Genomic DNA, 72,089 nt, shown 5'->3' with positions numbered 1-72,089 from the left:
GTGAACTTTTTTGATGTGAAAACCCAGTCTCCAAGCCTTGGGGAGCCAATTTCATGGATTCCCTCAGCACTAATTAGTCATTGTTTGCCCATCGAATCAGCAAGCACTACCCAAGTCTCTACAGGACACTGTGCTGGGAGCAGGGGGCTTGAGTTAAGTGAGACAATCTCTCCTTTCTCTGGATGGACGTTCAAAGTCTCCTGAAGGAAACATATAGAAACAAAAGAGCGGAACTGCAACAGGATATGTACTTAAGAGCAGCAGTTCTCCTGGGTAAAACCAGAGAAGGCTTCACACCAGAAGTGACATTTGAGGAGGCCTTAAAGGGTACCTGGGAGTCATCAAGATAAAGCAAAAGCTGGTGGCATTTTTGGAAAAGAGAAGCAATAGGAACCTCTACAAATGACCCAGAAGTGCATAGACACTGACCTGGGAGGCAAGGTGGTGGATTGTGGGAGGAAAGAGCATAAGGAATGGCCCTATATGCCAAGACGAGGACTCTGAGCTTGTCTGTAAGTCAGAAACAGTCACACATATTTGGATATGGTCTTTTTTTTTCTTTTGAACTTTATGAGAAAAAAAGAGATAAGACCAAATCCAGCTGTATGAGGCAAAGTTTGAAAATAAGGGGGTTAGAGATTATCTCATTATCTTGAGGTGAGAGCAGCTGAGCCTTGAAATTGGGACAGGATTTCAGAAGGAGCCACTTGCACGGTGCTAAATATGTCCTTAGCCCTGCTCCCAAAGCTCCTCGCTTACTTCAACACAGTCCTCACACTGTTGAGGAACCTTGGTCTTTGAGAGGAATTCAGTAAGACATCAGGGTCAAATGTGAGCCACAAGTTTACAGAGGGAAAGAAAAACTGTAAAGGTAGATGAGCCCTGTGGGGATCTGGTAAGAAGAGACAGTAATTAGAAGGTTCTGAGGAAACCAACACTAGAAGACAGGCAAGACACAGGGCCAGAGAAATGTCTCTGAGTACCCGTGGATTGTGAGCATGAGCGCTGCATTGATTCTGGAAGGAGAAGGGGATCATCTATATGGGGAAGACGGTCGACGTTTGATCCACAGTGTTCAAGACAAGGATGCTCTCACAGACAGCCACACTCATCTCAACACTTAGTCTACTTCTTCCATAGTGGAGACAATATCCCAGAATAAATGCTACATTTCAAGCCTCCTTTGAGGCTAAACTGGCTGTAGATATCTATGTATAATTTTGTTTGACAGGATACGAGTAGAGGCAAAGAACATCACATGCTTTTTACCTAAAGAAAAAGGACAAACTCAACAGGCTGTCTTTCTTTTCTCCTCCACATCTGCTAAAGCAATGAGCTTGTCATCAAGCCATTGGTGCTGTGGATTTGAAGGTCATCCCAAGAGGGCGGAGCAGAATGATGGATGTGAAAAGGCTCTTGACAACTCACCGACCATTGTCACAGTTTGTCCTCTCACTCGTTAAGCTTAGAACTGAACCTGTCCCTTAGACGAACAAAATGCCATTGTGGGAAGTCAGTACAGGAACTTGAGGACAGAACCTGGAGGCAGGAACCAAAGCAGAGGCAATGGAGATGTGACGCTTATTGACTTGCTCCTCCTGGCTTGCTCAGCGTGCTTTTGTATGCACCCCAGTACCACTGTTCAATGGTGACATCACCCAAATGGGTGGGACCTTCCACATCAACCATCAGTCAAGAAAACGTCTCTTCAGGAGCTCGCCAACAGGCCTGTCATGGGACATTTTCCCAGGAGAGGATTCCTTTCTTCAGATGACACTAGCCAATGTCAAGTTGACAAAATACGAACAAGCTTACAAGAATTCTTTAGCATCTGTTTCTCTAAAGCTTCATAGCTCTCAAATGCTAAGGGTACCCTCTCCAAAGAACCAGGGTTCATACCTGCCAACGGGAGTTGAAGAATTTCCTTGTCTTCCCAGATTTGAAGCTCATGAAAAATAAAGGTAAGAGACAGAAGTCAAAGTATAAAGTGGTATTACTGATCAAGCAGATGCCAGGGAACTTGTGTTCTGTGTCTATGGCAAGTGAGCTTTTAAACATCAAATTTTAAAATATAAGAATAATTTTCCAGCCTTCCTGGGCATCTGGCCCACTGCAGACTCCTCCACAAACCCCACTAAGACTGCTCCACCACCAAAGCTTCCTCCACAGTTAAGACACATTAGCACTGAGAATGACCATTAACCCTAACATCTCAGGTCCAAGCTAACTGTAACTGGGGTCCATCAGAAAAAAATATTGGCCGGGCGATGGTGGCGCACGCCTTTAATCCCAGCACTTGGGAGGCAGAGGCAGGCAGATCTCTGTGAGTTCGAGACCAGCCTGGTCTACAGAGCAAGTTCCAGGACAGGCTCCAAAGCCACAGAGAAACCCTGTCTTGAAAAACCAAAAAAAAAAAAAAAGAAGAAGAAAAAAATATTGGCTGGTAATACTGAGTCTAGCAAGGCCAGAGGCTGACCAAATTTTAAAGTCAGTACCAGCCAGTACTGATGGCAAGACTGTAAATACCCTGGAAGCTTCTCCATGAGCTTACCACTGGCTCTCTAGAATACGGGAGAGGGAGGACAAACTGAGTTTTCTGGGGTCTTTCTACTCTCGTATTGAAGAAAATATCAACCTTCCCATAGGGCTGCAGTTTTCACATTCCTTGTTACTCCATGAGGAAGAACCAGAGTCTAAACCAAGACTGGTTCCCATGTAGCTCATGAGTCCATACAGAAGAGAGGAAATGCAGAGTTCTCCACCCACAGGGTAAGCCAGTCAATTCAGCAGATCAGTGATGCTCAACAAAGGGCTCCATGGATACCCAGAAATGACTGTAAGTTATACCAGCATAGTCTGGGCAGGAATGCTAGTTCCTTATTAGGATGGTTTGTTCCACATAGGATACTTGTGTTCAGCAAATAGATATCTTACTGAAAATGTTAATTGCACTACTATGTGTAGATAGAACCTGGATGAAGCCCTTGTATTTTATCTTTCATGCAACAAGACAGATAAAAACCAGACAGAGTCTAGATCCCATCTGTATAAGTGTCTTCTTGGTGTGCGTTGTGCTCTAGAGTACCCCACAATAATCAGAAAGTCTGGCGGCCAGGACTGCACTTGTTCTTCAGTACAGCAGTGCAGCATTCCTGAATCATGTCCTCATGTACTCATTTGTTATCCATATAAATGAATAAGTATTTATTGAGCAACTACTGTGATCCAGACACTGCTCTCAGCCCTGGAAGAGTAGTAATTAAGAATACCAACCTACTCAACTTACTATTTAATGGGGGAAGGAAGTGAAGAACAGGAATAAAATTTCTCTGTATGTCTGAATGAAGAATCTAAGAATTTCAGGAAACTTGCAAATAAAAACAATCTCTTCACCTTCTTTTTATACACGGAGAAACGGAGGCTCAAAGGGCATATGGTGGTGCAGTGGCAGGACTGAGGCCTTTAGTGTCCATCAACAGTCAACAGCATCAGTCCCAGTACTGTGCTGTTCTGAGTTCCCTGCACCCTCGAGGAGATAGCAGCGATGATACGGCAGGAAGTCACATCACCCTTAGTTCCCGAAGCCTGGGTTTGCTTCCTAGTCCTCCAAAGTATCCTTAGCAGTGGGAAGATTAGTGGGCAAACAGGAATGTGGGGATTACAAACCAGGCTTTAAAAATATCTTATTCCATTACAACAAATATTTATTGACCGTCTACTGAGTGCCAGGCTGAGGCCATGAGCAGTTGGAGACTTCACGATGAATAGGCTAGACTTTCTCCCCTCAGGAAAGTTACTGTGTGTGGAAAGAGACAGATGGCTTACAACCACAGCACAGATAGAATATGATAAATGCCATAATACAATTACAAATGCCTGTGGGAGCAGAGAGAGAGATGAATGCCAGTTCCTCCGTAAAGTGGCTCCTAATTTCCCCAAATGGAATCCGCAATGAAACTTGAAAGATGGATGGAACACTAGCGGAAGGAGAGAGAACAGCCTCTCCTCCAAGGTGATGGATTCCCTGAAGGTCAAAGGGGAAAATATCCAAGATCCAAAGAAGACAAAGAGCAGGAAGATGAGTTTCCTGGCCTTTGGGCAGTCCTACTCGGTCCAAACACACCAGCAGGGGGCATCTCTGTAGCGGGATAGATCTGGGTCCTAGAAATAATACAAAGATACCACAGCAGCCTCGTTTGCTACTGTGAAATGATCCATCAGAAACTAGATCATTTCGCATGCATGCGTGCACTGTCTCATGACAGCCCTTTGCAGGATGCGCTGCTGGAGAAAGCTGAGGTCACCTTGCGAGTGAACACCAAGGACAGGATTTGCAGTCTATGGTGATGGAGAGATGATTACTTCTCCTTGGAGTTGCAGGATTCATTCAAGCCATTGTTTAAAGACTAAAGCAGTGTCTCATTTAAAAGTGTGTTCAGTTACTTGTTAGGGTCAACATGACCAGGCACTTTCCACGGAGACCTGGGCTTGCTTGCTCAGCCATCTTTTAGCTGTATCAGATTGATTTAAGTAATCCCTAAGGTACCAAGAACTACCACCATCTCCAAAAATCAGGGAAGAGTCCAGCCAGCCTCCCCTGGAGTCTGCCCTATTCGCAGCTCTCTTCACACCTTGTGCCTGTGTCTGCGTGGCTGGTCTTGACACTGTGTGCTGTGCAAAGAATCCTATCGCCCATCATCATCATAGCACTTGACTCCATTTCAGAGCCAAAGAGAGCACATGGCACAACACCGAGCCTCAGTTTCGCTTTCTCATGGGAAAAAGAACTTACCTGACCGGTGTGCCCAGAGGCAGGGTTGACTAATGTTAGCCACCCTACATGGATCTAGGGAGAATGAGGGGATGCCACCCTGGGACCCGCTAACTCCTGACATTCAGGCATGGTGGACTCCAATTACACCTCCGCTTGTGGCATGTAAGTGATGCAAGGTCAGACCCCAACAGGTCTGTTCTGTGTGCTATGATGTTTACAGCTGTTGGCAGAGGTTCCTGTCCCACAGCAGTTCAGTACCAAAGAAACACACAGAGGTCTACATTAATTATAAACTGGCTGGCCTATTAGCTCAGGCTTCATATTAACTAGTTCTTACATCTTAAATTAGACCATTATTCTTGTCTGTGTTTGGCATGTGACTTGGTACTTTTATCAGCAAGGCATTCTCATCTTGCTTCCTCTGTGTCTAGGTAATGACTGCAGACTGACTCTTTCCTCTTCCCAGAATGCTCCTGTTCTCATTGGTCTGCCTATACTTCCTGCCTGGTCACCTGGCTTATACTACCTGCCTGGTTACTGACCAATCAGTGTTTTATTAAAATACAAGTAACAAATCTTTACAGCATAGAAAACCATTGTCCCACAGCACTCAGCTTTGCTGAAATGCCCTACAAGGGGGAGTCCAGAGCTGTCTGGTACCTGGCTAGGAACAGAGAGAAGAGACCTTCCAGTTCTCATTCCAGCTGCATGAGTAAGTTGGTGACAATGAGGTGGACTTCTACATGACTTTCTGCCTTTGATCTCAACCAATTGGGTGTTTTTCACCTACTATGTATTTTCAAAATGTCCTATGAAAGGATATGATTTCCCTTACCCAATGGAAGTGTCTAGAATGTAGTAAGTGTTGAATGGTGGGAAAGACTATAGATATGAAGGCAGAAGACCCAGCTCGAGGCCAGATTCTCCTTGAGAAAGCCACTAGTGATTTTAAGCTCCATTTCCTTGTTTGTAAGATGGAAGAGATGCTGTTTATGTGCTCATGTTAATCTCATGGGAGAACCATGAAGGCTAGAACAAACCATAGACATAAGAGAACAATAGGAAGCACCTAAATATGTAAGAATATTATTGTTGCCATTATTATTATTATGCGCAAATTTCCCTTTTACCATTTGGTAGGCATCAACCTATGTGAGATACTTTTCCCAGCACCCCTTAAGGTTTGCCCAACACAGTCCAAGGCACCCAAACCTTGCTGCAAATTGGCACCACCGGGGCTCTACCTGAAATACTAATGCCTGGCTCCAAGCCCAGATGTCTGACTTAATTTTCACAATGTGAGGGCAGGAATTGGGGGACCTGTTAAAAATCCCCAGGGATAAAAAAGGACAAGGGTTGGACGCTGATGGCACAGTCTGTCAAACCAATGGAGGAAAGTTTGGATAAAACCAGAGGCCAGGGATCAGTTCTCATCTTCTCGGAAGGAAGGAAGGAAGGAGGGAGGGAGGGAGGGAGGGAGGGAGGGAGGGAAGGAAGGAAGGAAGGAAGGAAGGAAGGAAGGAAGGAAGGAAGGAAGGAGAGAGACAGGGAGGGGGAAGGAATGAAAGGAAGGAAAGAAGAAAGGAAGGAATAAACCCTCTAATATTTCCTTAGTCTGCAGGGAATACTGGGCCCTGGTGGGCTGTTGATGATGGGGAACTTCAGCCAATCACACAATCACATTCTGTTTAGGGTGTGTCCCCCTGGGGCCACACAAAACAAATAAAAACATCCAGGTGCATTTGCCTCTTCCTCTTTGCCCTCTGCATTCCTGAATCACTGGAACCCTGGTTTGTAAGTTTTCTTTCTTTTGTTTATTAAAACTGAATATTATTTTAAGTTAGTCTGGTTAATTACAACTTCCAGTTGACCACGTCCTTCAATTCTGAATAGCCATGAGATCCATCTGCTGGGAGATCCTTTGGCATAGACCAAAAAGGGACTGAAATAAAATGGGTGTCCTTTCAACAAGCATTCTAGCCTTCCAGATGACCTCAAGGTCACTGATTCTTTGTGAGGCAGAGCATTGGTGAACACAATTCAATACTGCAAGCCCTGGGCTCCCTAACTGAGAGGAATAGGGCACAGCCTAAGGCTAACTCCATGTTTCCCTCTTTCTCTGGCTTCAGCTTCCTGCTCCCCCAGTTCAATTTGATTCTTTAAAAGATTTCAAATTAAAACAGTTTAGGAATATCACCACCTAAAAATAAAATGCAGAATGCTTTCTTTTATGAGGTTTTTTAAGTAGTTCCCTATAAAATCCCTAACTTGACGCTCCACAGACTTAAGACCACTCACTCCCTGTAAACATAGTTTTCTGAAGAATGTTCAGTGACGGACTCTGCGATGTGACAGTTTCTCCTTCCAACTACAAACTGGCACCCACTAGCATGGCCTTGATACTATGTGAGTCACACCATGGGAACAGATGACCAGTACGGTGGCCTCCATTCCTAATGGGGGGGAGGATACAAGTAGAGATGTTTTTTCTCTACTTAAAGATAGGACAAGGGCTGGAGAGATGACTTGATGGTTAAGAGCACATAGTGTTCTTGCAGGGACTCAAAATTCAGTTCCCAGAACCCATTATCTCACAAACACCTGTATCTCCAGCTCCAGAGGATCCGATGCCTTTTCTGGCCTCTGCAGGCATTTGTATTTGTGTATACATGCCCATGTCAACACAAAGGCACACACATATACACATAATTCAAAATAAAATATTTTTTAAAAGATAGAAAACCTGAAGAGTGAGCTAATAATATGCCCGACAGTGTCCCGATACTCAAGTCTAGTGCACCTGATTTCCAAGTTCACATACCCGAGCATTTGTCCAGATTCTCATGCCACCAGTGTTCATACAACGTCAACCCCTGAGGCTTCGTAGCACCAAATCAGACAGCATACCGAACATTGGATTGCCCACATATCCTTCTGTAAACCAACCTCTGTCTGCAGCTATCTGGTTGGTGTTTGACAGTACATTATGTGGTGAGAGTTATATAAACAGGAAAAGCTGACAACATTAGTTTATTAGTTAATTTCCCAATCTGATCAGTTTTATGTATAAAGTCTGTCCAGTCAGTGAGTCCTGACATCTCAGAGGCGCTTGCAGCAGGGCCAGAACCCCATTAGGTATGAGGATGCACCGCACAGACACTTGCCTGGGAGACATCTCCTGGAAGAGATCAATTGCCAGAATGCCCATTATTCCTAGTTCACAGAAACATTGACACAGTGTCCTCATAAATGACACCGGGCTCTCAACAGAAGTGTCGAGTCACCTTGTGTACACTGGGCAGCCGAGGAGCTGCCTCCAGTTCTTTAGACAGGTTCATTGGTTTCTATAATGAAAATAAAATGAAATCTTGGAAGTGTTTCTAGTTTAAATACTAGATGGATGGGTGGATGGATGGGATGGATGGATGAACAGATGATTGATAGATAGATAGATAGATAGATAGATAGATAGATAGATAGATAGATAGATAGATAGATAGTAAAACCACAAAAGGAAATCTAAAGAGTCCTTTAATACCCATCTGACTTTGTTGGCAGGCTGTCTTCTTACCAGTGGGAAGCCCATGGTCTCAGCAATCCTCCTCTGCAGAGAATTCAACTCTGAATGGCTTTCTTTCCCCATGGGGAAGAATCCTCAAGACTTCTCACTCAGAAATCCAAAGCAAGGCCACCATGCAGCTTTCTCACTAGGAAGCAAGAGATGGACGGGGATTTCAACTTGGCAGAGTAGCTGACAGGCAGCGTAAGATAAATACAGCCAGGGCACCATGAATGGAGAGCCATTAACTATAGGACCCTTCCCACCAAACTCCACGGGTAGGGAAGGTGTCAAACCCTTTCTAGTCTACGTTTAGAGCATTGTCAGGCTGATCCTGAAACTGTATAACATATTTCTGCTACTGTATACAAGCCTTTATTTCTAATACAGAAGAGGACTGCCACATGTGGAATGTGTGCCTCTATTGATGCTACTCTGAGTCATCCTCCTAATCCAATCTGGAACCACACTGCATCCCATTGTACAGATGAGGGCGTTCAGCTGCTCAGAAGGCTGGTGACCGCTCTGAGATCACACCTGTCAGAGGCAGTTACCCTTGAGCCGATGCTGCAGCGGCTCTGCCTTTCATGATATCAATATCAGGAAGGACTTAGTTCTGTTTAAACAAACATCAGAACTTATCAAACACATCAAGGGCTTCCCCTACACCCAGGAAGGCACTCTCTTGTTCTGAGATGCTCACTAAGAGCCCAGTAAGAGCCCAGGCTATGCATCGAGTGTCACCTCACACTATCCCCTGAGCCACTATCTGCCATTGCTGATCCAAACTAGTAATGTATTTTTAACAACAAGTCAGTTTCCAGACTTCTTTTGAATGACTTTACAGATTAAAAAAAAAAAAGTCCAATCGCCCTAAACCACAAGGCTTTGGCTATGGATACTCAAGAAGATACTGACACCTACAGATTCACCAACAGTATTTCCAGCAACTGGGATTTCACAGGGTGATGAAAGCTGCAGTGGAGGTAACTTCATCCGTTGGCCCAGCACTTTATTGTGTTTTTCAATATTAGTCTTACAGCCTTGTTTTCGTGCCTTCAGGGAGCTGCAAACTCCCCCATGCAGCGCCCAAGAGTCGTTAGCATAGTCTATTGTCAAGATAGTGCATTATAAGATTTGAAACCTATTATCTTCCTTCAACCAAGCCATCCTTTCCAGATAGTTCTTAGACTCCGGTACTCACTCCCTAGGTTGGGGCTGGGTGTTTTTTCGCCGTGTATTCCTGCCTGGTGATTTTCTGAAGCGTGCATACCTTATGATAGAATGAAAAATTACATCCTTCTTTAGACTGAATGCCGCTGGCTTTCTAACGCCAGGCTCTGCGGGTGCCTTGAGGAAAGGACCCACTTTCTACAAAATCACCTCTTCGTAAGGACAAGAAGACGTGAATAGGAAGTGTGAATTGACAAGATGTTGTGAGCTCTCTATACCAGAAAGATAAACACATTAGCGTCTTTCCACAATCTCAGAATTTAGTAAATATCAAGACATATGCAAAGAATAGTGGTTTCTTCAACAGAAATTTGCCAAATAGTTCTGATTTCCTTGAGGGCCAACTGAAATAAACACAAGTTTGTTTGTGTGTGCATGTGAGTATGTTTTGTGTGTGTGTGTGTGTTTGTGTGTGTATGTGTGTATGACACAGAATGGTTACAAAGAGTTAAAGAGGTCTCGGAAGAATTCTGGACTACTGAATGAGGCCTAATTGAGAGGCAGAAGCAGGACAGTAACAGAGGGGATGAGATGAGTTTGCAGTTAAGATTATGTGCTGCTCTTCCAGAGAATTCAGTTCCCAGGACCCACGAGATGGCTCATAACTGTAACTTCAGTTCTAAAGAATTTGATGCCCCTTTGCGCTTCATGGGCATCAGGTATGCACATGACATATGCAGGCAAAACACCCACCCACGCATAAAAGAAAAAAAAAGGAAGGCGATGGAGAAGCAAGGAGTCTCTGTGGGAAAGCTGTGGAGGGCATCTGATAACTGATCTTCCGGACTCTGCTGGAAAAGCTGTTGCTATAGAGTGGAGCCTGAGCTTCCTGCTGAGCTGAAGAATCATAGTGAGGAATAATGGAGGCAAAAGGTGAAACCGGATCCAGACAAGCAAGTTGATGGATGGACAGCAGTTCAATTGGCCCACACCCATCCTGAGCAAGAACCACACCCAGATGAAGCCCTGGGACTGATGGGAGTTCTCTGCCTGTTGGTCCCTTGATACATTTACTGGATGGTCACATAATAGTTCTATGGGTCCACTGTCATTACAATGCCAGGTGTCCTCTTTAAGGACTTCAGATGAGAGTTTTCACTCTTTCCTGGTCTGGAGTGTTTGCTAACTTCTTGGGCCTGGTTTTTCTGATCTGGTTTTAATGTGCCCATGTGTTCCCACAGTCCCAACTCGCTCCAGTGACTTTATAGATTGGCATCCTTTGTGCTTTTAGGAATGTTCTTGCCAGTCTGCACCCTGTGGGTTGTGCTAGATGATGCTGCTCATGGGTGCACCAAGGTTCAGACTCCACTCCTTTTTTGCGTTTAGACTCACAATGGAGTCAGTCTCTCAAGAAAAAGAACAGCCCAAAACCCACTGTGGACAGAAAACGGAACAATGCAGAATAGGGCATGGACTGGTCTGGACACACACACACATACAAAGACCTCAAGATTTCTTAAAGGTCTCCCTTGTAATAAGATCTTTTGCTAGCTTTTGCCAAAAACATAAAATCATTAGCCTTGGAGATGCTGCTCCCATATAGTACGAAAATCTCTAATAGTACTCCGGGCTCACTAAAGCTGAAGATACGAGTTGATTAAGATTAATTTCCCCACTTAGAAATTCTTTTGGTGGGGTGGGAAAGGGCACTTCAGTCGGGTCACCCCAGCACACACCCAAGCCCCACGCATGAATGGTTTGATTGCAGCCTGGAGCCCTCCTGGGCCATCATTGCTACAGCTCAGGAGAGATGGCGAGAGGCAGGGCACAGGGTTCATGTTGCTACTCCACCATTTTCCACCCTGTAGTTATACTGTCCTCCTGAGCAAGATGAAAATGGTCATTAAGCTTGAGACCAAAGCCCAACCCTCACTCTACTCCTTCTCTGAGATGACCCGCTGATCCTGCGACCACCAGAGCAGCAAGGGACATCTGCAGTTCCAAAGACACACATAAGCCAGCACCCTTCCCTGATTAAAGGGCAATAGACTTCCTGAGACTTGAGTTCTTTCCCTCTCGGGAGGTGGGGGTCTGGTTGCTGATGCATGCTGCTGTGTCCTCTCTGGCCCTTGCTGTCCTGTCTGGGCCCATCTGTGCAGAGCGCCAGCAAGATGTGTGGCTGCCTGTGCCCAGTAGCTCCCTCTCCCTCCCCACCCCCCAGCACAGAACGGAGCTGTCTAGACACTGATCAGCCGGTTCCCAGGCTTCCCTTTGCAAAACCCAAGAGACAGAGGCAGGGGACGACAACAGCTGCAGCGCTGGCTTGTTCTTGACAAATGGGCCTGTCACTCCTATTGATTAGCAATATTATGACATTTCCCTTCAAAAAGCACAGATGTGTCGTGGCTAGTGACAAGGCCCCGTGGCTCTGGGTGGAAGAGAAGGTTGGCCATTGTTTAAATTTCTCCCTATCTATCTATCTATCTGTTCAGATTCCAAGAGATAAAGAAGCTGAAAGTGCAGGAGTATCACAGGACTTCATTTCAGTAATCCTCAGGTATTCCTGTGAATAAGGAAGGGGGAGGGGGAGATAAGAGCATTGGCAAATGCGCTGGGATGGTACACAGCAAAAGACTGTCCTGTGGGCTCGGACAGTGGCCCTTCCTTCCTCTGCCTTGGCAGAGCCATCCTTGAGGCTTCTGACTATGTAAGTCAAGGCTAGGAGGCACCATGATTCCTGCCCTAGCATGCAAAACGTGTGAAGGGGATGGCGGGATTGTCAGTGGATGGTTCATCCCCCTCCCTTCCCAACGCATCTGCCACCTTCTCGCCCTGCTCCTCTGGGGCTGAAGGTTAAGGAAGGAAGCACAGTTCCTTTCTCCGCGTAGGAAGCACCAGGGTGGAAACATGCCTACTTTAATTTGTGAAGCCTCCAGGGGCTTTTCCCTTCCAACTATTCTCCACATTAGTCCCACGTTAAGAGAAAACAGTGCTCAAAATAAGCCTGTTTAGGGGAAAAAGAAGGAAAAGAGCACCAAGCTGTCCAACATATGGTCCATTTTGAGGTAAATTACAGGTAATTCATGAGCATTTCCAGCCGGGAGATCGCCATCTCGGGACTCTTGACTCTCCATCCCCTGCTATCCTCATTTTTGTGGTTAAAGGAATCTCTGGAGTCTTTGAAGCAGAAAAGGCAACACTCTCCCGCACCATTTTGTCCTGCTAAAGATAGTTATTACTCTGCTAACACACGGGACTGATCTGGCAACCTGATTTAGGCTAAGCTGATGGCAAGCAGGCTGTGAGGGGTTTGTGCAGCGCAGATTTAACAATGCAAAGGATCTGGGGGTTGCCAAGCGCAGCGTTAAGCAGAGGCATGAAATCTGAGCGAAGTGGAAACAGCCAGGCTGACACCATTCGAAGAGAGAGAAAGGAAAAGAGGAAATCACTCGGGGGGGGGGGCGACAAAAAGATGGAAAATCCGGCCTGTTTAGCCCTGGGGGTCGGATGTAAATTAATAGGGGCTAAATGGGATGTAACCAATTTGTACGGCATGTGTTTCTCTCTCTGAGATGGGATCGCTCCAGTCCCAAGTCATCAGAGCTTGCCGGAGGCTGCCCCAGGACTAGTCTCTATAACCACAGCCTCGTCCACCCCTCTTAATAGTTGCAAGACCTCAGAGCTCCTATTACACCCAAGCCTTGTAAATTCACTCCTGTGACACTAATGCCCTCCTCTCCTTGAGACAAAACCTGCACATTGGGTCCTGGCATGTTGGGAACAAAGAAGGGAAGGGGAGGGAGCTGAGGAGGAAAGACGACTTAAAAAGCATTCGGTATGTTTGGTGGGGGCTTAAGCTGCTTGCAGCAGCCTTTGTGTCTGGATGGGGCAAAAATTATGCAACTTCCACGTCTCCATCACATCAAAGGGGTTCTGGAAGATCTCTCGGAGCTCAGAGGCGGGCGGCCCAGTTCTCCCCTGTCCACGTCTTAAATCATGCTTTTATCTGCCTCCCCATCGAAACTGATGCTAAGTGTCCCTGACACGCACATCCTCCAAATAATTTGAACTTGATCTGAGGCTTTCGGCCTTCTTGACTTAAAAAAAAATTTTTTTTTCCTATGATTTGCTTGGCAACCATCCACTTCAGCACAGGCGATCGTGGGCAGTGATGCTGATGTTCATGAGGAGCCGCGGTTGCCATGGCAATGCAGAGTTCAAAGCAAGTTCTCTGAGCGCTGTCAGGCTTGGCGAGAGTGATAACATGAAGGCTGGTGTCTTCTCCTCTCGGGAGGGACTCGCACTCACAGAATGATGGGAAGGAGAGATGGTGGACAGGGCGTTCCCAATCCCAGTCACATCATTTTGTCATCTACTACCTTAACGGGAAATGTGCAGCACGGGGAATTTGAAGACTGCATCTTAATCTTAACTAGGTAGTTAAGCAGTTGAGTGGCTCTAACTTTTGATTACACGTTAGCTTCCTCATCTATAAAATGAAGGGGTTGGGCTAATAAAACTCAATATACTTTCAGCCGTTAAAACGCCATGCAGCAGTTCCTCTATGCAGTCTGAGAATCTTCTGGTTGCACCAGTTGACGTTCCAGTACAGACCACATTCCGTTGATGAAGACCTAATGAGAGGGAGAGATGGGCTCCAGTGACTTGGGTCTCAAATGCTTGTGCAAAAAAGAATTCTTGCCTTGGAGATTGACTCTGGGCACCGTCAAGGTGTGATGAGAGTAGAGAAGACAAAAGCCCTATTCTCAGAAACAACAAAACAAAACACACACCTATCTGCCAGGAGATGTAACAACTGCGTAAACAAACGTACCAGGAGTCACTTCACCGTGGTCAGGCCAACCCCACCAAGTCCAACATGCAAGTGGAAAACCTCAGATCGTTGAGGTGGGCTGGGGGAGTGTCTGGAACTTTTTGGAATAAGTGGGGTTTGGATGAGATCTGAGAGGTGAGTAGGAGTCGCCTCGTCCAAGGGAGGAAGGAGAAGGCTCGCAGACAGAGGGAACGGCATGTGCCACTTGGAAGCGAGAGCGAACTGGGATGGGAGAGGCTTGCAGCTGGAGGGATAGGCAAGGCCAGGTCTGGCTAGGGCCTTAGGCCGCACACCGCTTATTGCTTTTTCTAAGAGCACTGAGTGCTGGCTGAAGGGTTATGAATGGGGCTGGTTACTCAGATCTGTCTTTTGAAAAGGTCACTCTGGCCATATCCTGAGACTTCTTCGACTCCATGGCAGTCTGGAGAAAAGGTACTTAGTTAGGGGTTGGATTTCCACGATGAGACTCTCCTTAACATAACTGTAAATAATTCAGGAATCACACTTCTCTTTTACTCCAGGTTTCTTTTTTGGATAGTAAGAAGCAATTCAAAACACAATTTCACAACCTTTTTTCCTTGGCCTTGCCTGGGTGGACACAGGCTTTAATGACTTTCCCAAACCCAATTGGTTAAGCTGCCAAGGGAATCTGTGTGAGCAATGGCGAATTGTTATCGATCTATTATTCTTCCCAAGCACCTCCCACAGGCCAGCAGACATTTCCTGTGCCCAGCGGGTTGGGGGGGGGGCAGGGAAATGTATGTATGGAACTTTTGCTTTGCAAAATATTTCCTCCAAAAATTCAGAAATGTTTACAAAGCCATCATGGAGCGGTACGCAGCAGTATACTAACTTTGGAATAGGTCTCAGCTTTGAACATGCAAAACGTATGCCTGAAAAGAGTTGTTTGCAACTCATGATTGTGCGTGACTAGTCTAGGTGACAAGTTTTCTGAATGAGAATAGCGCAAAGGTCAGCTGCGGTGGCCAGAGTAGGATACCTGGGAAACTGAGGCAAGCAATGGATGGATAGATAGCCTTCAGAAATTCTGGTTACTTTACTGAAACTTATTTCTTGGGTTTTTTTTTTTTGCATGTTTGTTTTGCTAATTGTTATGCCCTATATTGTATGCTTAGTGCTTCATCACCACCATCACCACCACAGGAAGCTCATAGATGGATCCTATTAATATCTTCATTTAACCAAGAGTAATGGAAAGGGTTTTGAACATTTCCTTTGCCTACCCATGTAGCTTTCAGGCCTCTACACATACCTTCTGCTGCCCGAAGGACCCCAAGAGAGGAAACTGAAGGAGACGCTGGAGAAGGGGGTGTCATGCTGCCAGCCACGGCCCCCCCTCCGTCTCCGCATGCACCCCTGTTCTCATTCTTGCCTCCTTTCCCACTCCTAGAGGGAGGCCACAAGGCAAGATTTATGGACAAGGAAAAGCTCTCTCACCCCCTTGTAAACTTTATGGGCCATGTGGACATGTACAAATCAGATATAAACATGATGTCCAGGGCCAGGGCTCTGTAAATAGTGATATCACTGAGGAAAATCTCCAGGAGAATTTGGTTCCCGGGAGAGAACAGAGGAGGTTCCTGCAAAAGGCGTGTGAAGAATAATGAAGGCTGCTTTGAAGTGCAGCTCCGGGCCTGTGTTGTTTTCGGCAGCCTTCCCCCTGCAGCTCTTGGAATTCTGGATGCAATAAAAAGACACCAAAAGAAAACAGCTGGTCCGATTTGTTGAAGTAGAAGCAGTGTGTGGCCCTGGCGAGAGCAGCGTGATGGTAGAAAGCAGGTGTGACAGGGGACAGAGAGGCAGCCTTCAGAATCCGCCGTGGCTCCCACCTTGCCTCTGCATGTGATGCCCAGGTTACAAGCTTCTAGACTTCTCCTTGGACACTCACCATCCTTGTTGGGTCACAAAGGAAGTTGTAACCTTTTATGGATGAGGAAGGTGGAGTGGAGGCTCTGGTGAGTGGAAACAGCCACGGCAGCGTTGTGTTGCCCGGAGAGCATTATGTGGTGACAACGGTGGCACTTGAAGGCAATATGGGACCTGGTTCCATTGATGCCTAAGTTTTTCCTTGTCTGTGTTCACACTCAAGAAGGTGCTGAGACAGAGCTGGTTGCTGAGGACCAAATACCTGGACACACACTAGAAAGTATTGTTACCTGTGGATTCTGACATTATGACGAGGGCACACAGACACGGTCAGGTGTCTTGTGAAGTGACATCAAGACCCCAGAAGCTACACATTTTGGCTTTCACACCCTGTACAACTCCTTTCACACTACACCAGCGTGACCTGTGTGAAATACGGCAAAGAGGCTAGCTTGTCAGAAGTGTGAAGACCTGGCCTCCATCTCGGGCTCTTTCTTCCTTGAGTTACTGTGTTAAGGGAAGCCAGCCTGCAGTTGTGAGGTAGGTTGGGCTGGCTATCTGAAAGCTGTCTTAACAGAGGAAAGAATTTCTAGTAGGCAGCTAGGAACAAGCCAAAGTCTCTCCACAACCACAAGACCGGATGTGAAAGGAGATCCCGCCCTCGTCAAGCCCCCAAGTGATCGCAGCACTCCTAGATAGTTCTGCAGTCTCAGGAAGCCTGGGTTCCGGAATCGCCAGTTTAGCTGCTTCAAGTCTTTCTGATCCCTGGAAATTCTGAGCCATGATGAGATTATTAAAACTTAGTATGACAGCCTGCCAAGTTTGGAAGTGTTTGTTACACACCAAGTGATGACCAATGCATGTTACCTGCTACTGGACTTTTTCTGTAATGCATGAGTGAGAACTGGCAGAGGACAGGAACCATCATATCACAACTACATTCGTTCATTGCTGTCGTGCTAAGAAGGCTGCTTGCCACTCGAGAAATGCTTCTCCTATCCAGATGACTATACTCTAAATGGGACTCAGTTGTTCTTGCTTAGAGTTAGGGATACACTCGTGGATTATAATGACAAACAGCTAGACACTTGAGCAAAGGCTCAAAGAGAAGTAAACAGGCCGTGGGAGAAAGAACAGTGATAGCAGAGGAAGAAAAGCCCACTGAGAAAAGCACGGCTTCAGTAGCGCTAAGCAGAGGATAACATGAGATAAATGTGGTTTCTGAACAGTGTACTAGGCCTGGCTGTGGTGGTGCATGTCTTAAATCCCAGCACTGGGGAGGGTGAGACATGCAGATCTCTGTGAGTTCAAGGCCAGCCTGGTCTACAGAGTGAGTTCCAGGACAGGCTCCAAGGCTACACAGAGAAACTCTGTCTCAAAAAATAGATATTGGCAGGGTGGTGGCAGCTCACAACTTTAATCCCAGCACTCGGGAGACAGAGACAGGTAGATCTCTGTGTGAGTTAGATGCTAGTCTGGTCTATAGAGTGAGTTCCAGGACAAGCTCCAAGGCCATACACAGAGAAACCCTGTCTCAAAAATCAAAATAGTATGGAGGGCCTTGGACCTTCTACAAAGCAATGTGCCTACTCTCTCTGTGGAATGAATATGGGATTGGGTGGGAGGCTAACTGGAGAAAATGAGAGGAGGGGAGGGAGTGGAAATTTGGATTGATATGTATAATGGATAAAGATAGTTTGTTTTCCTTTTTTAAAAAATAAAAATAAAGAAATCATTATTCAAATAAAAAAAGTGTACTAGACTGTAATGAGTTGTTGAGGCAAGAAATGGCAAAGGTTGATTCACATCATTAGTATTAACATATAGCTGTGATTCACAATGTGGGACCACCAACCTGATATGGGATTTAAATCCAACTTTGTTAACAAATAGAATTAAAGTTTGAGTTCCTTAGTTGCATAAACCAGATCAAGTGTTCAGTAACAACATGTGGCTCCTGGCTGCTGTACAGTACAGTGCAGGAACAAAACTCTCTCATCCTCATCCAAAGTTCTGTTAGACAGCTTCACGCTGAGTGCTCACTAGACAACATCACAGGATGGAATGAAGTTTTAAGACAAGATATGGACTATCAGATAGATGATAAATAATACAGTTGGTGGCTGGACATCCATGCTTAGATTAGACTTCTGGAATACCATTGTGATGTGACCTGCCATGAGTCCCTTCCAGTCTTGATCAGGCTCACCTTAAAGGTAAAGGGTTACGTAATAATAGTTATTATTATGTAAAAATGCTTTGTGTTTTAGTTCAGTATGCATTATTAAATTTTGTCAAAGAAACCATTCTGGTTTCTAAGCCCTCATCACTGCTGGCATTTCAGAGCAGGGATATTACCTGGGAAACCTGGGTAGCATTGTCTTCAGAGATTAAAACCTTCCTTCGTGGACGGGAACAACGTAAACAGGATGTTTACAGGGAGGTGAAACAACAGGATGTTCTAAGGGGTTGCAAAACACTACAGGGAAACTCCTTAAGACACGAAATAAACAACTGAAAATAGCCCAGGAAGTCCCTAAAATTGACCAGGTTCACTAAGCCCCGCCCTTCTCCAAGAGTGTATGACAGTAGAGACTTGCACATCACTCAAAGCAGAGCCCTGCAGAGCTTCCGGAAAGGACACTCTCTAGCCTGTTGCGCTGTCTGCAGGCTATGCAGTATGCTCCAGGTTCCTAGCTTTTGTGCGCTGTCACCCATGCTGGGGTGGGCTTTGGCAATGCAGCTGTCTTTGAGTCATTTCTGCTCCTGTGAGTAACCCCTCCCCTATATTCCTTGACATAACCCTACAAAACTCATTGGTTCGCCAAGTCTGAGTTCGAGGGTATCTGTATACTTGGGTCTGTTGTGAACTCCCTCTCTGGGGTAACCAGCCGTGTGTTGTTTCTCCCTGGGGAAAGTATGGCACACAACAGAAACCCATTACAGGCCATGGGGAATGTAAGGAGGAGAATGTGTGGCTAACTGCACGTTTTAATAGCTTAGGTAGAAGTAGGGGAGTTGAGACAAGCCTGGCAAGATGCAGAGTAGGAGGAGCAGTTATGACAGTAGTGTCCTGAGCGCAGCAAAGGGACCTGGTCTAGAGAAGGGCCTTGGTAAGATGGTGCAAAAAGATTCATGTCCGGAGACTCTGCACGCATCTCATGCCATGGAGAAAGGGGCAGACCCAGTTACCATTTCTCCCTATAGAAAAACACTTCTCAAAGTACAAGATGATGGTTCTGGGGCCTAACCTGCCCCAAGCCTGGAGACTGCATCTGTGAAAGATTAGCATGTTTGGTTAAGATATTCTGTCCCCAGGATGCTGCTGCTCCTCCCGGGTGGGGAGGGTTGGGGGTTGACCTGTGGTGACTTCAAAGCTCAGAATTGAAACTGGATCCCGGTGATCGAATTTGGCATCTCCAACTGTCAGCTGTATTACTTACGACAGTTCAGCCTCCCTGTGCCTCAACATCCCCATCTGTAAAACCAGGCTTCCAGCAGGTCCACTCATTGTTGTGAGGTTAGGTGAGTTTTACATCAAGTCTGGCAGCCCTTGGTACGGGATGTATGCCTTAGAAACCCTCACTGCTATTAGCAGGGCTTCCAGTCATGACCAAGTAAGCAAACATGATCACATGTGGCAGCCCAACCGACTCCAGTGCCTGAGCCTTCTTCCTGTGGGAGGGGGCGGGGGCCAGCGAGCCGAGCCTGTGTGGACAGGAAGTGGAGTGTGTCTGACCTGGCTTCGCAGCTGTGCGTGATCACGCTGACGGAACACTGGGAGGTGAGCCTGCAGGAACCGTGTGAGCTTGGCAAGGACAAATCCTTCTTGCTGATGATTTAGGTAATGCTGACACGGGTATTTGGAAGATGAGTTCATCGGCTTTTAACAAATGCATTTTTAAATTTTTATTTATTTATTTATTTTATGGGCCCGGAGCGGGTGAGCCTAGCTCATGCTAAGAACGTGCTTGCCCAGTGACATGCACCTCTAGCCCGTTTACATCATTCACTTACACATCTAACGACACCACAGAACATGTATGTGACACCATTGCGCCTGCCTCGCAGGCATGGAGCTGAGACTCACCGCTGGGTGGAAACAGCCCGCTCAGAGCCACGCTGCCTCTGAGTTATGGGGCCCCCTCTGGAAGTCTTCTCTTAAGTCTGCAGTCTGGCCTCTTGTTCCAGCTGGTGTGTGCGCGGTGACAGAGAGGGCTGTGGGTGAGGGAGGCGGTGTCTGTGACAGGAAGTGTGGGTGAGGGAGGCGGTGTCTGTGACAGGAAGTGTGCTCCTAGCTTGTTTCTCCACCCAGCTTCTCCTGTGATAGATGAGAGTCAGGGACCTTGGCAGAAGGCTGGTAGCCTGGCTACGAGGAGAGGGTCAGGTGGCAGCAAGCTCCTCCTGACCCGCGGCTCCTCTGTCAGGTTTCACTTGATGGTCTCAAGCAGGGACCGACCTGGTTGGCCCTCAATGTTGCCTGACTTAGTTTCAAAGGGATTTGTATTTGTCATGGTGTCATGAAGGGACAGTCTCTGGCTCTGGCGTAGGGGAAGTTCATGACCTTTGTTTAGCCCAGTATTCACTATCCCTGACTGTGTGAAAAGAAGACGGCCAGGAAAGGGGGCCAGAGTGGAATACATAGGGCTAGTGAGACTGGGAGTGGATAGAGAAGACATGTCAGCGTTTCCATTCACGCCAGGGACTGCAGAGACATCAACAGCTCAGCTGTTCAGACGACAGAAAGTGCTCTTTGGCCACTCTCAAGGCATGTACTAGTCATCAAAAGATTTTTTTTTATCAAAAGAATTTTTAAAAGGTCCGGCATAATGGCACCCTCACCTCTAACCCCAGAGCTGCGCTGGGAAGCTTGTAATTTTACCATCAACCTGTGCTGCATAGAGGGTTCTAGGCCAGCCTGTGCTACATAGAGAGCTCCAGGCTAGCCTGTGCTACATAGAGAGCTCCAGGCTAGCCTGTGCTATATAGAGAGCTCCAGGCCAGCTTGTACTTCATAGAGGTTTCTAGGCCAACCTGGGCTACATAGAGAGTTCCTGGCCAACCTGGGCTACATAGAGAGTTCCAGGCCAGTTCTAGAGCCACATGGGAAGACCCTATCTTAAAACACAAAGAAAGAGAGAGAGAGAGAGAGAGAGAGAGAGAGAGAGAGAGAGAGAACGGAAAGAAGGAAGGAACTGAATCCCATATTATTCTAACGTATGCATCTCACATCAAACAGTTCCCACACGTTCCCTTAGTCCTATACGAACCTTAAATGGTATCTTCCTCCGTTCTTTCTATTCAGCACAAGGGGAAAATTTCAAACATAAAAGAATATATGCACATTTCCCAGAGTCACGCTGACAGAAAAAGACAAAGCACTGTTACTCCAGACGTGGCTGAGCCCAGACCTTGTGCTCTCCAGAGTGGCCACCAGGACTTCCCACAGTCCTTACAGCACCTTGGGGGTTAGGTGAGAGCGTTGATGCTTTTTCAGATTTCTATCTAATGTAGATGGGGTCTGAAAAGTCATGAAGTTGCTCTGAAAGTGATGTCCCACTGGCCTCTAGACACAAAAGCCAATTTGAACCAGATACTGAGAACTATCTAGGGCCTTTGCTATGTGAAGAGTCACGTAGTCTGCTATAGAAATGAGAAAGCTGATGAGCTAGTTCACACCGAAGCAGACAGTTCGCACCACAGCAGACGGTGCACACCTCACTCAGCAGACAGTTCACAGCACAGCAGACAGTTCACAGCACAGCAGACAGTTCACACCGCAACAGGTCTCACTTCACTGTGCCTGTTCTTCTCACCCCACATGCCCTCTGGCTTTAATCTGTCAGATGAAATGGTGGCCTATAGTTAGAATGGAGAGAAAAGAGGGAAAGAGAGTTCTCACCATATTTGGTGCTGTTATTCTGTGATTTACATGTATGAACTGTGATTTAAATGTATGAACTTACTGTTTAGTTTTCTAACGTTAGGTTTCTCCCAGTTTGCTGGCTTTTGTCCCAGTCCCCCACCCCCTGCTCCTCACCCTGGGGAGCCTCAGGCAAGTTTGCTAACAGCACACTGTCCCATTATCCCCTCACAAATTCTATCTGAATATCTTCTCTGAGTGGACAATGGCAAGCCTAATTCTTGCAGATAATTCAGGGATATCCAGTCCCCACATAGGAAAGGGGGGCAACTCCATTTCCACCTGGGTTGTCACAGCAGCGCCCAGACCGGAAACCCATCCTCCTCACATTCCCCACATAACGCGCATCTCCTCTGCTCCATCCAGGTCCTGGCTGCTTGCAGTTTGCCTTAGGCGGTCTGCTGCAATTTTCTGTGTCCCAATCTTATCCTCTATTACAAAAAATAAAAAAAAATAAGATGGGAAATATAATGGGCTGAAAGAATTCCGATAGCAGATGCAGACAACAAATTACACAGGTAGTAATCACACAGATTAGAAAGTGTAATGAAGACAGTATTCAAGCTGAATGCCCGCGATAAATTTCTCAAGATGATACAAGCTACTTGTTAATAGAGCGAAATAACAATGTTTTCCTTATTAGAACTAAAGTCACCTCTATTTTCACACATGTCACTCAGCCCTTTGGATGGAAGTGGATTGAAGCTCAGAACACACAGCACCAAATGGGCTCACGCTAGGGCGGCGTCCTTCCTTCAACTGCTCCGTTCTGTGGTTATTCATGATGGACCGCTTTAGAAGTCTGTCCTCATGCTCCTGGGCCCTCTGGTAAAAAATTCATGGCATGTTATACACAGAATGGTACTGATCTGGAAGTCAGGAAACCTGGGTGTTAGTTCCAACTTCCGTTGTTAGGTGTTGGGGTCTTGACGATATGAGACGTTCGTATGAAGATTGAGTGGTCTGCTCCAGGGGTAAGGAGCAAGGGGGGGAGTGTCGTCCACGGAGAATGTCAAACAATAATAAAACTGACGAACGTCAGTCTGCTTTCTGTTAGCACCACGTGCCCTCCGTACTTCGAAGAGATGCTCCTGGCCCTCAAATCACTGGGTCTCTGTTTGAAGGAATGCATCTTAACAAATAGACAAATTAGTAAGTACATGTGTTTCAAATTACCACATTTCTGTTATTTAAAATAAACATGTTTCGCATGGAAATATATTTCTAAAACTCATGCTCACGCATACAAATGCAGCAACACGCTACACATGTGTTTCTAGAGTGCTTGTGAGGGTTTGGGGCCATGGAAGGACCTTTGAGCTCTGGCTTCGGCTCCACGGTATGACATATGCCTAAATAACGGAACTGGAATAAACAGCAATCACAGGGATTACAAAGATAAAACACAGAACTTGAGTTCATTCAAATCCGTTACTATCCGCGACAGCTTGGGAGCCTTTGCTTACAGCTCCCAGACACAAAACAGCAGGAATTGTGAGGTATGAGATTTGTGTTTGCTAAGTGTACATTTTAGTTCCTTCATGAAATACTTTATGGAGTTTGTATGCTATTTTTAGATTGAGAGTCGCCCTTTTGAAGAAAATCTTTAGTTTCAAACTAAAGGGGAAAAAAAATCAACGAACAAAACACGTCCATCACTGAAAGTCACTGTGCTGTGTGGCGGGAAGAGTGATCTGTCGGGGGTGTCACGTGTGATGGCTGTACACCCACCTGTGTACAATCTGTCTCTTAGGCCAGAATAGTATTCCCCAAGGAGAATCCCCTGTAGCACTAGGTCCCCCACGCTCCTCTACGACAGTTTCAGTATAAGTGGGAAGTACTTTCTTTCCCGTCCTCGTGGGCAGTGTGTGGTTGCATTCATGGATCAAAAAAAAAAAAACCTCCTCTTAGATTTCAGGAAAACAAAACAAACAGCACACACACACACACACACACACACACACACACACACACAAACTCGAATGTTCCCAAGAATTATCCAACCTTCTCACTTCTGTTTTTGGAATAAGAGGAGAGTTTTGATTTTGGAGTTTGTAGAGGAGATTCGGGGAGCAGTAGGTGGTATTTAGGATGTAGAGGAGAGTGGGGAGCAGGTGGTGGTATTTAAAATGGAGGCATCAACTCCCATCCCACGAGCCCTCAGAATGTACTTTTGGGTTGAGCCAAAGGGTCTCAATCCCTGTTGCATGTTGAATCCTCAGGGCAGCTTATTGAAAATCCCATGCCCAGGCTGCAGCCCAAACTGGATGTCTGTGTCTGTGGGTGTGAAGAGAGTCTGCATCCCTGAATCTGACTGGTAAAATCCATGTCTCTGGGTGTGGAAAGACCCTGTTTCCCTGAGTCTGACCTGCAGCATCTGTGTCTCTGGGTGTGTGGACAGACCCTGCATCCCTGAGTCTGACCTGCAGCATCTGTGTCTCTGGGTGTGGACAGACCCTGTATCCCTGAGTCTGACCTGCAGCATCTGTGTCTCTGGGTGTGGACCGACACTGTATCCCTGCGTCTGACCTGCCCCTACATTTGAGAAGGCATGAGTTCTACACTTCAGCTTCCTTCCCTATCCCAGCATGACTCTCCAGAACTCTCCATCTGCGCTGTAGCCCCTGTCTATGCACAACTGGAGGCAGGAAGACAAAAGTTGCCATGATCTTGCAGCCATGCTACACCGCCGAGTCAGGCCAAGGGCCTGTTCAAGGTCCCTGTTTCCCAGTCCACCTTGGTGACCTGAACCGGCGAGGCTGTCTGGAGCCTGTCAGAAAAGAGGATGCCATTAATAATAATAAAAAACAAATGGCGCCGTCAACCAAAACCCCAGAGAAGTTGAGAAACGGGTTATTTGTGCGTGAAGATGGTGCCCAGATGCCTTGGATTGTGAGAAAAGCCAGAGGAGAGAAGACGTGCAGCTGGTCCCCCGTTTCCAGGCTGATTTGCCGATTAACCTCCTGGAATTCTGAGCAGCGGCTGGTTGAGCCTGCTCCTCTCAACAGCCCACAATAGGCCCTGCCTCTGGGACACAGTGCACATTAAAAAGTTAAGCCATTTATCGCAGAGTTCAGCGCTCCATCAATATCTCATTGAACAGAGCAAAACAGCTCAGCTTCAGTGAGGCAAACCTTGCAGGAAGATAAATGCTAACATTTTCTTGAAAGCCTCAGTAATTATTCAAAGGCCCACCCCCCTCATCCCACCCTTCACCCCAGGTCTCCTCGCTCTCTCTCTCTCTCTTTGGCCAGGATCTGCACCTAACTCTCCTTATTCGGCCAAATTCCCGGAACCATTTTCCGTTTCACAACCCCGTGGGCAGCACCTCCAACATCGGCGGATGATCTGTGGATTTTATCAGCAGCGGAATCGAGTTCCTGAGAACATAGTCTGGCTAGCGCTGACTTTCACAAACTGTTCCCAAACTCAGCGGCTGTTCCCTGACAACCCCTCTTGGAATGAGAGATTCGGAGCCCGAGGCCACATAGTTGCTCCGGAAGGCCCTGGCGGTCCTATATCACCCTTGTCCGTAACAAGGACCTTGTTTCCCGTAAAGGCTGTGGAAAGAGGTAGCAAAGAGTCAGACAAAGTTGCCTGTAACCTGGGCATGTCGGCAGTGGGCACCGGGGCACGCCTCGCCAACCTTCTTGGACTCAGCCCTAGCTCTCCAGCAGGAAATTCTACATCTAGCGGCAGTATTGCGCTACCAGCTGTATCCAAAGGCAGATACTCCCTTTGGAAAGGCAGTTAGCCCTTCTAACATCTCCCGAAGACTCTATAAGATTGATCAGTTAGACCTGGTCACCAACATCCTGATTACCAAATCCTTTCTGGGGTCCTTGCATGCAGCTGCCATCTTGAAATGATGTAGCATTCGAGTAGTCCCGATGTGCGTTGCCTACAGCACCCTAAGAGCCATTGCACAAAAGAATTTTTGTATGGCCAGCAAGATGACGTAGTAAATAAGGCCCTTCCAGTGCAAAGTCCTTCTGGTGCAAAGCCCTGACAGGGTTCAAAACCTGGACCCCCATGTAAAGGAAAAAGGAGAGAACAGACACCCCAAGGCTGTCCTGACCTCACTAGTGAGTGCCTGGTGTGTGTGTGTGTGTGTGTACATTTGTGCACAGGCACACACATTTATGCATGCACATACACACACACTAATAAATTTTTAAAAGCATTATTTTGTGAAAAATAAATTTGGCAAGTCTAGGGTAAGCAAAAATTAAAGAGAATTCTTCTTATGGGACCTCTCAAAGCTGGGAAGCGTGGAGAATATTCAGTCAGGGCTAGCAGGAGCCATTGGGATAAGCATGTTTTTTTTTTTTTTTTTTTTTTTTTACAATTTTTGATGAAATTCTTTGTATTGAAGCATCCAGGTTGGCAATGATGCTTTAGAACCTGTGTGGAAAGCATCTCCTTTTACACATCTGTTTCCTTGTCAGTGAAATGGGAATCAAATAATAGTTCGGGGGATCGCTGCGACTGGGAATGAAATATGATTGACGTGCCCAAATCACTTCGGACACTTGGCACCCGTGGCCTGAGTCCTGAGTCTCACCCAACAGCTATGCAACACTGGCCATGTCTCCAGGATCCAGAGTCCCAGCTTCCTCACCATGGAGCTACTGTGACAATCTGGATCAGAGAGACGTGAAGGATTGCATGACTTGTAGCATGTAAATGGACCAGTAAACTTGGCATAAACCGAAAGCCCCCAAACTGCTGGCCAGACACAGCTGTTTTGGTGAAAAGCCTGTGTCTCATGACTTGAGTGGATCTGAAACATCATAGATGGAAGTGCATTGACTCTGAGGAAAAAAGGAGTAATTTTGTCTTTAAGTCTGACAGGACCAGGTCTTAGCTCCATCTACCCGCTCTGACGTGTTATGGTTGCACACAAAGGCTTGGGAATAGACGCGGTGTTTAGATAGGTTAGATCGAGTCAAATAATCCCACCAGACAGTCTGAGAGTGGAGGCCTCATTTTTGAAGTACAAAAAGATGAATTTGAAGAGATCAGAGCTGACCTAATTCGCAGTTAAATCACAGATCTTGCAGCTTTGCCATTTCCCTGGCTTTTTTTTTATCTAAGATTTTTGTCACCGAAGGAATGGGAAGAGATTTCTGAACGCTAAAAACTCGAGTGGAAAAAGCACCCACGTGTGTTGATTTACTGTCCAACGTTGTCTTCTTAACCAGCAAGGAAGAAGCAGCGAGCCCTTAACGAGTGAAAACCAGTTACAGGCCAGCGTGGTACTGTTTTCACCAGTGTGTGTTCAGACGGCGAGCTGTCTACTCAGCTAATCTAAGTAGCACTGTGAAAACAGGTTGAGAAAAAAGGATTGAAGGTTGTGACATTTCAAAACTTTAGCGTTCAGCTCAATGCTTTTCAGAAAATTAAACAGGAATTTCATATTTTCCTACCTTCTTTCAAACTCCTTTACTGACTCAAGAGGAAAGAAAGCTATGCCCTGTTAGAACCAGGCAACACTGAGCCGTGTTCACCCAGAGCCTGAGATGAGACCTGTTTCTTATTTATTCTGAACAACTTGCCGTCTGGTAATATTTTTCTGTTCTATTTTTAATGGCTATAAAGTTTCTATCACATTCAGTAATTATCTTCAATCTCAGAAGGACGGAGGAAATTCCACAAGAAGAACTACATGAAAGATCCAGGGTACAGGTGCCAGAAAATATTGTTTTGTTTAGTGGAGATGAGACTATAAAAATATGGCTCTTTATAAATGATGTTCTCAGGCTTATTTATAGACACTATGACACTCGCTCTTAAACTCCTTATTTAATTGCTAACAGAAACGTTATTTCAAAAGGGAATCGGGGTGCTGAAAACACAGCTTAAAGCGGTATATTCTCCGGAGCATCTCATCATTTCTTCCTATTAGCCGCTACAGCTACTTAGGAAAAAAGACATCGGGAGTTAATTTAAGCCACGGCACACGACAAACAAAAGCATTTTAAGTTTCTCAGGGGCAAGCGTACTAGGCTACATCTTGAAGGAGACTGACTGGAAAGGGATATCAAAGAGAATTTATTGTGTGATGACCACCTCCAGTTAGCTAGCTAAAGTTCTGAGCAAAAAAAAGTACCACAGTGGTTAAGAGCCCAGGGATAAACTCTGCTTGAAGGGAGTGTGTGTGTGTGTGTGTGTGTATGTGTGTGTGTGTGTGTGTATATACATGTGTGTGTGTATGTGTGTGTGTATACATGTGTGTGTACATGTGTGTATACATGTGTGTGTATACATGTGTGTGTATACGTGTGTGTGTATACATGTGTGTGTATACATGTGTGTGTATACATGTGTGTGTGTATACATGTGTGTGTGAGAGAGAGAGACAGAGGGAGAGACAGAGAGAGATAAAGTAAGAGAGAGACACGAGAGAAAGAAAGACACACAGAGAAAAAGACACACAGAGAAAAAGACACAGAGACAGGGGGAATGAAAGAGACAAAGAGAGAGACACAGAGAGAGAAAGAGAAAGAGAGAGAAACTTTGCCCAAGGTTGCATTTTTAGGTAGCTATATCAAGTGATTATGCTGGGATATTATGATTACTATTGAAAGCTCAAGACATTGACCTAATGCTGCCATTCACTACCCGTGAATACGTGAATCACGGTACAGTCAAATTGAAAGGATCTGCCACACTGACCATTCACCATGGACTCTTTGAAAGATAATTCCTTCCACTCACTGAGAATGCCCACCAAATGCGCAGAAGGCGCAGAAAGAAAGGAAAGTATCTTCCTGAAAAGGAGAAAAATCTAAACGACAAAATACTGCGCTTCACACCTACCCGAGGTGTGTACCTATTACAGCCTCCTTGGCTCTCTGGCTCTCTGTGGGTAAACGGAGTTAACCCTCTACATTTCTTGCTCACACTTCATTGTTCTAAGTTCATAGTCTATCCGGGAAAGGTCCTGGAAATACCATCCTGTACACTAGATAAACAAAAGACATTTTGAGAGCCTTGGTAGTCAGCAGGAGCTGGGTAGAGAAAGTGACAGAGGGACACATCAGATACTTCCCAGCAGAGTGACCTCAGATGTCTCGGTGTGGTGGGGAAGGGATACGAGCTAGGCATTTCTTTGTTCCTGACAGGGGCCCTCACTGTAAGAGGCTCCCAGGTCACCCACTTCTGAATGCCTGGCAGCTGCTAAGCTAGGCTTGTCCTGAAAGGCAGACGGGATCCACCGCAGAAACCCGGGCTGCTGAAGCAGGGATGATGGCCCCGTGACATTGTCGTGCAGGGCATTTTCTTCTGCTGACCTGTACACGAGTAAATGAAGATAACCCTCGTCACAGAACATAACCTACTTCCCTTTCCTGAGCAACACTGGGGAATTGTGGTAAAGAGCCAAGTGCCCCGCCCGCGTGAGCTGCCTGTCCCGAGGAATTTGAGTGTCAGCGTTAGCCCCAGCCTGGAAGGGACGATCCAGGGGTGATCTGCCCCCCAGAGTCCGCCGAGGAGATCCTCCAAAGACTTTTTGTTATCAGCTTGGATGAATGGCTGTCTATCTCAGCTTTGTTTCTATTAAATATTTACAGAGGGATTATCGCCAGTTTTGCCCATTTTGTGGTTTTTGTTTTCTACCTTTAACACACAACACGTCACCTAATAAAAATTGCGGCACATAAGGCACCGTGCAGAAGGCGCCGAGGCCAGTGTGGCTTTACCGGTGTTGTTTTAAGTGTCTGTGCTCCGAATTCCCCGGGAATCCATGCTGTTAACTCCCGCGGATATGAACAGACCTCCCACGCCTGTCGGATCCCACTGTGTATTTATTAGGAGACGGCCTTTGCTTCTAGACCCTGCACACGGGGCTGTATTTTTCCCCCTGGGTGCTTGCGTTCCTGACCACACTTGTTTGAAAAGAGCCCCTAAAATATATGGCTAAGCTGGGCAGGCAAAACAGTCTGGGTAATCAGAGGGCATGTTTAGGAAACACTGCTTGCAGGGGCCAGCCGCGCTTTAATGAAACCTCCAAGACGATAAATAGCCGAGTCCCCTTCTCCGGGGTCATGGGTGCTGGCTGCAGCGCTGGTCAGAAACCAAGTGGAGTCACGGTCCTCAGAAGGGAGAGATAGGGAAACATCAAATGCTTGGCTGCTTGGCCTGGAAATGCTAAGCGAACAGGGACTGAAATCAGGCCCTTTCACTAGCACAACGAATCCTAAAAGTGCCACTTCAGAGGCTTTTCGGGGGGGGGGGGGAGACATAAAGTTAAAATCAAAAAGAAAAATGCCTTGGTGAAGTCTGGATGGATGTCTGAAGTGAGAGTGTTCACCCTGTCACAAGAAGTTTTCATCTAATTGTGCAAGGTCAGGTTTAATTTATATTAAAACCTAGGCTAGCGTTCCCTCCCTTTAGAGGGCCTCCTTTCCGAAGTCCCCACAGTACAGCTTGGTGCTAGGTGGTAACCCGTTAGCCTAAAGGAAAAGCTCACCCCCGAAGCAGGTAGATTTTAGCTGACCCCAAAGGCGGATAGAGTTTTGCCTTGTAACTCTTGCCTCTCCAGTTTTGAACAATGAACTAAATACTGTTGAAAACCAGAGTCAAATTGTGTAGGCTACCCATTCTTACCTGTATTTCTTAATAGAAATCTGACACTGGGAAATTCTGTGTCCACATAAAAGACTATTCAGCATTCAGTCCCCCCACCACCAACTTTCTTTAGCCACCAAAAAGAAAAAAAAAAGAAAAAAGAAAAAGAAAAAGAAAAAACACTGATGGAGTAGCGCCACCGTCTGGACGTTTTAAGGATGGCAGGCAGGTTCCTTTCCCTTAAAAGATTAAGCTATTTTCACCAGCACATTCATTTATCTTTTGGGGGACTCGTTAGACTTACCTAAGTGTCTTAAGAACGTTCAGAGGAATTCTGAAGGCTCCTCTCGCTGATTCATAGTAGAAAAGAGTGATGCACTTCACATGGGGGATGTTGTCTGAAGAGAACAGAGTACAGGATGCAGGGAAACAAGCCTTACACTTTACACTTAAAAGATAGACTTGGAACTAGCTAGTGAACGTGCGTGTCACAGGACAAACTTCTGCCCTGTGGACAAGGATAATCGTCATGTCTGACCCACAGGGTGCTGGGTAGGTCAGAAGCTTGGGAAGCGCTTAACGTGGGGTCTAATTGCAGCAGTGGTCAGTGATGAGAGAGATTATTAAAACTGTATTTATTTAACTCGCTTTCAAACGTACAAATGAGCAGTTGCAGCGTCGGCAGTGACTCTGAGTGCCTGGACCCTGTCCCAGACAGAAAGTTTCCACGCTTTTCTTTACGTCATGGGAACAAGAGGATCTGCCAATATTCTGAGAAGTAGTCATCTCTCCCCCGCTCCCCACGAGCTAGGGCCTGGGCTCACAGCTGCTCAGCCCCAGCCCCAGGACTCTATGGATGAGCAGAGCTGTCTCTTGCCCTGCCCCACCCACCTCCTACCTCGGCTTTGTTCTGCGCACGCGCCCTGTGTTTACACAGCCCCATTGCCCCTGTGTTCTGTCTTGCTTTGTTTATTTAAATCTCACCTCTCCTGGAGACACAGGTCCTACCTTTTCTGAGAGTTCACCTCCTGTTCTCTTCCTTACTGCCCGTTTTGGACCTGCCAGGATTAGTATTGGCGGTGACTCCCTGACTGCCAAACTCATGAAGGGCGGGTATAAGATGTGACTTGCCTCTGTACCCTGGGCAGCCATGAGATGCTCACATCCCTGGTCTTCAACTCGACAATAAAAACATATGTCAGCGCCCACTTCACTACTAAGACAGTCTGTCAAACATTTGGCACAAACTGAAACCTAGACTCCAGGTCTAAATTTAACAGAGAACTGCCCTTCACAGGTTAGAGAGAGTAGGGCTTCCACTCCTGGGTGGCACTAAAAGTCTAGTGTGGCTCTAAGTTGGTAGCAGGACCTCATGTTTATAGGGCTAGTGCTTCCACTGTTACCATTCCCCATGCCTCTGGGTACAGAAGGTGCCTGGTACAGACCAGAGAAGTTCAGCCCCAGATGGGGCCTGGGCTGGGGATAGGACTGAACTAGTTACAATCCTGCTTCTAGTTCACCCAGTGCCTTTAAGGTTTTCCATCATCACTTTGATCCTCCATACAATATAAATTTTGCCCCTGCCTTACCAAGTCCCTGCAGATATCAGGAATTGTCCCAGGGTATAGTTCTCAAAACTATTTCAGTTCTTCAATTTTTTCAAATACCCGTATCAACCAGCAGAGGGCAGTGGAGGACAAACTGAGCTCTGGGTTGACTGTCCCAGGCTCGTGGTCTAAGTCAAGGGCTACAATCGCTTGGTATTTGATGGTAACACTTTGCCACTATCGCTCTGTATTGCCCTTGAAGTCTGAAGCAGTCTGGTCGGTGTTCTGCTCCTGCAACTTTCTCAGCACTTAGCTCCTTCGCGGAGAGCGTCTCAGCCCAATACCCTCAGCTGGAGAAAGGAGGGTGCTGGGTGCAGAAGAAGGACCAGGCAGTAATGCAGAGAGATTCACAGCAAGAAAGGAGAGACCTGGGCCTGCGACCCACGGTTCCGGGGAGGAGGGCTCACAGAGAGAAGTCTGGAGAAAACTAAGGGCATTTAGAATGTTCTGGGTGGTCTGAAAGTAGGAAAGGAGACGTGGCGGCCCAGGCTGTGTAGTGGTTGCGGTATATAAAGCAAGTACTGTCTGAGGGCTTAAGACCACTTAAAATGAGACACAGAAATGTTACAGACGCACTTCGTGCTTCAGATTTTACAGCTGAGGGCCCGGACCCACACTTCTAGCCCATAGACAGCCCGTTCTGTACAGAGTTAAGAATAGGTGGGCGATATACTGGTCATGGCAGAATTCAACAGAATAAACAGAACCCTGGATAAAACTCACAGCCTGACCACCAGGGCCACACGGTTCTAGAGTAAATGTGTATAAGGTGGCTCAGGAAAACTGAACAGCAAAAGTCACAGGGAGGGGGAGTGGAGGGGGCAACCATGGCATTTAAATCATAATCTAAATTTACATTCAAACGGATAGTGTGGGCAGAGGCAAGGCAAAGTGATGGAATTGTCCCAGTGCTCCAGCAAAGGGTGAAGACGCTAGATTCGCAGTTAGATGGGTGTCGATTCAAATTCAGTTATTGAAGTTTAGATTTAGACCTGAGAAAAGGCATGCAGTAGTGGATTATAGATGAGTATTTGACTCATCTTTGCATAGTTGGTGTTCATTCATTAAAATCTGAATCGGGTAAGTGAACAGTTCTAATGCTTAGAAATCTCTTCCTTTAATTCTTTTCTTCTCCCCCAGTTTTTGGATCCTTTCTGTGTTTTCCTGTCAAGAGTCGCTCAGAAAAACCCAACCTTTCTACTAAACAGGAGCTCTGCAAATGTCCAGATGGTGGCTCTCAGGAACAAAGCCCTCCCTAGTGCCTCAGTGTTGCTGCCCACTACACTGCTATCCTTCATGGTCTGCCTGGTGTCATTTCACCAAAGGCCACCTCTTCTAAATAGACGTTCCTAAGGAGTGTCTCCAGCCACAGGCCTTAAGCCACGCCTTGACTCTGAGCTTCTGAGTGGTGAGAATCCCTGGTCTCCCACGGTCACCCTCTGCTCTCCTGAGCCCAGGACTGTTTTCTCTGTGCTACCTTCTGCATCAACCTCACAGTCCATCTTCGCCAGAGTCTCCTGAGGGTCAGATTGCTGCCGCCATTTTTCTGGGGCCATAGAACAGGAGAAAACTTGGAGAGAAAAAAAATGACATGTAAATGTGGAAATAATTTGTCTGCTTGACATTCCTACCTTCCGCCAAAGGAACTAGCGAAGGATAGTCCTCCCTACGTCTTGCTCAACCAGACTTGTTTGTTTGTCTTGGGGGAGGGGTTTGTTTGGTGGTGTGTCTTTGTTTTTGTTTAAATGAGATCACACTGACTGCCAAGACAGTCTAGAGATTAGAGGTATAGAACCTTCACGTTCCCTAAACCTTGAGTGAGGACGAGTCCTCCACCTGTGAAGAACCAATGATCCAGAGCCACCTCCCTACAAGGTCAGAGACAGAACACCCAGCTAGGGAGACTCCAGCCACCAGGCACGTCTTGTGCCTTCGAGGTCAGAGACAGACGTGGCCCACGCTAGTATTTGTTAGAAAAGGAGGCAACTGTGCTCTGGCAAGCACTGGGTTCTGCCAGTGGTGAGGGACAGTAGAAAGGCATGGAGCTGAGGACCCAGAGCAGGAAGACCTAGCACGTGCCAGGGTTGGCCCACTGCCAATCATTGCCCTCAGTCATGTGATCTAGTTTGGTTTGCAGTTTTTATGTCTTACCTCACTCACCACACCACTGCTCTACTCCAGGCTTGTACAAGAGGCAAACCGAAAGTAAAGACAAACAAACGGTGGTCCAGGCAACCAGCCTACCACCACGCCTTTCCTCGCCCCTACCTCCTCACCTCCATCTCACAGATTCCAATAGCAGCCACAGCTCCTGGCCCCTGTCGCTACACCTCGCACCAAGTGACTGGCCTGGGCTCCGGGTCTGTGGCTGCATTTCCTAAGTCATGCAGTAAAGCTCTGGAGGATGAACATGGGGGGACCCGAGGCGACAGGGAGGGGATCTTGGCTGACTTATTCCCTGACACCCTCCCCTCCCTTTGCTCCACCCAGTCCCATCACTCTTCACTCTCTCCTTCAGGACAGCCTGGATTTCAGTTGAATGTCATGAAAGAAAGTTGGCCCCAGAGGTGTCTCTAAGTGTGTCTGCCCAGCACTAAAGAGAATTTTTTTTTGGCAGAACTTCCAAGGCACAAGTAAGCTCCTAACAGCTTTTTGGCACATCGGGGACAATTAGACATCTGCATTCCCTAATCGTCCCTTGGGGAGGGGCAGGCCATGCACCCGCCATACTTCTGCTAAAGCGTTGCTTGGGTTGGATTTTGGGTCTCTCCTTCCCATTCTGTCCTCAGGGCTCACGCAAGGTGGAGGAAACACAAGATATCTTTTATCTGGGGCCAGTCTGACAAGCGAGTGTTGGCAGAGGAGCGAGCTCAGGAACCCACAAGAACCGCCTGAAGATAGTCAGGGATATTTGTGCCTGTGACCACCTCCCCGCCAAAATTCTTTCCATTTTATTCCAAATGTGAGAAAATTGTGAGAGCCTTCTGATCAGCTCCTTTGCCATGAGAATCAAGCCACTGAGAATCAAGTCACAGAGGGCCTTATCCTTGCTGGGAGTGATGACGGCTCCCAAGGGATCCTTCCTGGCAGAGGTGAGCAGCTGCCATCTGGATAGCACTGGGTGAGCCTCAACGGGGCCAGACCTGCAGAAGTCCTCAGAGGGGAGCACTCTGAGTCCCACCTGGGTATCCTGGCCCAAGGCCTGCCACAGTGGTCCCTATCACATGTGTGGCCCGATCTGGAGGAGCAGACTTCCCCCCACTAGACTGCCCAGTGGGAAAGTGGGGTGTCCCCATCTCTGCACAGGAGGGCATGCAAGCTGTCCCCCTGGTGGAGCTCGCTGACCAAAATGAGAACTGTGTTTTAGCTAAGGGGGAAAATGTTTCCAAAATGAGCTACAAGTCAGTTTACACAAAGGAGAAGGGCAACTCTATTAGGTTGCAATCTCTGGTTGGGAATGTGTTTCTAAAGGGAGCTTGCGTGCCATGGAAACAAAGCCCCGAAGCCCAGTTTCAGCTTATTAGCGCTAAATTGGCCACAGCAAATGAGCTCTGCGGTTGTCAGTGACCTGAGGTTTTATAAGCACACGGGGACTGTTTGCAGACATTCTACACACGCCCCACAGAGCAGCTGGGGGGAGGCAGCTAAGCCTACACTCGCGTTTCCAAAGCTCAAAACAGCCATGAATCCACCCCATCAGGCACCCTCTGCACAGGAGTCTCCCTGGGGTGGAAGCCTTCCTGAGATCTGTGCCTTCCCCTTGGCTTTCTTAAGGGGGGAAAGACAGCAAATAAAAAGTACAGACGGCCAGATCTGTGGGCAGGAGCTTTCGTCTGAAACCACTGAAAGCAGATCTGGAACAGTCCTATTCTGACAGAGAGGTCTCTGACAGAGAGGGACAAAGACTTCCACCCTGCAGAGAAGCAGGAGAGAACAGGGGAACAGGGGGAAAAACAGAAGAAAAAAAACCCAGCCTCTTGCTCAAAGTATCAGTTTGGTGAGGATCAGATTCCATCTGTCTTTTATGGTCCCTGGTTTTCTCTCAGTAGGTCTCACCCTGTGTGGAGTCCACACACTATGGACAGAAATGGAATTGTAAGCTTCTTGTAGCATGAACAGAATTAAAACCGGATCAGTCTGGAAGAGAGAATAAGATGAGAGGCGGCCCTGGGGAGAACGACAGAAAAGTACTGTTTGAGGGGAGAACTCAGAAGTTGTAGGATCTGAGGAGCAGAGAAGTGTCTCAGGCAGAGAGATGGTGGGTACCTGGAGTGTGGAGCAGGTTGCTAAGGATGCTTCCAGTGGAAGAAATCCAGGAAGCGGAGGGAAGAAGAGGCAGGCAGGGTGAGCTGGTGAGCTGTGCGGCCCAGCCGGGACTCGTGTGTGGCAGTCTGGATCTGGGGTGTAGACCGTGCTGATTAATCGTCCAGTCTTGAAACTCCTCTTCCCAACTCTAAAACACTGCTGTCTCAGTTCTTCCAGCACACTAACCATTCTTGCTACCCCATGCCAGCCCAGTGCACATACGCACACACACATGTGTGCATGCTCACATTCATGCACATACACCATTCACGGTTTAGTGTGACTGTCTTGTCTGGTTTTTTTTTTTTTGGGGGGGGACAGGGTTTCTCTGTAGCTTTGGAGCCTGTCCTGGAACTAGTTCTGTAGACCAGGTTGGCCTTGAACACACAGAGATCCACCTGCCTCTGCCTCCCCGAGTGCTGTGATTAAAGGTGTGCACCACCACCGCCCCACTCAGTGGCTATTCCTGACTAATCGCTCCTTTAAAAAAAGTCTTTTCACCCCTTTTTCCTTGTCTCACCAGGTACTCTTGGAGCATTCTGTTATGTCAGCGACCCTGAAGTCTACAATGAATCAAGTACCCTGTCAGACGGTGGTAAAATTAGATAAAGCATCTGCTTTGCCCCTTAAGACTGCATTTGGAGATTATGTAATAAAGGCCTCTGGAGAAGGAAGCATGGGTAGGAACACATCTCAGGGGTTTCATAACATGGCAACTGAGAAGGGCCCCAAGGAAAGACCAGATTTCCACTGAGCACAATGGGCAGTTGGGTAGAGCATTGTACAGTGGACAAGCAGAAGATACAAACTCAAAGGGATGGGGTGTCTCCAGGCATCCTCCTTGCTAGCACCCCTCACCTGCTAGTTTTGCATGTCAAAGTCTTGAGCCTCACAAGACACCATCCCTGCTCATAGGTGTTCCTTTGTGATGGTGAGCATCAGAGAGCTGCAAGGTGACATCCACAGATGAGAAGTGAATGGGCTTGTACCTGGGAGACCATCTCCATATTGTGACAATTGCCCTAGGACCGGTTCATCAGGATAGATGGCATGAATGAGAAATGGTTAGAAATTGGAGGTCTCGCGGGTTGGAGGGGGCAGACCTGAGAGGGCTGGGAAGTGAGTGTGCTCGGGATTCCTGATGTGAAATTCCCAAATAAGCAATAAAAATTTTAAAAATAAGAAGAAGAAATTGGAGGTGTGCATTACGTGGGAAGCCTGCTCTTGGAAGTTACTAGCATTTTCTAGAGTGTTCTGGTACAAAGGTGAGACCCTTGGTGTGAAAGGGCACAAAATATGGAGAGAGTTCACACGTGGAGACACCTAACAAGGGCTTCAGTATCTGGAGAAGAGCAGGGAAAGAGAGACAACTGGGATTAGCATTTGGGCAAGGGGCAGTGATCTTGATGGTAACGATGCAGATACTCCTTTCCTATGCGAAGAGATGCTCGATCTTATTCATTCTCCTTGAGGTCCAAAAGAAAATGGCTTACTCACAACCAAAATGATTTTAATCGGGTGAAGGTATTTTAAACAAGGAGTCTCTTAAAATATGACCAATGCTTCTAGTCTAAATTTTTAGATGGGTTTTGCCAGCAGCACGCTGAAAACACTTACATAATATCTTCAAGGAGAGCTTGGATTCCCGAGTAGAAGAGGTCTAGTGGCCTATGAACATCCCACAACTGACCATCTCATCGCAGAGTGGACCCTTCGGAAATACTTATCTAAACTGTTGCTCCACACCTGTTCACGCTCCCTGCCTTAATTTCCAGGCAGCCGAAGGGCAGGTGGAGCTGCCCAGTTGACTCTGCTTCCTCCACCCTCACACTCAGTTCCATAGCCACCCGGACACTTGGTATCCTCGTCACTGGCTCTTTGCTGCCGTTCTCAACATCTTTTGGTCTCAGTCTCGAGAATGTCTGTTTATGTATACTGCGATTGCCACAAGAGACTAAATTGTGCAAACTGCCTTTGGTAAACTTTCACAATAAACAAAATTCCAACACGGTCATGCCTTGGAGGTCTGAGGAGGTCTAAGAACTGACAACGAATTTAGGAGAGCAAGGCATGAATCACCGTCCGCAAAGTCTCTAAATTTAACCAGGACTTTAATTAGGGAGCTGGAAGAGGAAGAGTTCCAACAATGGGAGACATCCTGGCTGAGATGGGGTTCTTTTATCAACCTTTCATTTCTCTCAACCACACCTGTCCCCCTCATTCCTCTCCACCTCCCATGGTTCTGCGGGCAGTTGCTTGCCAACAGCTGTGCGTCAGGAGCATGCGGGCGCGCTGTTTACACCCCTCAAGCAGAGCCTAGCTGAAGCAGGACTTCTGCCTGCAGCAAGGCTAGTTGAGTGCCAAGCACTATGGAGGAACCAGATTCTAAGCGCTGTCCTATAGGACCCACTAAATAGACCTGCCCCCTTGCCGATCCATCAAAGTGCCGAGCTGTTGGAGACTCCGTAGCTCTTTGCAAGAAGTGTGTGTTTCCCCTAAACTTACTTGTTATTAGCCAGTAAATAAGCTGCTCGTTGGTACCTAACTTCTTCTTCATAACTACTCCCAGCTCCCCAACTTTGAGGTTGAACTGTGTTAACAATGCCTGGCGTGGAAAGTCCCTGTAGGGTTTGTAAGAAATTAATGTTAGCCCCTCTCAACAGAAAGCTAAGGCTTTGCAAAACACACCATATGCTTGTCACTTTGCCAATGAATCAAGATGTTTTTGCAGCCTTCTGAGTCTAAATAATTAATGGGAAAGTCTAAAGATTACCCCAAGGTTCAGGGAGTGAGGATGGGGCCTCTGCGGTGTCCAACGTGACTCAACCTCAACTCAGTCCAATATTTCATGTGATAAATGGCCAGGCTTCATGACCACCCCACCCACCCAACTCATCACCATTTTTTATTCCCTCTTCTTCCCCCTTCCTCTTGTTTCTTATGTTAGGTTCTCTGGTTTGCTTCAAGCAAGTGTTGTTACCGTTTACCCATCCTCAGACATAGCACTTGTTCTAACTCTCTCCAGCTTCCGCAAGGATTGTCATTCTGACAGATATACTTTAGTATTAGCCGCATGGCTGTCAAGAGACTCGCTTCCTTTCAGTACCCTCTTGCCAAACAGTTAATCTAAATCAATGAATCAACCAATAATAAATAAAATTTTAAAAATAAAATGAAATAAATAAATAGCCTGACTAATTGTGGTGCTTATAGACAACATGGGTTTTTCTAAATATTTTAAAAGAACAGATATTAAGTTCTTCCTCTATAATTTTGATATATTCATGATCGTTTTAAATAGACCTTTGCCATATGAACTTAGGCAAAAGAGCTCGTCTTTATTCTTTATCATCTTTTGGGAAAATCAACTTCTGGAGCTCACTGCCTGTTGTTGACCTATTTCTTCCCTCTCAGAGCTGTCAGAATGAAGTACTAGTACAGAACGGTCCATTTGTTTCCTTTTTCTTTTGTTTTTTGTTTCTTTCTTTGGTCTCACACTACAAGAAGACTTGCCTGGAACTTCCTATGTAGGCCAGGTTCCCTTGGAACTCGTAACAACCCTCCTGACTCCACATCCTGAATTCCAGTATTACAGTTGCTCCCTGCTACATCTGTCTTACTTTTAATTTCTTATCTATCTTTAACTTAATAAAACAATCGACTTTTAATATAGAGGTAATGATGCATGCCCACAGCTCCAGCTACTTGGGAGGGTGAGGCAGGAGGACCACTTGAGTCCAGGTCTTGGCCAATCGAGGCAGAGCAATGAGACCCCTGTTTCAAAACAAAGCAAAATAAAATGGACCTCTAGTACAAGTCCTTTCCCAAATGTAAGATTGTCCTTATAGTTCCCGTCACGCTTGTCCATTGTGACACCTTAATTGATGGCAGAGACCTTTGGTTTATGTAGGGAATCTGGGGGGCCGAGTTATCACAGTAAGTACTTCCTATACACCAGAGCTTTACAATAGATCCCGAAGAAATGTTTATTTCAGTAAAGCTGAAATTGGGCTTGACAACGTTTTGAATGTTTGCTCTCATCCTTCCTTAGGCAGCAGAAGAGTTACAGTTGGAGTTGGAGGCTATATATTCTGTTGCTGAGCTGGCAAAATACATAAAGTGACAACCCAAATGCAAAGGAAAGAGGGTAAACGGCTTCCCTTGTTTACTGAACAAATAAGTAATATTTCAAAGAGAAAGAAGTTGATTGGTTTAAGCCTAACATATACCAAGTGCAGTACAACCGCCTTGCCTAGAACTAGATCCAAAATGCAGAAATACCTTTTGAGAGAGACAGAGAGATTGTAGTGTGTATATGTGTGTGCGTGTGTGCTGTGTATTTATGTGTATTGTTTGTGTATGTGCATGTGTGTATGTTTGTGCTTTGTGTTTGTGTGTATGTGTGTGTGTGTGTGCTTGAGTGCATGCAGATGTACACATGCATGTGGAGGCCAGGGCTTGATGTCAGCTGGCTTCAAATATCATTCTCCACTCTCTCTTTTGAGACAAAGTCCCTCGGTGAACCCAAAAATCACCATTAACAAGACTAGCTGGCCAGCAAGATCCAGAGATCTGCTTGTGTCTGCTGGCCCATCCCGACTCCCACCCCCTTGCTAGGGATCAAGACTCAAGTGATCATGTCGCACATAGTGCCTAGGGACCTAAACTCAGGTCCTCGTGCATATACCAAAGGTACTTGACCAATTGAACCATCATCTCCCTAGCGCCAAAAAGGCCTTTTAAAGATAACCAGGTATTCTACCCTGGTTAATGCAAGGATATGTTGTGTTAGCCTAAGCTGAATCTCATCTGTTTTAAAAGTTCATGTACCGTACCTTAGGTCGCTCACCACTTGTAATGTTCTCAATGCTACTCCTCTTGACTTTCATAATGCCTTTGGTGAGATTCCTCCCAAAGGAAGAACTCACATCTCATGTATGAGCCTGGTGTGATCCTGTGAAGCAAGGGGGTGGATGATGTGGGTGGTGGCGGCGTGGGAGGATGGGAAGATAGAAAGCAAATGAGGAGAGAGGGTGAGCAGGAGGGAAGACTTCTGTGAAAGCAGAGGAGGAAATTATTCTTCAGCCTTACTCTCCAGTGAACAAAAGCTTGCCCTACTAGCACTATTTAAATAGCACTTCCAGGAAGTATGGATGCAGGATAAACAGGATCCCATGATGCTCTGGGGCAGGAAGGAAGGCATATGGTGTCTAAGCCTGATGTGACCTGAAACCAATACAGGTGGACGATTTAAAGGGATGCAAAAGGCATAAGATAGGTATTGATACTAGAAATTAACATGCAATAAAAACTATGTACCAAATTTGGCGGGGCCAAAATGTATATTATTGAGAACTAAAAAAACAAAGTGAGAAAAATATTTTACCTAGGATCCTAAATTTAGAGCTAAATACAACTTTAGTCATTTGGACTATTCAATTTCTTCATTCCTCATTTCCTTCCAAGCACATGGTTATCTTATGTTGTATTACCATAGAACTAGTAAACATGAAGAAGGCAAAGAATATAATAAAAAAACTATGGTGAAATATATTGATTCTCTTTTTTTTCTAAAATTAAAGCATTTATATCACCCAGATAAGTTTCTGTAAGCCAACATTCCAAGATTCACTTTTATTTTGAACCTGTATCCTTAGCAACATTTTCTTTCCATTCTCATAGCTTTGTGTCCTAGTTAGAAATATAATCTTTAAGTATTCTGAAAAGTTATCTGTAAACGGAGACTTCACTTTGTTTCTCAGCCACCCAGACCCAAATAATCACACAGAAACTATAATAATTACACTGGTTGGCCAATGGCTTAGGTATATTCCTAGCTAGCTCTTACATTTTAAATTATCCCATTTCTATTCATCTATGTATCACCACAAGACTGTGGCTTACCAGTAAGGTTCCAGGATATTTCTCCTTTGACAGCTACATGGCATCTCTCTGACTCTGCCTTCTTTCTCCTTGTATTCAGTTTAGTTTTCAGTTATTCTGCCCTGCCCTAGGTCAGGGCATCTTCTTCATTAACCAATGGTAATAGAGCATATTCATAGCATACAGAGGGGAATCTCTCACATCAGTTATCAAAATGCTATGAATTCTACTCACCTGCTTTTATGAAGTTGAATGATCAGGAGAGAAATCTACAATCATTAGCATTATCTTCTAGCCAACAACTATCTAGTATTTTCTATACTTGATGCAAAAATTAGAAACTAACTTTCCCCACCTGCAGGGAGTCTATAATGTAATTGCAGATACACAACAAAGTCCTTATGATGTCATTAAATGAATGCTTCACCTGAAGTACAAAGAAGAATTCGGGGTCTAAAATAGTCATGGGGTTGATAGCTTTTCCAAGCTTTGTAATAAAATCCATTTTTAATGAAGCTTTGGGGGGAGCAAAGAAAGGAAAGAAGGAAAGAAGAAGGGAAAAAATTCAAATTTACTGGAAGCAACCAAGTATCATACACATGCATAAATTCAAAACAAAGGAAGCCTAACTGTAATTCTGCTTATTCAACTAAATTATATCTTTTCTAATGGCATAAAACTACTGCTGGCTTCTCATAGGACTTAAAAAGTTTGATTCCCTTTCTTATATCATTTTGAAAGTCATGCTTTAAGAATTAAGCCCTACATAATAAATAAATTAGCAATGGGATTAATGAAGACCTCCCACCCCATTTAAATGAATCTTCTGCCTCATGGGCTTAGTGTCAATGATGGGATTTCTCAAAGGTAGAGCTCACGGTTAGTTAACTTTTTACATGTTGAAAATGAAGACAACTGGGCTTCAATTGACGCCCAATTAATCAGGCCTTCTGCAAAGAAGGCACAGAATCTTTGTGAGTGTGAGTACGTATGTATGTTTGTGTTGTGTGTGTGTGTGCACGCACATGCTTGTACGCATGCATGTGCATTATTTAAATCACTCTAGATCACTTTTGTGCTGCAGAAGCTGTAGGCCTTACAGGAGGTACTCTGGAGGGTAAGAGGCAGCTGTTTTCTATGACCTAATCTGGCTCTTCTTGCCATTGTCGCTCTCCCCAGATTTCCTTAGAAAGGTAATTCCAAAGGCTGCTTGGCTCCTCTCACAAAATAGATTTGCCAAGGGAGCCAGGAGTCTGGAGAGGCTCTAAGAATCTTGGAGACCGAGGAAAGAACATTCTGGAGCATGACTGAATTTGAGTTTAACTTCATGTTCCCCCTCTTTGTGCCATGTCACTGATTTAAGAGTTGGAAGACCAAAACATGACTACTGACTCCAGACAGCAAAATGTGTTTATTTTTTCAAACGATAGTAAAACAAACAACCCCAAGCCCACACAGTCTTGTTTTCCTTCCTCTGTGAACTGTAAGACATTTTCTAGCAACTCGACTGGCCAGGATCCTGGTCTTGGATTCCTTGTGTTTAAGACAAAGGGTGCTTAAGTAAGGCTACCCAGGGCCCACACTTTGGGCCGGTTGCCCCGTCAAAAAAAAAAAAAAAAAAAAAAAAAAAAAAAAAAAAAAAAAAAAAAAAAAAAAAAAAAAAAAACATGTATTTGGCTTTCTAGACTGTAGAGTCTATATTAGGAAAGAAGAGGTAAATGAGATGTTGTTTTGGGAGATTTGCTCACACTGTCACTCCGAAATTGCCAATAAAGCTAAACCTTGAATCAGAGGCAGAGTCAATGTCCAGCTGGCCAGAATTAGCCATAGGGGTTCTGGAGGGTGGAGATAGGAGGGTCGGGACGTAGTAGGAGGGGCTTAGAAAGATGCTCGGTCTTTTCCATTTGGGAAAGTGAAGAGGTAGGATCAGCTTATCTTTTCTTCGTCACTCTGTGGATATATCAGGTTTCTACCGCAGTATCTGACTCCTGAGGTTTTATTGATAAAAGAATAACTTAAATGCTTCGAGACTAGGACACAGCTGGTCTTGTAGATCTTGAGCCAGGAAGCTTTCTACCCACCCCACCCCATCCCTTCCAAACCCCATTCCTTCCAAACCCCAGTCTGCTAACCCATGTCAGAATTGCTCATGCATCTGATAGGTATTTTGATTGACTGATTGGTCTTGGGAGTCATCTTTGACTTTTCCTGGTGAAATGTCTTGAAATTTCAGTTTAGGAAGGTGACTTGGTATGGTTTTCCCCATAAAGGCTTAAGAGATTCGCGGCATTCTTGGACATTGTTCGAAAACAAGGGAAAAAGAAAGCTTACGAGCCCTTGTGGAAACAGTCACACTCATCACCTGTCCCCACTACCTGTCCTCTTAATGTCTTATGCTAAGAAAGCCTCGGTGACTGCTAATTCCTCCTCTGCTGAGCTATTGTCTCTCTGTCTAAAGACAGCCTGGGCATCCAAATAGGCTAGGATCCCAGAAGTGGGAAGAGGGGAGGAAGTGGAAATTTTGAATGGTATTATTTATAAAGTAATAACAAATTTTTTAAAAAAAATTAAAAAAGAAAACTTTGGCAAATCTTAGAATACCTTTTATTCTATTAAGTGGCTCAGTAGTAGACTTCTTTCTCAAATCCAGGCAAAGGTAAGGCTCACACTAGGAAGGGTGTGAGCAGAGTTAATTTTGGAAAGACGTGGCTGAAAGGATAAGAAGGTGAGGCACAGGTCCGAACGCTTCGGGAGACCGACGGGAGAAACACCAGAGATTCTGAGGTCTTTTGAGTCACAAGTCAACAGGCCACCTCCAAAAGACCAAACAGTAAGCAGTACCACCATAGACAGGAACCCAGCTGGGGGTCATCTGGGCCTTTGAAACCAGACAGAGGTCCTGATAGTCATTACTTCCAAGTACCCAGTGGGATCTAAGAGACGTGCTCTGTGCGGGAAGATAGCACAGTCTCAGGCCTCAAATATTGCCACATGCAATTTTAATGCGTATTATTTGGTACATAATTGAAATTAACCAAGCCCTCGAAATAAAATCACATGAATAAAAATCAGTAGACACAATGGATGACAAAAGAATAGAAATTCTGGTGTTGTCATTATTAAACAAACACTTTTCTAATTTTGAAAAATAATTATGACTATTTAAATAGGAACCTAGAAATCTTTTAAAAGATATGTCTGTTTGATGAGTAATAACATCGAACATGTTCAGTGGGTTTGTTTGTCAGCCATGTTTTCTCGCTTTGATTGGCCATGTATCTTCTTGTAAACAGTTACTTTCTGATACCTACTTAGAAATATGCATTATAGATGTTTTCTTGCAGTCTGTGATTTATCCTTCTGTTGATAGCATCTTTTCTTTATAAACTTTCATGGAACTTGCTCTTTGACAATTTCATAAGTGTATAAAGCACATTCCAATTATTCTAAACCCCCATCTCTCTCCCACCTCTATTACCCTCCCAGCTCCACAAGTCCCTCTCACACTCATAACTTCTTGTTCTTGTTGTCATTATTGCTGTTATTTTGTGGCACACTAAGTTTGATTAAGATCATCTGTGTGGTCATGGGTTAGAACTATCCATGGAGTCTAGTGGACTCACTATTGGACACACAACTAAAGACAATGATTACTCCACCAAATACACTAGTAGCCAATGGTTAATCAGGAAGAAGCAGGGCCCTGGACACTCCTCTCCCATCCACAACGGACTGATGGATAGGCCCATCCTTCTATAGGCCCAATGTAAGCATTGGCTGTACCACATCTGGGCACAGCATTTCACGGCTCTTCTCCTAATCTAAGGCTGGATGCTGGCTACAGATCCTAGGCTGCGGGTCAGAACTGGGTTTCAGAAATGAAGTAAAGCAACGGCAGGATCAGGTTCAGAAGAACCAGATGGACAGATGGACTGCAGGTCCAGATGGGTGAGCAGAAGGATAAACAGATAGCAGTTCAACTAGACCACATCAGCATCAGGGAACAAGTGAAACTGAAGCCCCTGGGTCAGCCAGAAGTTCTCCTCTTGTCTCACACACATGATAGTCAGATGAGAGGTCTCTGGAGACTGTGGCTGTGCCCGTGCTGGGTGCCATCTCTTTATGACATCCTGGTGAAGGAGCTGATGTGTCTGATAAGTTCTCAAACCTGGCTTTCCTGATATGATTTTAAGATACTCGTGTGCCCCTACTGTCTCGATATATCTGGATAAATTTCTAATATGACACCCTTTCTGTACCCAGGGATTTGTCAGTTATCAATCCGTGCCATGTGAATGGTGCCAGACATACAGTGCCACCCAGGTGTGCACCCAGGTGCAGTCATTCCCCATCCTCAAAACAGGGTGAAAACCTGCTGTACATAGAATCTTCCAGGGCTAGACACAATCTAAAGACAAAACAAGCAAAAAAAAAAAAAAAAAACAAAAACAAACCACTGTTTTACACACAGAATAACTTAGAACAGGGCACAGTCTGTTCTCAGTATTCACAGCCAAGGTCGAACATTCGAGTGCAGTATAGCTGAGTTCTCCTTGGGTCTCAGAGAGTGACATCAGGGTTAAACGCACTGTCTGAGCTCTCGTCTGAAAAGTCTATGAAGGAATCTTTCTCCAGCCACTTTCAGATTGTTGGCAGACTCCAGTTTCTCTTAACTGGAGCCCAAACTCTCCTTTTCCTGCTATTGATCAATGGGTCAGGAGCCAGTAAGACTGCTAGGGAAACAGAAGGTCATTCATAGCTAAAGATCAGCTCAGCAAGAGGATGTAGCAGCCCCAAATAGTTATTACTCTAGGAACAAAGTATGAAGATTCATGATGCAAAAACTGATTGAACGTCAAGAAATAGACAAATCCACTTATAGTCATGAATTGCTTCAGCCCTCTTTGAACAGCTGATAAAAATGAGTATACATGCAACCAGTAAGGATGTGAGATACTTGAGCACCACTGCCAGACAATGTGGCATTATCGTATCCAGGCAAAATTCCACTCATGAGCAAGAAAGCATGCATGCTTCTTAAGTATACATGGAGCATGGACCAAGATCTATAAGGCCAGTCAATACATGAAAATATCTCAAGTCATTCATTGTCCTCTGACCACCACATACTTTATGCAGAAATCAAAAGAAAAATATATCTGGGAACATCTCTAAATATTAGGAATAAAATAATATGCTTCTTACTAATTCATGAAAACAGAAGCAACCCAAAGGCAAATTCAATGTAATTTGAGAATGATAACACAACACACAGAGCTGAGAAGATAGATCAGAGGAAGAGCACTTGCCTGCCATGTGCAGGGTCCAGGGCTTGATCCTCAGCACCACTAAAATTCAAACAAATGAAGCCAAGCCTGGTGGGGCATGCCTGAAGAGGAACTACGGGAAAAGTTACTACAGTAGAGAAGGCACACCGGGAATAGGAAGTGCCACCATTACAAAAGGCTATCAAAGACCTTAGTGTCCACCTTAAATAAATAAATAGCAGGGGAATAATAATAATAATAATAATAATAATAATAATAATAATGCCCGATGTAAACAAAAGGAGGGTAAAATAAAGATCAGACTGGAAATCAATGAGGACCAGTCATAGAACTGCACCTCTGTGGTAGAGTGCTCGCCTCCCCTTGTGGAGAAACTGGTCCCCTCTCCAATACTGCTGGGGGGATTGCAGAAACCAAATGAAGAGATTTGATAAGATGATTGTTAACCAGGCTGATGAGGAGAAAGAAGACACTAAGGATGAGGCCAAGGCCATGAAGAGGTGCCACCAACACAAGTCTACAACTATCATGCTAGAGGATTAGAAAATTCAGATAAAATGCATGGAGTTTTTGATGTAGTCAAAGCATGCTTAAGATCACTCAAAACAAAACCTTCATAGGTCTGATTGTAGTAACAAAATGAAATTTGTAAGACAGCACTTTCCCGTGAGTTAAACTCAAGCCGTAAATGGTTTCACTAATGATACCACAAAACAATAAGGAAGAACTCACAGAAATTCTACCACAATTTCAAGTAGGAGAGACAAGTCCTTCCTAGCTTTTTGAAACCAATATTATCTGAAACAAAAACTTGACAAAAACATAGCAAACCATACAAGGTGCTATTTCTCCCCGAGCTCATCTATAGTTTCTTCTGTCTCTATTAAAATCCAAGAATTGGTTTTGATTCTAAGAAAGTAGATTCTCAGGCACTGGTGAGATGAAGCAGCATGTTGAAGCACCTGCTGCCAAGCCTAAGTACTGAGGTTCAATCTCTAGAACCCCAAAAGTGGATGGAAAGATTCTGGTCCTGCATGTTGTTTTCTGACCGCCCCAAATCTGCCTTACCATATACATGTACACATTCAAACACATACACATAAATAAATAAAACATTAGAAAGCAGTTTCTGGTATTCATATGGAAAAACAAAAGTCCTTCATAAACACAGATGTAGAAGCTTTTAGGAACACTTTAGCAAAATAAATCTAACAATTAAGAGGGATAATACAACATGACCCAGGGGCCCTCATTCCAACGGTTTGCAAGGCTCGGACCAGATATTCAGTTTTCTTAGCAACATTTCAATTACTCTTTCTCCACTAACTTCTTTTGCATTTATCATGAATCCATTTTCCAGGGCAATGTGGAATTATTTCAAGGTCCTCATTTACTTCCACTGACTAGTTTGTCTGCCAGAGTTCCAGGGCCCCACTGTTTTCATTGCTAGAAATGAAATTTCATAGCACCCCTGACTTTTTAAACGTTGACCGATGATATCCAAATCAAAATAAATCTGCATATTAGTAGGCTAACAAACACCTGTGTGTATCAATATACACATAGGGTACTTGCTGTTCATTATTTTTAAAAACTTATAAAACCAAGACTGGAAAGGAACACCCTCAACATGCTGAAGGATTTCTACTGCAGAAACACCTGCAGGTTTAATTTTTATTTAGTATTGTTTTAGAGGTCTCACCTGGTACAATAAACAAGAAAATAAAGTATGTTGCTGGGTGGTGGTGATGCACGCCTTTAATCCCAGCACTTGGGAGGCAGAGGCAGGAGGATCTCTGAGTTCAAGGCCAGCCTGCCTACAAGAGCTAGTTCTAGGACAGGCTCCACAGCTACAGAGAAACCCTGTCTCAAAAACCAAAAAAAAAAAGAAAAAGAAAAAAAGAACGGAAGGAAGAAGAAAGAAAGAAAGAGAGAGAGAGAGAGAGAGAGAGAGAGAGAGAAAGAAAGAAAGAAAGAAAGAAAGAAAGAAAGAAAGAAAGAAAGAAAGAAAGAAAGAAAGAAAGAAGGTTGCAGTACACTTAGTCACCATTGATGGGCAGCATGGTTATCTACACAGATGCTCCTATGGGGTCCTCAAGGGACAGAACCCGAGTAAGCTCTGTGCAAGATCAACATACAAAACTTGGTCGTATTTCTTTATGCTAGCAATGGAAAGGCAGAAAGTGGAAGGTAAATTTGAATAGTAGGCTAGAGATGGCTCCACAGGAAAGGGTGCCTCCCACCATGCCCACTGACCTGAATTCAGTCCCTGGAACCCAGAGGGAGGAAGGAAAGAACTGACCGTGCAAACTGTCCTCAGACTTCTCCATGCGCGCCATGGCACACATAAGCCTACAAATGTAATAATAATAAATAAAATGTGTTTATGACATTTGTAAGTAAATATGAGTTCTGTTTAGAATTTTTTTTTTCAGAAAATATAAGCCCTGTAAGGATAAATCTAACAAAAGGTGTGTAGGACTGTGTCTCAAAACCCATGAAATATTAGCGTGGAACTCAACAGAAATGAGGTGGGCGTGTGGCTTGCCTGGAATTTACTAGGAAAATGCATTTAAAAGGGCCTAAATAAATGAAAAATTAAATTGCATTCATGGGTCGGAAGACTCAGAATTGATATGGTGTTGTGTCTCCCCAAGTTCATTTATAGATTTGTCGTTCTCACTATTAAAATCCTAGAACTATTTCGTTGTAAGAAGGTAGATCCTATAATTCCTATGGAAAAGCAAAGGACTGGATAAAACAAATTACTTTGGAATAGAACTGCAGAGTGATATTGCTGTAGTTGAGGCAGGCGATTGGTTTTCTTGTCAGTGTTTCCTACAACTAAGCTATATCCCCAGCAAATGACTGACTTTTGGTTTTTTGAGACAGGCTCCGCATATGAATCTCTGGCTGACCTGGAACGCAGTATATAGAACACATTGGCCTCGGACTCACAGAGATCCCCCTGCCTCGGCCTCCCTGGGAATAGCAGTTCGGGCTTGAGACACCACAGATATGGCACCAAGAAGGTAATGCCCTACTCTTATCCTAGCCAGCAAATATCATTTGCTTGGAGAGGATGCAGGTTCTTGGAAGGATAAATATGGCGAGTCTAATGAGCTTGTACATTTCAAGCACAGGTTGTCCTAGTCCCGTTACAACTGCACAAAGCTTTCGAAAACGTTAGCTGTTTCACATGCCTCTCCCGCACCGCGCATGCGCCCGTGGACATTGCCCTCGCATCTGCAGCTCTGCAGCTTCCTGTTTGCTGCCATCCTGATTATCTTTACACTGTCTGTGTCTCCGTGTGCATTGTCTTCCTGTTTCTTGCCTTGCTCCCCAAGTCACATGGAACACATCATCCAGGAGTCTTCCCGGAAAAGTTGCACCTGAAATAAGCTTCTGCTTGCCTCGGACAGGAAGTGGTTGACTTGTCAAGATTCTCATCCCCTGAATTCCCTGGGGGGAAAAAAACCTCACTTCTCTAAAGCTCAGCTCAAATAGACTGTGTCTGATACTTAAGGCGGTCAACTCCATCCGTTGGCAATGGTTTCGTTTGCGTTTAGAAACCAGGAATGCCGCTGTTAAAAAAAAAAAAAAAAAAAAAAAAAAGCCAGCTGCCCTGTTTGTACCTCCTACAGCTGTAAGCTCAGATCTTGGATCCTAACCCTTGATTTCTCTGAGGAAAGGTCTGATGCTCTCTCTAAACAAAAACAGTGTCCTGGCAGAGTGTCTTGGTTGGTGCTCGGTCTACTATTGCCAGTGTGTTCTGGCATCTGGTACACCTCAAGCTGACTTATGTTTTCCTGACTATGCTGTGCAAACGGTCAGATATTCCACAGCTGGAATATCCGAGTCTTCTCTCCAGTCTGGAATCTGGATCTGGCTGACTGTGCTCTGCCCATGGCGTGGAAGGCAATAGGGGAGCTTCACCCCTACTTCTCAGATCTTGTCACCAGGAATTTTCTCAGTGAGCAGTAGCCCTGATGTGGATACTATGTATAGATTTGCTGTTGTTTATAAAATGTTTTAGATATGTGAAAATCTTATTTTTCATTTATGTGTGTGTGCACGCATGTGCATGGCGTGACATGTAGGTAGAGGTGCGAGGATGACCTGTCCCTCTCTTCTACTTGCATGTGGATCCCAGGGGTTATATTCAAGTCACCAGGCATGGGTGGCAAGCACCTTACCAATGAGTCATCTTGCTAACCTATGAAAATCTTCAGTTTCTGACCCTGCCAATTCCTCTATCCCACTGCCTCTAACATGTTACTGACTATAAAATTCTGAACAGGAAACAATTTTCCCTTTACAGCAAGTAAATTCATTATATGTACTAGTTCCTGTTCAACATTATAATTCTACCCAGATTTTGACTTTGTCATGCGGCCTAATTTTGTTTGGCTTTTTGCAAATCTAAAATAGGCTTGACCCAGTAACCTGTAATTTCTCTCACACACATACAAACACATCTTGATAGTACCTTCAATTTCACACACACACACACACACACACACACACACACACACTTTGATATGGGTCATTTTTAATCTACTAAAGTAAATTAAATGGCAAGGTTGACAGACCCTTTCTACCTTGGAGCTTCACATAATTTAGTTGTAGAAAATTTCCCTATGAGTTATTTCTTTAAAGACTCTCTTCTCTTCCCTTTCCTCCCAACATCCTCAAGATAAGGCATTGTTCTACAGCTCAGGCTGATTTGGAGCTTGCTGTGTAGCCCAGGCTAGCCTCACAGTCATGATCTTCCTGCATCTACCCCTCAAGTGCTGGGGTTACAGGTATGAGCAACTGTCCCAGGCTCAATAGAAATCATACTTGTTTATTTGCTTGTTTATTTGTTTCTGGTACTGGGGATCAACACCATCTGTCGTTAGAGCCCCAGTCCTCTGCATCTCTTCACTTTATCCAGTTGTCACTCAAATTCTAACATTCCTGAACTGTTCAAATTCCTGAACTGAGGCTGACTTGTTAGATCCTCTTCTCGTCTCCTTTTCATTGTTTTCTCTTTCAATGTTTTGGATTTCTGAAATTTTGATTTCAATACTTTCGCATGAAATTCCTGTGTCTTGTATTATAATTTTGATTTCCAAGATCATTGTCCTTTGGCTCTTTTAATGAAATCTCCAATTCATTGATCATAAAATGTGTTCTTAGTTCTCTGGGGATGTTAATGGAAGTGTTATTGGCTATTACTATTTTTGCTGTTGTTGTTGCTATTATTATTGGTTTTTGCATTTTTTTTCCTTCTCTCTGTATTTTCTCTATTTCTTTGTTTTGAATGAGTTGTTTCTTTTTTTCAATTTTTTGAGACCAAAGCCTTACTCTTTAGGCCAGGCCGACCTCAAACACATAGATCTCACACTTTAGTCTCCTGAGTGTTGGGACTGTAAGCACAAGCCTCCAAGCCTGGTAAACTCTCATCTTTCACGTTAGAAGTAATTTTCAAATGTTTCTTGCTCTTAGCAGACCAGTTATGTTTGAGGGTGGTACCCTTGACTCATACTGGAAACATCCGTGGGAAGCTGCAGCTACTTTTCCAGCCCTTCCTCTAAATTTATTAAAATGCAAAGGGAAAAGTTCCTCAGAATGTGTACAGAATGTTCCATTCAAGTTCAGGGATCCACAGATCCAGAGATCCTTAGATAATGATGCTAAACACCTATTGCTGTTTCACTCCCTGACACTGGTTGGTGGACAAAATAGTCTTCCAGCTTTGAAGAAAGGGGATGCACCAGCAGCCAAGCTGCCCGTGTTACTTTGAAACATTCCCAGGATCAAAATTATCTTTTCTTGTTTCATCTAAAATAGACTTTTCCATACTTCTACTCATATGTCTTATTCATGCTTACTTCATACATTAGCATTCAATGAACTTAAAGGCCTTTTTATTAATTCTTTGGGAATGCCATACCATGTATTTAGATCATAATCCACACCCCAATTCTGCATTCTCTTTTGCTTTTTAGACAGTATATTGACTCTAATCTGTGCAGTCCATATAGGTGAGGGCCCATCCACAGCAGTATGGCCGACCTACCAGGAACAACACCCTTAAAGAGAACTAATTCTCCATCTCCCAGAAGCCACCAATTGTCGATAGTTCCTTTGTGCTCAGGAGCTACCCCCGGTCCTGTGGTGGAATAGTGGTTGGACTGACGTTGTACAGGTCTTATGCAGACAACCTCAGCTATTGCGGGCTCATGAGCACAGATGTCCTGCTATGTCCTTAAGACACGGTTCTGCTCAGGTTCCCCACAACCTGACCTCTTCTAGCACCTTTTATACAGTGGTCCCTGAACCTTGCGAGGGGACATGAAACAGATGCCGCATTTGTGACTGACTATTCCACTGACGCTTATTCTCTGCACTTTGATTGTGATCTTTCTGCATTCACCCTTTCTACTGCACAAAGAAAGTGCTCTAGTGAGGTCTGGGAGCAGCACATAGAGATATGAACTTGGAAGTTTGGTACTGTGTCCATTTAGCACAATAAGAGTAGTGGGTTCACCCCAGGGGCCGGCAAGCTCCCCACCTGCAGAGTCTGAGCCAGATACACAGTAGTATCTGGGGAGCAGATGAAGTCCTAAGTGGATGTGTGCTCTTTACATGAGTATAACATCTTAATGGCCCCAATGTCCTGGGTCCATGGGGATGACAGAGCATTTCTCCGGTCATGTTTAGGGATGAGGCAGAGCCTTCCCTGGTCTCCGTGTGAATTTCGACAGTGTGCAGAAAGCATAGACCACACCTTCCTCTTCCAGACAAATCCAACCTGAGACTGCGCTACTATAGAAACCTACCACCAAGTCTAGCTAGCCCCTCCTCCTCCCCACGCTGTGCATAATAAATGCAATGAGTTTCTGGGTTGCACAGTAGGTACAGTCCGTCGGAGTGAGCACAGTCTACCCAGCCTTAGCTCTGCTGTGCGTGTATCTGCTGATTCCTCAGATCTGGCATTTCTTCCTTCCTGAGCTGCCCCGGTCATGTTTCCAGAACCAAACCATGCTAGACATGACAATGCCTGGCATGTGTTTCCAACAAAGGACTTCCTTTCTTTTAGGAGCTATTTTACACAATGTGTGCTAATCACAATTACAATAATTCTGTCATGAGATGAAATGTTATCATGCTATGATATGATAACATGATAAAATGCTCCTAGCATCCTTGGATAATACCATAAAGTCAATATTTCGGTTTCTCTGAAGATGTCTATGAAAAAAAAAACTATTGATAATCCAAAAAAAAAAAAGAGAGAAAAAACTGTCCCTCAACTAACCTCCCATGGACATTTCTGGGTTCTTGAACTTGTATTTTTCTTGAAATGCAGTTGTCCCAACTGAAGCAGTCAGAACACACAGACTGGCTTATATGTGCTGGCGGTGGCTGCCCAGTGATGCCAGAGCTGATGAGACTAGGGTTAAAGACGGGCTCGAACTCGGAGGGTTTCAGGCTGTCTAGACTTTCCATAACCGTAACCCTCAGGGCTCAGGAAGGTCTTTGACTTTGAATATTTCACAATAACTTAACTCACGTCTTTCTTCCCCAGCCACTTAATACTGCCAGAACTGAAAAGATCAAGCTTGGTCCTTCATAGCCATCCATGGCAAGCTGAGAGGACAACCCACCTGCCACACAGCAGCTAAGGAGCTTCATGAATTCTCCACAGACAACAAAATCCATTGTGTTAGCTTCCTGCATACAATGGAAGAGAGGCTCACGACTAGCATTCACCAATCCAGAGACGATGTGGCTTCAGCAGAGATGGAAAATTCCAGCATTCAAACCTATTCTGTAAGTGACTATTGTTGTTCCATGGAGGCCGCAGCTCCAGCTCTCTCTCAGAATGGAATCGAGACTCCCCTCAGTGTTCCCTGTCACACATTTTCCCCTTCGCTTTCCCATCACAATGTCGGATGAACTTCCAGCCTCTAACCTGGCTTCCCACAGCAGCTGGCTTGCCTTAAGAGAGCAGCAGCCAAGAACAAACTCAGCAGGAGGCACCGCACTGTGCAGGGAAGGCAAGAGCCAAGACTGAAAAGTCTCCCCTCCCTCCCAGAGCGACCAGCTCTGCAGATGTCCCGGCTTCAGAACCCTGGAGTGCCAGTCAGGAGGCTGGCTCTGCCACATAGCCGCCTCCACGCTCTTGGCAGTGAATCTTTCTGCTGTTATTCCCCTTCGTTCTCTTTTGATGCCTGGCCCAGTGTTTGCTTGTCTCGCATCCAAAGATGAACTGCAGGCATGGGGAAGGCCAGACTTTAGAGCCTTGACAGAGGGAAGGAAAGACGAAATGGAAAGGGCCTTTCTGTTTGCCATCTCCATCACGGCTCATTTGACCCGGTAACTCGGTGCATGTGGATTCTTGTGGTCCCAGAACTGCAAAGAACTATGGAATACACCAAGGCTCACCCGTCTCATTTTGAGCATTGCCCACAGCAATCCAGGTCTCTTTACTCTCGCGATTAGCCAAAAGTGACAGTCTCCCTCCAAATGTACTGCCATTGCAGGCAGCGTTACTAGAATGTTCCTCTAGGATGTTCACTGGAGGCAAGCTGATTTTTGTTTGAAATGAAAAGGAGTGGAATGTGTGGGCCTGTGTGCTAGAGACAGGGGTTCCGCCTCCGTTTCTGATACTTTTATTTTTTCTGATGCATCCAAAAGTTTAGAAAGACAATGCAGTTTGCCTCTCAGGGGACAAGGACAGAAGACAGAGTGATGGAGAAGGCTATTATGTTTTTCGTCTGTATTCATTTGGGAAACATCCAGAAGAGGCAGTGGGAGACAGGAAAGTTCACTGTGGCCTTCTAGAGAGGTCAGTCCACCCCACCTCAACCTAGTGTCTTTGGCCCTAGTAAGCCCGTCAGCATTGAAATGCAAAAACGTGTGAAATCCTTATTGAATTATACATAGAAGCAAATAGCTCCCCAAATTGAATAGGGAGGGAGGTGGTAAGGATGGAGTAAGAGACACGGGCTGAAGACAAACACGGTGCAGAGCCAGCAGTGACAGCTGGCTGCCAAGCCAGGGGACAGTAAAGCAGGCTTCCGAGATGAGGAGAGCGGGGGTTTCTTATCACCCGAGAACAATTTGCTCTTTCCTCTCCCAGAAATGAATGTAAACAGGGCCAACCACTGCTCCCTGTGTGTTCAGCACGCCACTTAGACCAAGCACAGAGGTGACAGGAGGAGGTGCCAGGGCTTTTTATGAGTGTGCTTGTCTCTGCTGAGGGCCTGTGAGGACATAATGGATGCCTCGGATCCTCATTTCCTCTTGGCCCAGTCGGCGATGCCCACAAAGCCAAGAGCCAGGAGCACAGGGGGGATCGGATTGGAGGACGGACATTTTCCTTCTGGTCTCATACTGTTCGATAAACAGCTGTGCCCTGGGAAAAGGGGGTGATTTCAGATTTGGAAAGCTGCATCCTTGACCCCCCGGGCAGAGCCTGTACAGAAGGGAGGCAGCTGACAGAGACAGGTAGATGTGAGTATCTGAACCCCAAACACTAGCTCTGACGGCATATGGACCCTGGAACCACCTGCTGGGCAGGGCTGCCGCAGTGCCAGCAGGCAGTCGCTCTCTCTACATGGAAGGCCTGGTAAGAGCCGCCATGCATGAAAGGCTTCTGTTGAGGACGCTAATTCTTAAATTATAATGCAGCTTAAAATATGTGCTGCCAACACTTTCTATTACCTTCTAGAACTTTCCTTAGTGACTCTTGTCTCTATTCTTTTCTACTGGTACTGGGGTCTCAGACCCACCCCTACCACCCACTCCCTATGGCAGAAAGGATAGAAGAACTGACATTGTGTACATGGTACAAAAATTTTCACACCAAAAAGTGACATCGCATTAATTTCTTTCTGGTACTGGAGACTGAACCCAGGACCAGTAAGTTACATCCTTGGCCACTTGTTTTAATTTATTTTACTATTTTACTTTGAGACAGGGTTACCTCAGATTTGTTATCCTCCTGCCTCAGCCTTCTGAGTACCTCGGATTATAGGCACACTCTGCTGCCCCTGCCTATTACCAAACCAAGCTTATTAGCAGTCTCAGCACTTTACAGAGGAGTGGGAAACATTAACTGGTTAAGCCATTTAAATGTTACCAGTCAGAGAGGTCTGTTGCCCTTTGTGCAAAGGTCTCAGTCACCACACCCCTTGACGTAGGCCTGACCATACATATGCAGAAATGGTGGGCCATGTGTCCCACCCACTTCCAGTCAGAAACATGGTCACCAGTGTGTGACTGGTTATGCTCTCTTCTTTCAACAAGAGACCATGCCCAACAGAGACATCTGGAGTCCGTAGAAAGAAGACAGTGTGGTTCATTGGATGTTTTTTGTTTTTGTTTTTGTTTTTGTTTTTCAGTTTTGTCAACTGGACAGTAGTTTCCTGAGCCCGCCCCTAGTAATATTGTAGAGCCCATGGGAATTAGTTTCTACCATCTTCCTTACGTGGAGGGCTAAGTAAACAGATGGTTCAAATCCACGCTGCAAGCATTAGGTGACTGCTGAGCATTAGTTTTCTCCTGGCTTCATATGACAATTTCTTCACCACCTGTTCCCCCCTTGTCAATCCTCTTAGAGGAACCAACTTATGGAATTACCATGCTGGAATCCAGCCAAACCAATTCTGTTTTGATATTCCCAGCAGCAAGATGTTTCAGGAGCACTGAGATCAGGAAAGGCGAGTCTAAGAAACCCAAGGGCACGGGTCTTGGCTTCTGTAGCATGAACACTTCGTCCTCAGGAGACCTGTGCTGCACATGCGAAGTTACCTGGGAATTCGTTTAACTCTTGGCTGTCTCCAGCTTGAAAGTGGAAGAGTCAGTAAAGCACAGCTTCTCAAACTGTGGGTATCCACCAACATAAAGAATTTGTAACTGAAGGGGGTGAAGTGGGAAAAAATTGACAACAGTGTAAAAAAAAACATTCCTGAACTCTCAAAAACCACAACTTTACTCAAAATCAAATGAACATGCTACGCTACTCCAGTGCCCTGTGATGCACTGTGCAACCCCCATGCAGAGTGAGCAGAGCAGGGCCTTCTCCCAAATGTGCTACCATATTCCACCTTCAGGGATTACAGACCCTCTCCAGACCTTGTTCCCCATCATCTGGTTCAGAGGGACTACATGAGATACGTGCCTTTGGAATGTACCCGTCGCTCTGAAGCCCGTTCTCAAATGAAATACCAGAAGAGTCACTTTTTGCAGTATCCAGGGAGCTGGATCCCTGCATAACCCATAGCAGCTCCTGGGTCTATGCCTCATCTGAGTCTGTGAGGCCTAGTTCAGAATCACATGAAGCTCTCTGTTAAATGTCCCCTCCACTTCTAAATCCACATGACTCTAATCATTCTCCAAGCTTTTGACTCTGCTTAGGGGAATATCAAATGCTCATCTTTAAAAAGGAAAATCGGTGCTGCTGGGCCGACTGAGGTTTGCAGGCACACCTAATGAAAAGGTGATGGGGGTCTCTCGAAAGTGAGACAGCATCAACACTTTGAAAGCGCTCTATTCTTAGACCTAAAGCTTAGGCTCCAAATGGCTTCATGCTCCCATAGGTCTTTGCTCCAGTGGTATTCTTTTGGCTGGAATAAGACCACAAGAGAATGCCCATGAGCACCATAAAAGTAATATGAGCAGGTGCTTCCACGGGGACAGCAATTAGGCTTAACCAGAACCCGTAGACATTGTCATAGGGGGACATAAAACCAGCATTATTCCCAAAGAGGGAGAGAGCGTCATAGTGTTTACCAGACCTAGCTATGTTAAGTGGGAGGCCAGCCATGGTTGGGGACCATTTGGCACAGCCTAAGAGGCTGTTAGTGCAAGGAAGCAGAGAGAAAATGCATTTATTGCTACAACTTTCCGTACAGCCGTCTTGTTGCCTGCTTTCCCTTGCACGATATGATGACTTTGTTATTTGGGTCACTGTAAGGGCCAGACCATGAAACAGCCCATGGAGGTGGCAACAAGGAGTTCAAGAATGTCACCATTTTGACATGCCCCGCCTGAAGCTTTGGAGCCTGGGGTAGTGTCTGACTTAGGGTTAGTATTGCTGTGATGACCAAAAGAAACTTGAAAAGGAAAGGGTTTATTTGCCTTACATATCCCAAGTCACAGTCCACTGAGGGAAGCCAAGGCAGGAACTCAAATTGAGTAGGAACCTGGAGGCAGGAGCTGATGCAGAGGCCATGAAGTGGTGCTGCTTGCTGGCTTGCTCTTCATGCCTTGCTTAGCCTGCTTTCTTATAGAATCCGGGACCACCAGCCCAGCGTGGTCCCACCCGTAATGAGCTAGGTTTTCCCAGATCAAGCTCTAAGAAAATGCCTATAGGCTTGCTTATAGCCGAATCTTATGGAACCATTTTCTCAATTGAGGTTCCCTCCTCTCAGGTGACTCTCGCTCCTGTCAAGTTGACATTAAAATAGCATAGGTCACAATATACTTGCCTTTACAATCCCTCTGACTTATTTTTTCTGTGGCCACAGATCCACAAAGTGTCTACGATCAGGCAGGAGTTTTATTTAACCATGATTGCAACTGTACCTCTAGACCCCGCCAGCTTTTCGGATAATAGTTAGCAAAGACTAACACAAGGGAGCAATGCGGGCTTGCTGTCTCAATCTCGTCTTTTCTGGTGGAATACTGTGTTGATAAAACACTACATTTTAAAACAAAATCCCACTGAACAATATTTGATGAAATAAAACCCCAACTCAGAGTTTCCCGTAAGCTCAGCTAAGGGTCTACCAGGGAAGGAATCAGTTCAGATTCAGGTAGTGCAGAGATTTCCTTCAGCAAGATTTTCAATAATCAAAGAAGCTAGAAAAAGTAGAACTCTCAATGGGACTTTGCTATGGTTTTAATGTGTCCCTTCCTACATCTGGAGCTGCCAGTGTTGGCACTGAGAGGTGAGGCTCATCTAAGGTCTAATCTAAGTGATTAGACCATGAAGGCACCTCGGAAGTTAAAGGGATAAGACCCTGTATGTACAAAGGCAGTTTGCCCTAGCTTCTCCTTCTGCCTTCTGCCATGAGAAGGCATAGATGGCGCAAAGGCCCTCACCAGACTTTGATCGTGCATCTCCAGCCTGCAGCACTGTGGGAAATAAGCTTCTGTTACTGACACATCGCCCAGCCTCGGGTCTTTTGTTGTGTCAGGACAGACAGACTGACATCAGTCTTCATCTGTCCAGAAGCCTGCTAGAATATTCCCAGAAGGCTTCGGAGAACAGAGCCTGTCCCCTAAGTCCTTGCTTACTCTTGTTCTTTATGTGTTCCTGTTTAGACTTAGCTCAGTCTCACCATGTTCTTTATTTTGTCTGGTTGATCCAGACAAGCTATTAATGCCCTCTATAAATTATTTTCCATTAGGATACAAGGTGAGAAAAGCTGATCCCGTCCAAACTCTTCATTTGATCTGAATCTAGAAAATGTGGCTAGAAATAAAAACTCAAGTTTCCAGATGGCCAGTGTCTTTTCCCACAGCTCACGTGTAGCAGGTACAGACCCCCCAGAACTCACTTCTCTGACTCCCCACCCCTCAATGTGTGTACCCTGCGTAACAGAAGAACAGCTCATTGAGGAATGTTGTCGATCATCTGTAATTGACATCCGCTCCATTCACAGAACCAGGCCTTGCTCCCCACCGAGAGTGAGTGAGACTCAGGAGCTGGGTTGTGACAGCTCACCCACACATTACCCACTCCCCCAATGCCTGCTGTGCTGGAAACAGGTTGGGTTTGGTGCCACAGACACAAAGGAGAACCAGATGCAGCCCAGACTCCCAGCTGCTCGTGGAGTGGAGTGAGAAGCAGCCTTGCAGCGGAAGCATTCTAGAGAGTACTAGAAGGCTTTGAAGAGAAACAGATGTCTACCTGAGACCCTAAGGGATGGAGAAGCATATTTTCAGGCAGGGATAATGTGAGTGCCTCCAGACAGCCACCAATTAACTCTGGTCCTTTTCCTCAAAAGCCACAAGCACCTCCATTTTAATTGTTCACATTGTGCCAAGCCAGGACGTGGATACCATAGAAGTGGACTAAGGGAAAAAGCCAATTCTGTGCCTTAGCACATGGCGTGTGACTATCCATACCCCGCCCCAACAGCAGCTTGCCTTCCTGATTGTGTTTTCTCAAAGCAAATGCTAACATTGGTTTTATCCCCTGAGCACACACCAGCTGGATAGCAGGAGGAAGCCAGCTCAGCATTAAAAATTGTCTGCAAATATTTAGAGGGCAGACTAAGCCCCAGGCAGATAAGATGGTGGAATACAGCATTATTTATAACCAGGGGCCAACTGTCCTAGCCTACCCTGCACCTCATCTCCCATCCCCGCCGAGGCCATGGTCCTATTAGGAACCTTAATTGACCCATTTTATGAATGTATCAGAAATATAAACAAAGTCATGAGGAATTTAGAAGACATTAATGAGACCTGTGTAAATTTAGATCGCCCAGAAGGCGGTTCTTAGATCAGTTGCAAGTGAAGAAAACCCAAAGTTTGCTTTTCGCTTCGTAAAGCCTCTTCTCCCCAGCAACTGCCCACCGTAAAGGCTCTCGGAGGCCCATGAAGGGACGGGGCATTAAGTGTGTTTCATGGAATAGCTGCATTGATTTCAATTGCTATTTACTTTCACCATAGAAGCTCTGGTGAATAAAACGGAAGACGGTGCCGTTTTCATCCACTAAAACAAATCTTTACTGAGGAGAAATAGAGGAGAAAGAAACTAAAATGTCAGTTGCTGACACTGTCATTGGCCCACCACTCAGTAAATAAACATAGCATCTATTAGTTGTCATGGAAACGCTCTGTCGGACTCTGAGCCTCAAAGCGCAACAATAAAGAAACCCTGATATTTGAAGCCCGGCACGAACAACTCCTTTGGCATTTCTCATGAGCTCACCAGCTAGCATTTTTCCTGTCAGCTTCCTTCCTGGGACATGAATGCATTTGCTTCAGAGAAAGACATGTATCTTAGAAACCTATCAAAAAACATTTGAATGCAGTACCTTGGCCATCTCTGCTCTTGCCACTCCCCCCGCACCTCTCTCTTAACCTCTCTGCCTGACAAGAATTTAAATGGCATATTTGGTCCCTGCACATTGTGCTCCCTGTGCTCCGTGCTGCATAAAAGGGATTGATTGAAGCATTTACAGTAACAGCGTGGGCGGGAGGGACCAGGTTTTCTGCTCAGCACAGAACGTTCTTAAATACATAATAAGAAGCCACAATACAGGCGGCAGATGAGCGTGTTGGCATTGTCTCTTCTTCAGCAAAGCATTTTCGTTAGTACAGACTTGATGTGTGTTTCCAACATTCAAGAAGAAAGCGGCTCAGATGTGTGAGCATGAATAAAGGCTGCGTAAACATCCCCCGGGTCATGTGTCTCAGAGATGTTGGTCAAAAAAGTCAGACAATGTTTTTTATATATTTTTTCTTAAATCCTAGAATTTCTAGCATGTCACAAGGCAGGAATGGGTGCGTTTAAAGGTTCCAGCTGAGCACCACTGAAGCGGCAGGGACTGCATTGTTAACAAACAACTGAACTGCTAGTCCCAGCTCACATCCGAAAGCGGCGCTCTCATATTCAGCGTTTCTAAAGCCCACGAGACTTGACAAGCTGGGCATAAATCAGCGCGATTTAAATTTCTGATTTTCCTGGCATTTCTCCAGTGCTAACCCCCACAACATTGTCCCCCTGTCAGAGCTGAGGGCCAGGGTGGATCCCAGCGGCTGCAACCTCTAGCGTCAAATGGGAAAAGCAGTTTCTGCTTCCCTCCAGGACCCGTAGCAATTCCTTCTGAACCCTTTAAGGTGTTCCATGAAGTCTCCTGAAATGAGGCCAAGGGCAGCTTTTATTTATTCCGATATTCTAATAATTCTTTTTCATCTTTCTGTGTGACTATCTCTGGACTTTTCCAGACCTTATTAATCCGTCTCTGGATGCCCACGCTGATTTGAGTAGCCTGTCATGAGGAAGTTATTGAAGAGGGGAAACCAAATGGCGTCTGAATGAGGAAGATGGTCCCAGCTTCTTAAAATGAGCTCAGGTACCACTTACATCAGAAAGCCAGAGACATAGATCTGAGTGAGCTAACCTGAACCAGAAATCCCTGGGGGAGATGCTCTATCAATTTGGCAAATATCCACAGGGGAGCTGGGGACACCACCCTTAGTGTCTGAAAGTAGAACCCGGGAATCTGCACTGTGTAACTACAGGGCCAAGCACATGTAGAGACCAGTTAACACGCGCTGTACTGACTTGAATGTGTCATTTGTCATATGTGTTCCTCCAGAGAAAAATAATGGATTGTGTTATGGGATATTTGTACACTGTGTGAAGATGTATTGCTGTGATTGGTATAATAAATAGTTGAACAGCCAATAGCTAGGCAGGAGCAGATGGGCGGGACTTCCAGACAGAGAGATCTCTGGGAAGAAAAAAGGCAGAGTTGGCAGACTCGGAGGAAGGAGGATGTACAGTATGGAGACAAGGTAAGAAGCCACATGTCAAAACGTAGATTTAAAACTGAGGGTTAATTTAAGTTATAAGAACTAGTTAGGAGCACAGGTTCTATCTTTTAGCCAGGAGACAAGTTGAATTCGCCCTATTTCCAGGCCTGACTGGAATCTCAGCTTTCGCAAAAATCCTTCCAGATGCCTTCCTAGAGGGAGATGTAGATGCAAAGGGATTTTGGAGACAGGAGGTATGGGTTAAGTTTTCAGTGGTCACTGGCAGACCATGTGACCTTGCACAAACTGTCACCAGCAGTCCCTGCATCTCAATGTCTTCCTGATAAAAAGAGACGACTGCTGACTTCATGAACTGTGACAAGATAAAAAGGAACACCTCAGAGAGATGCTTCCCCGAGTCACAGGCAAGGGTCTCTCTGCCTTCCCCCACCTCCACCCCAGCCAGACATCCTTCTCCCTGCTTCCCAGCATGTGTTTGTATTCTGATCCTCTCTCCCTGGGGTGGCCTGGCCCTGTCCATGACTTTAGTGTGAAGACATTGTTCAGAATGGATGCAAGAAAACCCAGTAGTTAAGATCTCTGGGGAAGAGGCAGTAAATTAAAATGAGATGAAATGATTCAAACTAGGGGTTGGGAGAAAAAAGAATAACCACAGTGTAAATGTGGAGAATTTGAAGGAGGGGTCTAAAGGTCTTGGCACAATGAGACCTGGAGAACGGAGAAAGGAAGGACAACAGTGATTGAATCTTCAAGACCTGGACTCATCTCGCAATGTCCTGGTTTTATGAACAGTGGGAAGCCATTTTGCCCATAAATCAGTCAGTCAGTCAGTCTGTGTATGTGTGTGCGCGCGCGCGCGTGCACGCGCGCGCCTTTTAAACAGGGGTAGAAATACCATCCAAGTAAATGGAAAAAATATATATAAAATCTAGACAGTGACAGTATGGACCTTTGTTGAGTAACACTTTAATCATGGCTATGGTCATGAAGTCACTTAACTTTTCCTGTGACTTAGATTTTTTTTTTTAATTTTTAGATAGTGAGCCAAGATAAACTACAGGCTATTCATACGCCATGGTCTGCATCCCTCAGGAGATACAGAGCAGGTTTACACAGACTGAGTGCAGGCTGGCCTTCCTGGGGAAGGCTTTCTGCTCAAGTTCCTGCTCACAGTGAGGACCTCTAGAGAAGTTGATCTCAAATGGTCACACCAAATCCCACGGGCATGAAAAGGATTAAGGGATGTTCTTATTGTCAAAATGACTAGAGGTGACCTAATATCACACAAAGAGTTCCTATTTTCAACATTGTTGCATTACATCATTTAAAATAGCTAGAAGAGGATTTGAATGTTCTCATGACAAAGGGGTGACAAGTGATAAGATGATGGAAACCTAAATAGCCTAAATTGGTTATTGCACAATATAAAATCATACACTATAGCCAACAGGATAAATAATCATCACTATTTAAAGACCCAGAAAATGACTGGAAAGTAGTAGTGACACTAGAGGATGGGAGCGAGAGGGGTGTGTGTGTGTGTGTGTGTGTATGTGTGCATGTGTATGTATGTATGTGTGTATATATGTGTGTATGTGTATGTATGTATTGTGTGTATATATGTGTGTACATATGTATGTGTGTATGTGTGTGTATGTGTGCATGTGTATGTATGTGTGTATATATGTGTGTATGTGTATGTATGTATTGTGTACATATGTATGTGTGTATGTGTGTGTATGTGTGCATGTGTATGTATGTATTGTGTGTGTATATGTGTGTATGTGTGTGTATGTGTATGTATGTGTGTGTATGTATGTGTGTGTAAGTATGTATGTGTGTGTGTGTGCATGCAGCAGAGTGCAAATGCTATAAGGACGTGTACAGGAAATGTCCCTCCACACGTTCAAAGAGAACACTCTTTCTTGAAGAGGGACCAAAGGCCAACAGAGGTCACTGAGGCCCTTTCAGGAATGACTCAAGGCCAAAAGCACTTTCAGGACAGCACCATGATTTTGTTTTCCTTTTCCATTGAAATAATAAGACAAAAAGAACCGTCAGGTGAGATGCTGGTGCTGTGGCATCAATTGCAGCTGCTACTGCACGACAGTGCTGCAGCATCAATTGCAGCCGCTACTGCACGACAGTGCTGCAGCAGCACCACAGTGCAGTCTCACTGCTGTTCATCTCAACTGAACAAATATAGCGCAATTCCAAGTTCACTTAAAAACATCCTTCGTGAAGCAGTAAAATATTGATTGCATTAATTCCTAATATCGGAAACTTGTCTTTTAAAGGTTGTAACTGAAAATACCATTTTGACTTTCAAATCCAACAGGCCTCTTTTCTTAGAATACCATTTTGACTCAAATAAATGACTGGCAGATAGGTTACCATTACTCATATTTATTCAGATGAACATCTTGAAGATAATTTCTTCGAAAGCATTTTTTTTCATTTCCAAGAAAGTATTTCCAGGGAAGCAATTAATAACTAACTGTACTGACTGCCAAGAATAAAACTCTTCACTTCTGCTTCACTCTGCTAAAGGGGAAGCCCCGGCAGAAATGTAGCCATCTTCTGCTCCAGAGAAGAAAAGTTGTTACTTTTTTCCTGCTCAGCTCCACTAAGGGAACCTCTCCGAAATGTTCTTTATTTTTTCTGCTCAGACCCCCTAAGAGGACATCTCAGCAAAGTTTCTTCTTTTCTGTGCTGGCGAACGATCTTCACCCAAACTCTTTTAAGAAAGAGATTTATTACCCCTGGACCCAGCAATACCACTCTTGAGAATATACCCAAGAGATACCCTATCATACAACAAAGGTATATGCTCAACTATGTTCATAGCAGCATTGTTTGTAATAGCCAGAACCTGGAAACAACCTAGATGCCCTTCAATTGAAGAATGGATAAAGAAAGTATGGAATATATACATATTAGAGTACTACTCAGCAGTAAAAAACAAGGACTTCTTGAATTTTGTAGGCAAATGGATGGAAATAGAAAACACTATCCTGGGTGAGATAAGCCAGACCCAAAAAGAGGAACATGGGATGTACTCACTCATAATTGGTTTCTAGCCATAAATAAAGGACATTGAGCCTATAATTAGTGATCCTAGAGAAGCTAAATAAGAAAGAGAACCCAAAGAAAAACATATAGGCATCCTCCTGAATATTAACCTTCATCAGGCGATGAAAGGAGACAGAGACCCACATTGGAGCACCGGACTGAAATCTCAAGGTCCAAATCAGGAGCAGAAGGAGAGAGAGCACGAGCAAGGAACTCAGGACCGCGAGGGGTGCACCCACACACTGAGACAATGGGGATGTCCTATTGGGAAACTCACCAAGGCCAGCTGGCCTGGGTCTGAAAAAGCCTGGGATAAAACCGGACTCGCTGAACATAGTGGACAATGAGGACTACTGAGAACTCAAGAACAATGGCAATGGGTTTTTGATCCTACTGCACGTACTGGCTTTGTGGGAGCCTAGGCTGTTTGGATGCTCACCTTACTAGACCTGGATGGAGGTGGGTGGTCCTTGGACTTCCAACAGGGCAGGGAACCCTGATTGCTCTTTGGGCGAACGAGGAAGGGGGACTTGATTGGGGGAGGGGGAGGGAAATGGGAGGCGGTGGCAGGGAAGAGACAGAAATCTTTAATAAATTAATTAATTAACTAATTAATTTAAAAAAGAAAAAGAGATTTATTTGGGAAGGCGTAGTCCAGGAGAGTGGCTGTTTCTGCCAGGGTGGCATAGGGCAGCCAGCAACTGAACTGGCAGGAGTCTTTACAAGGCTTCTTAGGGGCGGAGTTTTCCCAGAGGGGAGATTTCCTGCTCGGGGATTGGTTAATTTAGTTGAGGGGGGCGGAGTTGGCTCTGATTCCAACTGTATTTCTTTCACTGGCCCTTTATAGATTTTTGGCTCTATTTTCAGGGCTAAGGCATATTTCTTTAAATGGCTCTGGTTCTAGTGCCAAACTGTGTTTCTTTGGTTCTGGTTTCAGAGTCGGGATATGTTTCTTAGGTTCTGGGTCCAAAGCTAAAGTGTTTCTTTCATTGGCTCTGGGTTAAGGATGTTAGATTTCCTGCTCAGGAATTGGTTGGTTTCTTTGACTGACCCTTTTCCCCTACAGTTATTTTTAATACAAATTTTATGGTAACTTAATGGGATTATTATTAAGTAGAAACATTATCATTTTAGTTTTACTTTTTAATACACTATAATTATATCAATAGATACAAATTATATATGCAAATGCTATTAGAGACCCACAATACTTTTTAAGTGCATAAAGAGGTTCAGAGACCAAAAAGCATGAGAACTTTTTTCTGGTATAAGAAAAAAAAATCTAATTTTCTAAGTGTAGGCCCTAACTCTGTTTTACAGAGAAACACAAAAAACTTTGGGCTTTAAGAAATACAATGAATGGTGAAGTAATAATGGTAGATTCTTTGTTTTTCAGTTTAAAACATGACCAAGTGTCATTGGTCACCCCGTGAACTCACCAGCAGTAGCAGTACTGGTCATGATGGTAGCCAGGCTGACACACCCTTCCTGTACTTGTCTCAGCCCTGTGTTTAGTAGAAGCAGCGTAAGCATCCCACACTTCACTTGGTCTTCTACTGTAGTTGCATGCAACGATGTGCAGACTGAAACACACACTTTATTATTTTACTCTTTACAATTAAGTCATCGTGATACTTTGATTATGCATCTAAGTTATATAAAAAAAAAAACCTCGTGACCCTTATGAAAGAGTCATTGGGTCTGAGATACATTGTTTTAGCAAGAAATGGGGATTGTAAGGAGAGCTCTGAGGTTTATGAGGGCAATACCTGAAGCCACAGGGAGGAGTCAACTTGTGAGATGTCTGTTTGCAGTGGCATACACTTACAAGTGATGGCAGAATGGATACCCACGCTGGGGTAGAGGTAAATCCCACGGTGAACACTGCCCATGAACGTGTGTGCCCTGATTGTTCTTCAGCCAAAGGTGAACACTACCCATGAGCGTGTATTCTTCGGCCACAGACTGATATCTTATTATTCCTGCTTGCTCACCAGCTCCAGCTTGCATCCTTTCTCTCTCTGTCTTACCTGCTTTCTTGAATCAAAAAATATTTCAACTCATCTCCAAAATGCATTTTCCCAGCCAGGGAGGCTTCCTTGGACACCAGATCCCATTCCACTCCCAGCTTAAGGTCTGCTGCTTCTGCCTGAGACTCCCAGAAATGCTCTTGACATCGAACTCAGAAAAGACAGATGTCAAAAGATGAATGAGAAAGAGAAGTATGGAGAGTGAACGTGAGGTTAAGTTCCTCTTAGTCTTGGCCGCTCTTAGTCTCAGCTAAAGTTTCCCTTTCCTTCTGCCCATGAAACTTGAAGTCACCCAATTTCACTTTTTTTATAACATGGCTAACAGTGTCAGTCACCTCACCGGTGATTAAAATCCAGTTGTTTATTTATAGGGCCATTTATTGCTGAAACCTCGTCTTAAAGAAAAACTATAATTGCTTCTTCGGATAGTTTCCTTCTATCTGGCAGAAGATGTCATTTTGGAATAAGGCCATTCAGACGGGCTCAAAGCTGAGTGATAACTCAGCCAAAATGAGGTCAATGTAAATGACTAGCCACGACGAGGGGAAATCTGTTAAATTAAATCCTGAGGAAGTAGCAACATATCATGGAGCGAGAGTTACATGTGTCAAATAAAGGAGTGTTATGAGGATTAATGAGTCCGTTATTAAAAAACGCTTTGGGATTCTTGGATGAATGGCACTGTTGAAAGTGGGGGCAGGGCTGGCATTTACAGATTGCAGCTCTGTCAAGGACTTGTAACAGGCTCTGGGGAAATATAGGGAACGCAAGATGGGAGAACCTAAAACAAGTCTTCCGTATTGACTCTGGTCTTTTTTTTTTTTTAACTACATCCAGCAGTCCAAATACTTAATTCAGGAGAACGTGTAGGCAGATGCCCTTCTACAAAGTGTAACACAAGCAACTGCAGGCTGTTGCAGTCTGATAGAAATACCCAACGGTTCCCATTCCCCACTGGGGTTACAGAATAACCTCCAGTCAAGTGGAGACAGTCAGAAAGTCCTCTCTCAGATGAAGCCTAAATCTAGCCAGAATTAGTGGCACAGCCCCAGGCTCCTCCCTCCTGGATTGAGTTGTCACCTTCGCTGTCTCTGAGCACTCACGGGTCTCAGCAAGCATCAGGGTGACTTTGCTTTCCCACCCGGAGGTTTGCACATTGAAGAACTCTCTCTCCTTTGAGGGCCACACAAAACCGGGGTGAGGCAGGTTCTCAGGGCTGCTTCTGCAGTTTCAAATGCCCTCCCCAGCTCTCTGATGGCTTAGTAAACAGTTTGATGACATGGAATCTTCATTTGACTAACTTCATTTGGTCTGTTGGGTCCTAGGGTAGAAGCTCAGCCTAAATCGCTGGCCTCCCATGCATTTCAATTCACAATAATGAGGACTTACACCATGTTTTCTGTGGAATGGTCCAGAGCAAAGGCACCATCCAAATTACACTGTAAAGCCCCTTCTTAACATGAACACACTTGGGAGTTTAAATATTTCAATAGCACAAATGTTACTTCATTGCAAGACACAACCAATTCCCAGACAATTTCCTATGCTGTCTACTATTGGAGCCTGGACTCTTAGAGTTCAATTGCCTTCTATAGTTAGCCTCCAGCCTTATGATGAAAACGTTAGAGTTTATCTATTGTTTGAGGATTAGAAAGAAGTGAATGACACAGCAAGAGGCTATTGGAATTCCTGTGAAGAGGAAGGCCTTGCTCTGCTGTGCAGGCCCCTTGAGGGTCCCTTGGTAGAAGGCCTGGTGAGTACAAATAATGAATATGGTGTAGTTTCTATGGTACAGACATGGCATATTCTTTCATGAGAAAACATAGATTATTTTCTTCCAGAAATACCTGCGCTGACATCTGTTATTTTGCAGAGCAGGGGCAGTTAGTGCATATGTAGCCACTGGGTCAAATGTCAATCCTAGGCTAATGCTCATGGCTGCTCTTGAGAAAAGACTAACAGCTAGAACCGCCTCACTGGACAGCAGTCCATCAGACCATCACACTGGGAGAAGTCATCAGATGGGCGCTTCAGGGGCTGGTCTGTCTTGGATGTCAGAGGCTCACCCAAAGCCACACAGAATATTTGGATTTATACTAAGGAAATCAGGTAAATTTTTGATAGAGAGCATATACTTCTATAAACTATTGTATATATTATTATAACATATACTACTAAGTAATGAGTGTATGTGTATGCGTTCTTAATGAAATGCCACTACCTGCCAGTCATTGTTCCTATCTGACTGCAAGAGTCACAACCGGTGTACTATGGTCTCCACTTTCCACACAAGGAGACTGAGGTCGATGTGCATGAATTCTGCCATGATTAGTCAGCTCATAAACTAATGAAATAAAAATTGGGACCCAACCAAGCCCCTAAGACCCTCAACCCATCTTTCTGGTGTTCTGAGAGGCTGCGATTCCACAGGGGAGTGAATGGCACGGTACACTCAGCACTCAGACCATTGTCGCGGGTTTCTTACCTCGAGCTGTCTCACCAAGTCAACGGATGGCAGTGTTGATGACATGCCACTAAATCTTGGTCTTACGCTCAAACCGTCTCTTCTAAATAACCCACAACACCTTTTGTACAGAGGACGGGTCGGACTCCAGCTCTGGGAAGGGTGCACTTGCAACACTGCTGACGTTGCTTGCAGAACGTGTCTGCT

Source organism: Alexandromys fortis, unplaced genomic scaffold (genome assembly GCF_014885135.2).
Source record: "Alexandromys fortis isolate MF-2015 unplaced genomic scaffold, M_Fortis_MF-2015_v1.1 scaffold_93, whole genome shotgun sequence".
NCBI lineage: Eukaryota > Metazoa > Chordata > Mammalia > Rodentia > Cricetidae > Alexandromys > Alexandromys fortis.
Note: the sequence above shows the minus strand (reverse complement) of the source record.